At 40.8% G+C, this 54739-nt stretch overlaps 3 protein-coding genes and 1 non-coding gene across 4 annotated transcripts in view; 2 read left to right on the top strand and 2 right to left on the bottom strand.

Annotated features, from left to right (window-relative positions):
• The window catches only part of C7 (complement C7), a 60145-nt gene extending 52476 nt beyond the window's left edge, over positions 1–7669 (bottom strand). Inside the window, exons 1-3 of the mRNA XM_039244296.1 lie at positions 7604–7669; positions 3515–3570; positions 1541–1616 (exon numbers count right to left, since the gene is read on the bottom strand). Coding sequence (XP_039100227.1) covers positions 1541–1616; positions 3515–3570; positions 7604–7609 — 138 coding nt within the window. The 5' untranslated portion in view covers positions 7610–7669. The remainder of the gene's footprint in view (positions 1–1540; positions 1617–3514; positions 3571–7603) is intronic.
• A 22765-nt stretch (positions 7670–30434) lies between these two features.
• Positions 30435–43276, bottom strand: CARD6 (caspase recruitment domain family member 6). Its single transcript, XM_039244295.1, is given in 3 exon segments — positions 30435–33830; positions 41309–41863; positions 42988–43276. Coding segments are annotated over 3 exon segments (3120 nt in total). The 5' UTR covers positions 43271–43276; the 3' UTR covers positions 30435–31548.
• A 4372-nt stretch (positions 43277–47648) lies between these two features.
• On the top strand, positions 47649–50487 carry RPL37 (ribosomal protein L37). The gene is made up of 4 exons (XM_039244286.1): positions 47649–47752; positions 48414–48549; positions 48789–48873; positions 50370–50487. The coding sequence occupies exons 1-4, from the start codon at positions 47750–47752 to the stop codon at positions 50437–50439; spliced, it is 294 nt and encodes a 97-aa protein (XP_039100217.1). The 5' UTR covers positions 47649–47749; the 3' UTR covers positions 50440–50487.
• LOC120239795 lies at positions 50210–50289 on the top strand. The gene has a single exon (XR_005530511.1). It is a non-coding gene; the product is annotated as a small nucleolar RNA SNORD72 (small nucleolar RNA).
• Positions 50488–54739: the final 4252 nt, after the last annotated feature.

Raw genomic sequence — 54739 nt, 5'->3', positions numbered from 1 at the left:
AAAGAAACTCCAAGAAGAAATGACAGCTAATGAACTGCTCAAAACAGATATTAGCAGCATCACTGAACAAGATTTTAGAATAATAATGGTAAAATTAATAGCTGGGCTTGAAAAAAACATAGGGGACATCAAAGAAACTATGGCTACAGACAGAATGGAAAATAAAAATAGGCATGTACTGAGCATGGAGCTTGTTTAAGATTCTCTCTCTCCCTCTGCCTGTCTCCCCAGTTTGTACTCTCTCTCTCTAAAAATTTTAATAAATAAATAAACAAAAATTTTTAAATAGTAAAATATAAAGCTTTAACAAACAACTCTATTTTTAAAAATTATAAACAGAAAGAGAAGATAAATTGAAAGAATAAATATCAAAATGATAGTATATTGGTTTCTTTAAAAAATTTTTTTCTTAATGTTTATTCATTTTTGATAGAAAGAGAGATACAGAGACAGAGACAGAGTATGACCAGGAGAGGAGCAGAAAGAGAGAGAAACACAGAATATAAAAGAGTCTGCAGGCTCCAAGCTATCAGCACAGACATGGGCTCAAACTCACAAACTATGAGATCATGACCTGAGCCGAAGCCGGACACTTAATCAACTGAGCCACCCAGATGCCTCTAAAATCTCATGCTTTTTTTTTTTTTTTTTTTTTTTTTTTTTTGCTTTTTTTCTTAAGTGGGCTTCCTACCCAATGTAGAGCCCAATGCAAAGCTTGAACTCAGGACCCTGAGATCATAACCTAATCTGAGTTCAGGAGTCAGAAACTTAACCAACTGAGCCACCCAGGCACCCTTGGTTTCTTTTAAGTGGTAAAACTATAAGTAGTGTTTTCTTTATTTAGACCTTCCTGTTTCCTCCAGTGAATAACTTACAATAAGGGGAAAAAACTTTTAGAAGTACTCTGTTAGCTCCAGACCAAGTCCAGTATTTTATTTATATTAATCAGAAATTAAAGTTTAAAAAGTTTAAAAATGCAGGGACACCTGCCTGGGTCAGTCGGTAGAACAGGTGACTCTTAATCTTGGGGCTGTGGTTCAAGCCTCATCTTGGGGGTAGAGATTACTTAAATATAAAATATTTTTTAAAAAGGCGCAAATGTTTCATTTTTCATGGTCATCACTGTTTGTTAGGTAAAACAAAGTAGTCATTTTTCCACTCATTAGTGTTTGTTTCAAATAAGAGGAAAAGTTGAACCAGTAAATATGAAACAGAGTTTTTGAATTACCTATTATCTTCATTTCATGCTATTCTATTTCTTTAATTAAAGAGTTCTCTAATTAAAAAATTAGTGAATGGCTGTAACTGTGTATATTTCTAGGCTCTAAAGTAAGATTCAGAAAAGTCCTTCAAGAAAAATAGGAATGCAGAAATTACTTCATTACATTATTAATCATTACAGTCATTACTTTTCTCTCTTTAAAATTACTACTTATATTTTCAACATAAAAAGAAACATTCAAAAGCTAATGTCATTTTGTCCATATGTAAGCTGTTTCTGCATTTGAAACAATAAATACAAAGTTTTGTATGGTCTTACCTGAGTCTTGGTACAACCACTGCATTCTGACCATGGGGCATAGGAATCCCACTGGCAATTGACCGGAGATAAGGCACTGCCAAATTATGATAAATCAATAGAAAGATAATGGAGGGAGGGGACGGCACAAAGAATAGTCAAATACAGTAAAAAAACAAATTGCTTTACAATTTTTTAAGAGACAGCAAAAGTATCCCAAGACATATAAAAATATATGTGGAAGGGACCAACTTTTTTCAAGATTAACATTTATTAAGCATCTATAATATACCAGACACTATTTAGTTGTAGATTTAGATACTGTCATTGTAGACACAATAACAGGTAGATCACTGACCATTGATAGAGGAGAAAGCAAAGACACATATGTAAATAAATAATCATAATATAATAATACGAACATGTCCATGATACAATATACCTAATTTGATCAATTGCATAACAAAAATGTATACAATATAATGTGTGATGGACATACAGATAAGGGAGTGTTCACAGTTGGGAGGGTAAGTGGGAGGAAGGCATTATGGTCTTTGAAAAGATTCTGAACAATGAACTGAAGAGTTATAAAGGAAACTCTTAACTGGAAGACAAAAAGCTCTAAAAAGACCCTATCAGAAGTGAGAAACTAAAAACTGGCAAAGATTAAATGGACAGAAATTGATTTTTAAATATCCCCTTGTGCATGTAGGTTACTCCTCAAGAACATACCCAGTGTCCATTTGATCTTAATGCGACTCCACTGCAATACCTGAAGAATGGAGGGTGTGTTACGTGATGCTTAAGTCTAGCTTTGTAGAGAGGATATCATGACTTCATCCTTAGAGATTAAGGAAGTCTAGCTTCAAGCATATTTTGCAAGGGGTAAAGGAAATCAGAATCCTGATTTCTGGATTTCAAGTACATTCCTAGCCTTGCAGACACCATTGATAGAGGAGAATTATAAGTCTGTGAGTTGATCCTGAAAGTAAGAAGTCTGCTCTGAAGTGCATGTGTTTCCCATGCTTTTTATTTATTTTTTTGAGACTAAACTGTAGTCTTGACATGGCACGGATGATCCAAATGCCTCACTGCTTTTGACCCTTAAACAATCTGAACTTGCTATTGTTCTATGTTGTGCCCCAAGGACAGGCAGAGACCTTCCCCAAACACTGAGGCTTAAGAAGGGACGCAAGCTTGGCCTCATCTCATCTGCACTCCCACAGTTCCCTGTGTAGGCCTCCGGGAGAGCACATCTGTAGTGACATCAACTGTTTCAAGATCTGTATCACCCAGTGGACTCTCAGTGCTGTCTTGGCCCCCTTTGCATCCCCAGTCACTAGCACAGCCCCTGACACATATTCTGATAGTTTGATAAAGTAAACTGACGTGGCCCTATCCCATCAAACTGACAGTGAAACCAAAACAAGGCCATGATGGTAGCTTTTTTCCAGGTCTCAAGAGTCAACACGCCTATTTTCTTACAAAACTCTCAAACAGATGGAAGTTACCTTTATAGGGAACACAGCATAATGGATAGGCTTGTCAAATTACTATGTTGTACACCTGAAATTAACATAACATTGTGTATCAACTGTATTCCAATTAAAAGGAAAAAAAAAACTCTGAACCTTTAAAATCCAAAGAATGTCTTGCAATGACTATATTTAAAGATCACATTCTACTCAAGATGTGTCAATTCTAAGATTGGTGCAATTCTCTGAATTGCAGGTACAATCATGGAACAGGACAACAAGAAAACTTGGAGGTATTTTTAGTCTTCAAGTTTCTTCCTTATGAGAAATAAAATAAAGTAAAATAAGAATAAAACAAGCTTTTGCTATCATTGTCTTTTCTCAAAATGCAGAAGATAAATGTTGAAGGGAAAATGATGTTCAGGTGCAATGTTAAAACCAGGCCATCTGATAAAAACTTTTTAAAAATAAAAAAATAAGAATTTTTAATGATTTCCAGCACAATCCAAAACATTCTCACCTTGAAAAAATTTGAAACTCTCCTGTAAATCCCACCAAGATGAAGAAACTTATTGCCTGGAGGAAAATAAAGCATTAGTTTAGTTTGTATTACTTTAATGAGTTGAAAGTGAATACATTTGTCCAAGTCAAGATTTGTGAGTTGAGAATATAGAGAAGGAAAGAAGCATGTCCTTTAAGTTTCCATTTTAAATAAAAGTTTAATACAACTCTGTTGAGCTCACCTCCTACACTATTCATTTCTGTAAAGGCAGCTAGGGGCTGGGGAATGTCGTGGCCAAGCAAATAGAAGAGTTAGTTCATTAGAGCATTTCTTTAGGGACCCATCATCTTTTCATTCCTTTCTCTACCCTCCTTCACTCTAACTTCAACACACATGAGGAGGAGGAAGCCTGGAAGAAAGACCAGTCAAGAGTGAGGAGTTCGAAGGGAACTAAGTTTCATAAATGAAGAGTCAACCAAAAGTTGAGCACATCCCTAGCCAGAGGACCTGTGGTCCTCACCCGGCCCCTTCGTTCTGTGGGCGGCTCCTCCAGTCTTTAAAACACCTATGAGGTCTGTTGCAATCATCTTTCCATGATAGCACCAGCCTGAATATTGAAGATCTGGAAGGTCACAGAACTGTGTGTAAAGTGAAATTACATTTTGTTTGAAAAGTCAAACAGTCTGGATTTGTTTGAAAAGCAAATCTAGAAAGAAATATAATAAAGGATAATAGTTCATTTCTGGTAATGAGATTACAGGTAATTTCTATTATCTTTTTTTTTTACTTTTATGTATTTCCCTACTTTGACAACTGAAGGTGTCCAGGAATATCATTCAAATCTTTACTGGAGACTCTCTGAGAATCTGAAATGTTTTCAGTATATAACCCAAGTGTAAAAGTCCTTAAAACCATCTGACTCCATATTTTAATAGACCAATATTCTTTCTCTTCTCCCTGACCTCCTCAAACTTTGTCTTTCAAGGTTGTGAAGTGGCTTCCCAACAACTTTTCAGATCCTTCTACCTGCCTTCCTATATCACCTGCCATCTTATTAGGTATATTTTCCTTTCAATTGTGAAGTCCCAGCTGCCTCCTTCTGCCTTTTATTGGTCTACAAAGCTTTTAGCTTACTATTCTGATTAGCATAACGAAACAGCTGTGGGCATCCTGGAAATGAGTGGGGGAAGGTATGAATATTTGTCTGATTTTTCAGTGAGCAGGTAAAGCACATAATATAAAGCAACACCTTTCACAGGTTTTGTTTTTAATTAAAAATTATAAGGATTAAAAACAAAACAAAACATGGGGCACCTGGGTGGCTCAGTCAGCTAAGCATCTGACTTCAGCTCAGGTCATGATCTCACAGTTTGTGAGTTCAAGTCGGGCTCTCTGCTGACAGCTCAGACCCTGGAGCCTGCTTCCGAGTCTGTCTGCCTCTCTCTCTCCGCCCTTCCCCTGCTCACATTCTATCTCTCTTTCTCTCTCAAAAATAAATAAACATTTAAAAAACAAACAACAACAACAACAAAACTACAAGGGTTTGAGTTGGTTTTTCCCTTTTTCAACAATCCATTTTTTTTTTAATTTTTATTTTTATTTCTAGGAGAGAGAGAGAAAGAGACAGCATGAGCAGGGGAGGGTCAGAGAGAGAGGGAGACACAGACTCTGAAATAGGCTCCAGGCTCTGTGCTGGCAGCCAGCACGGGGGGCTCGAACCCACGAAACGCAAGATCATGACCTAAGTGAAAGTCGGACGCTTAACCGACTAAGCCACCCAGGGGCCCCAACAATGCCTCTTTACTCCATGCTGTCAACGTTTTTTTCCCTGCCCCTGGGAAAGCCTATCTCCATAGCTTTATTTAGTCATTCGTAGGCACTAATAAATAGTCACATTTTTTGGAAAACAAAGATTCTGAAACAATCTAACAGTCAAATTTCAATTCAATATCCAATTTTAAATGTCTCTACTACTTCCAGGTTCTGGATGCTCATAATGGGGGTGGGTGGTGTCTGATTCCAAATTCCTCCTCCTTGTTCTTCTGCTTTTCTTCCCCACCTCCCCAAACTGCCTCTGTCTTCTTCAAAGTCACAGCAGCAGGAGTGAGAAGAACAAGAGCCAAAGAGGGTCCTGTGTGACTAACCCAGCTGGAGTCCATAACGGCCACCCAGGGTGTGGTGGATGTCTGAACGCCAGGTCTTTATCTCCCACTGTGTTTCTGTGATTCTTTGGATGGCCCCCATTGGCGATCTACAACCACTATGCTCTTGGCAAAAATGATTCATCTCTTTATCACCCTTGACTCTCCCCAGTGCTTGCCTCCTGGGAGTCCTTTTCCATATGGATGCTACCTGTTGGGGGTGTTTCATCCTGCAGCTAGTTTCCCAGGCAGAATCCATAACAACCCAAGTGGGGATCCTTTCTACAGGTTCACATTGGGCCCATGCGATACCTGCACACATCCTTATCCTGTCAGACTCTGGATGTCCAGAATGTAATCAACAATGCTGTGTTGATTGACTCTGCTAAAGGCAGGCTAGGGAACCAGCCTACACCTTTAGATCTTTCCAGACATGACTAGAGTATCATTCCCTACACCCCCCATACTCTAAGGGGCACGATCTTGCATACTCTTGAGGAAGAGGATAACCAAAGGGTCACCAGATGCTATACTTTTTGTAAAACTGCTTTGACTGTCCAATATCTGACTTTAAAATGTGGGGAGGCTGAGCACTTATTCTTCTTGGCCTTTGACTCTCAGCCAAAGCAGGCATCACGAAAAACTTCATTCTTAACATTCCATTATTACACGTCTTTTAAAAGAATTTCAACCAAGTTTTAGGGAATATATACATTTTATTTCAGGAGTGCCTTTACCAACAACACCTTTCCCGTGTACATACTCCTTATTGTAACTTCTGAAGATCTGCCTGATTACAAGGCAGTTCTGTTCATGAGTTATACAAGCTGAATCTATTAACCAAAAGAATTTATTGAAATTTGCTAGCTAGGTCCCTGAAAACGAGTCAGTTATCATCTCCCACCTTCAGAAAGAATATCTTAACAAATGGACAAGACAGAACAATCACAAATTAATAATAAATGATACTTTGGGCACCTGGAAGGCTCAGTTGCTTGAGCGTCTGACTTTGGCTCAAGTCATAATCTCACTGTTCATGGGTTTGTGTCCTGTGGTGGGCTCTGTGCTGACAGCTCAGAGCCTGGAGCCTGCTTCGAATTCAGGTGCCCCTCCCCTGCTCATGCTCTGTCTCTCTCAAAAATAAATAGACATGAAAAAAAAATTAATGATATTAAAATTGGGGCACCTGGGTGGCTCAGTGGGTTGAGCCACCAATTTTAGCTCGGTCATGGTCTCATGGTTGTTGAGTGCAAGACCCATGCTAACAGGGCAGAGCCTGCTTAGGTCCTCTGTCCCTCTCTCTCTCTGTCCCTCCCCTGCTCACACATGCGTGCACTCACTCGCTCTCAAAAATAAATAAAACATTTAAAAAATAAATAAGTTGAAGTTGAAGTTGCTGTCTTTGGTCCTGTCTTTAGTTGAATAGTAATGTTTCTACCATTTGGCTACATTGCACTGGGCCAACATGTACATTTGGTAAGCCTTTCATTGCATTCCATCTCTCTGTATCTTCCACTCTCACATTCCTGACCCTTTCGTCCAGGATTCCAAATTCTTAAGTTCTAAGTTTCCAAAACCACTTTTCTATAAAGCTCTTAGATAAGTCATATCATGGGGACTTATGGCATGGCTGCAAATCAAACAAACAAACAAAATACATGAGAGGGTATTTTTTCCTATGAAATAACAATGGCACTATTATATTCCTTAATGGATTTCTCAGGACTTTGATAATCATAGTTTCCATTCTCATTCTCTGACCTCCAAACCACCAAATTTACTGTAAAACAAGAAAAAGGAATTCACTTTGGTTGGATTGTTAAATATATTTAAATAAGGATTTTTTTAAAGTTATCCCCATATCTTTTTCTTTCCTATTTCCCCATGTCCTCTCCTTATTTAAGCCATTTCAGAGATTGGTTTTGAGGTTGCTTCGTTTACAAAAGTAATGAAATTATTATCTTACCTTCATGTTTGGGGAAACATTCAGGGTAGAAGAAAGGAAGAAAATTTCTGCTGAGTGCCTGGTGAATTTTCAACAGCAAACAAGCCCAGCAGCCTGTTCCTTCCCTGCCTCTCCCTGCTGGGGATTAACTTGGCACTCACTCATAAACAGAGCAAGTGGTTCTGAGACTTCATTCCTGCCCCAACCAGATTCTCTGGGGACACAAAGAGCCTGCCCCTGTACTTAGTCGGTGTCTCAAAGCCAGATGCTTCTTATCAATTTACACAGGCCTCAGCTACAGCTGGTTGGAACTGTTTGGAAATGTAGTTCTAAGAAAACATCTGTAAATCAAGAAAGGCAGCAAATGTTCTCAATTCAATGTTTAAGTGATTTTTAACCAAAGGAGACCCCGTGTAAGGCAAAGGATAAGCCTCCTTCCTGTTTCAATCTTCCAAACGAAATGGATGTTTTCATGATTCTCTTAAAGTGTGTTGTACACCAAACTTTGAGATGAAAGGATTTAAATGCGGTTCTGTCATTCAGAAGGTAAATGGAACATTCTGGAGTAGAATTTCCACACCTCCTCCAACAAAAAGAAAGGAAAGCAAAACAAAACAGCAACAACAAATATATATACATATATATATGGCCTAACACAATATTATATCCATTCCCTCACGCTTGACTTTCACAGATGGTTAAAAACAACATCATATTTTGCAAACATATTTAAAAGCCTCAGTCATTTTCCCAAGTTCTTTCCCTATTCCATTGACTTGCAGATCATGGTTGGAAAGTTCCTATCATGGTCATCATCGGTCCATTTTCCCTTCTTCAGTTATTGTCTTGCCTGACTCTGCCAGATCCTCGTACCCCACAGCTTTGCATTCATTCTAACAGTTCCCAACATCACTTTCAGAGATTTCATGAATGCTGTATTTTTTTTTTTTTGCAAGATTTCAGATTTTCTATTTGTGAGAAGTCAGGGAGATCATTCATTTTCAGAAGTACCAAATAAGAGCTTTGCTGTCTTGGGGCAGCAGGGTGGCTCAGTTGGTTAAGCATCTGACTTCAGCTCAGGTCATAATCTTGTGGTCTATGAGTTCGAGCCCTGTATCAGGCTCTGTGCTGACAGCCGGGAGCCTGAAGCCTGCTTCAGATTCTGTGTCTCCCTCTCTGCCCCTATCCCAATCATGCTCTGTCTCACTCTCTCTCAAAAATAAATAAACATTAAAAAATATTTTTAAAATTTTTTAAAAAGCTGTGCTGTCTAACAATAGATTTACAACCCACTGGAAAATGTACAAGCCATCATACTCCCCCTCCCCACACACAATGGAATCCCAAAACCTTAGACCCTTCACTTCCTGGTTCTTCTTCCCCTGTCTATTTCATGGGATTATTTTCGCAGACTTTGCAATGAGTTTGCGCTGAAGAACTGAAGTCTCTGCATCACCTCAAGGAATGTACAGTGGTTCTAATCAGACTACTTCTTGCCTTTCAGGGGCATAAGCACTGTCCCGGTAAGGCTGTAACCTCTGTAGTACTCAGCCAATGAGGAATCAGGGGCGCCGTCCGCACACTAGGAGATAAATTTTCCACTGTAACTGCCCCAAATGTACCTGTCCATCAGACACTTGCTTTTGCAAGAACGTTGATTAAAGCCTCACTTCACTGTGCCCCAAGTCTCCACATCCCTCCTTTGATTGGAGCAGTGGGTTTATTTCTCACACTATTAAAGCTGAGCTGGGTTTTATTTACATGGTTTGGCCAAATATTCTGACACTTGCTACTAGGGCATTTATGAGTAGGAGAGACATAAGTTTTAAGTGGGAAAGGATTTTTTGAGTTGAGTGATTTTATAACTAAACATCGTATTAGTGAATATTTCCCAGTTTTAATGATTTCTTTCTTTCTTTATCCAAAGAGCTTGAAAATAGAGACCAACCCTCTCCTTCCCCTTAAAAATTAACAGTGGGTTTCCAAAGACAGTTTCCACATGTTTGTTAAAACCATTAATAATTTGTGTGGAAGAAATTTTGCCACAGAGAAGATGACCTCTAATTCCTGAAAGTTTCTTTTGTTTATTTCTTTATTCAACTCCAATTGCATGACTACCAGATGTTATGGACTCTTCTTAAGTACTCAATGTGCAATTCCATTTTGGGGGCTTAGTTTGTGTTCCCCCTGATTCTGAGACAGGAAGTCAATTAAAAATATGGTTTTGGGGTGTCTGTGTGTGTGTGTGTGTGTGTGTGTTTTGGTTTGGTTTTTTGCTTGGGTTTTGGTTGGGTGTTTTGTGAGGTTTTGTGGGGTTTTTTTGGTTTATTTTCTGTTTTGAGAAGTGAGCCTATGAAGCACCGCTGACAGATGGGAAAGTAAGACAAGGAGGGAGAGGTAGTCAGTAAAAGGTACTTTATCATGCAGGATACCACTGTGGGAATTAGAACTCAGTCTCAGTGTGGAAATATGGGAGACTTCAGAACACTTCTCGGAATTATTCCAACTAAGGGAATGTGTCTACCAACACCTTATCATTGATTGAGGGTGGCTCCTAGATTCATCAACTATCTGACACTTCAGTTTGCCTGGTTGGGTAGTTGAGCACACAGCTGTACCTGGGGGGGGGGGGGGGGGGGGGGGGGGGAAAGACCTTCAAGTAGATGATTGCAGGTTATTAGCAATATTTGCCGTTGCCATGTAGCGATGAGTGCTGAGGGGATATAAGCTGAATATCAACAGCACCTGCTACAGTAGCTTGTCATTCACACATGGATGCATCATTAATATTTTATTCTCAATCCAACAAATATTTAGTGAGGTTGCATAATATAACAGGCTATAGATTTTGACAGAAGCTTTTGAGCACTATCCTTTGTTATTTTCACTCCTTACATGCCGTAAAGATCTTATGATCCCATTTATAGAGTATCCTTCCTTAGTCTAGAGGATGAGTCAAATGCATCCAGTGTATCTACAATAATGTAGAACTTGAATTGTCCAGCGTCCAGAGACTGTATGCCAGAGATCATTTAAAAAGTTTACAAAAACTTCCTTTCCCCAAGTGCTTTGCACTCTCCCATCTCCACATCTTTGCTCTCATATGAACACTGTTTCTTCAGCATGAGAAACGTCAATGGAGAAGTCATTGGAACAAAGGGTTTAAGTGTAGGTAGGAGCCATACTGTGGGAAATTTGACTGCTGGCATGAGTGGTGTGTAATTCATCCAAAGGACAATGGGAACTCGCTCAATGGAAGTTTTAAAGAAAGAAGTCAAAGTGATGTTTTCAGATGATCAAAACAGTGGTAGTATGCAGACCACATGGGTAAGGAAGGGAAGAAGGACACATAACCTGGAATTTATTTCGGTAGTCAGACAAGGGGCAATCAAGGCCTCCTCTAAGAAGGGATAGACAAAGAACCAGAGGATTCACAAGGCTGTGATTAAACATGATTTCATGTCTGATTGAGAAAATTAGAAAAATTTAACAAATTAATTAAGGAGAGAAATAGGAAGTTGAAGAAGAAGAAGAGGTGATTTTGGAGAGGGGACATTTTACTTTGTAGAAACCAACCAGCACAGAGCCAGAAATGTAGACCTTTTTGGAAAGAAATATGGGAAATACCTTGGACAGCGATATAGGTAAAGCCACTGGCATGAGGATGCTTAAGTGAAATCATGGGAGACTGATCACAGTGAAGTACAAAACCATATGCTAAGCCACTATTCAGGGAGCAGAAGGAAGGGGAAAAGCCAGAAAGGAGGGGGAGAGAGAGAGAGAGAAAGGAGGTTACAGAAGGGAAAGGAACACCAAAACAATGCAGTGTCCAGCCAATTCAGGAGACTCACAAAGAGAGGTTAGGCAACGATGACAAGCGCCATACAGAGATCAAAGAGAAGAGTATTGAGGGGAAACCTCACCATGTGGCAACTGAAACATAATTAAAACATTGTGGGTAAACTGACAGCAGAGTTGCCCACATATTTTCCACTCTAGTGCTACAAGATACCTCAAGAAAAAATAATTAATTTTATGTTTAATTGTAAGAAGCTGTATATATTATAGAGAAGAGTTTCTTAAAATGTTCTTTTTTTTTTAATTTCTAGGAGAGAGAGAGAGAGAGACAGCGTGAGCAGGGGAGGGTCAGAGAGAGAGGGAGTCACAGGCTCTGAAACAGGCTCCAGGCTCTGAGCTGAGTCAGCACAGAGCCCGACGCGGGGCCCGAACCCACGAACCGCGAGATCATGACCTAAGCGAAAGTCGGACGCTTAACCGACTAAGCCACCCAGGCGCCCCAATAGAGAAGAGTTTCTTAACCTTTGAATTACTGACCTTTGGGGCATGATCGTTCTTGGTTGGCAGAAGCGGGTAGGCAAAGCTTGTCCTGTCCGCTGGAGGATATTCACCAGCTTACCCACTCGATGCCCGTAACACTCCTCCCTAGTCATGACAGTCAAAAATGTCTCCAGAGATTGCCAAATGCCCCCTGGAGGCAAAATCATCCCTCCTCCATTGAGAACTACCATTATGGTGTCCACCCCTAGCCTATACTCAGCCCTAGATTCACAAAACACATTGCACCATGCATTACAAATTAAACGTTCTAAACATTGTACCCCAAGTAACATTTCTTGTAAGTTTTTTAAAACCAGAATTTTCCAGATTCATGTGACCCCAGAACTTGTACTTCTGACAACCTCAAAAGCTGGTATAGCAGACACACTTTAGCAAATGTCTAAGCCACTACTGAACCAGGGGAAGAGGAAAGCAGATTTCTGCCAGACTGGGGAAGGGTCCACAAAGGCTTGGCCCTCTCCCTGCCCTCTGCTCTGACACACTCCCTATTCCCCATTAGTCTTCGCTTCCCTTGGTAACACCTCAAAAACTTTAACATCCCCAGACTCTAATGAAACAGAGCACTGATGATACCAAGAACTGTTATGGTCCACCTTGGGGAGGTATTTGAAAACATTTTAACAAGCCAATTTCATTCTAAATTGTTCCACTGAGTCTAGCAGCATATGAGGAATAAGCTTGCGGAGGAAGGATAAAGCCTCCTCTTTTTCTCTCTTCTGTGGAGTCTGAGGTCAGAATTGAAACTGCCAGAAGTTGGCGCAAAAGGCAACAGCACCCTCTAGTGGCAGGCCTGCTCCAGTCCCTTGAGTAATAGAAGAGTATTAGGCTCTGGAGTTAAACCACTCAGGAGTGAAAAACATTGAATCTTAGTCTCCAAGTCAAGTGCTTGTTAAGCTAATAAGTACTCCAGGTGGTATCTCTTTTTCCATTAAAGTGTCACTGTGTGAATAGTTTGCAAATGAAAAATGGCTGCTAGGCAATATCTTATCTAAAGGAATTTTTCAGCAAAACAATGACCGTTAAATGCTCTATCATTATACCTAATAGGATGCTGCCCATCGATGCTGATAGCGCTGCATTAAATACTGTGACTTGTGCATTAATTTATTTATTTTCTTATTTTTTTAAAGGAGATAGAAGTTTATTGAATATGCTGCAGGGAGGCTGCGGGCAGGACAGCAAAGGAGAGATCATCTGCCTGCATTAAAGTGAGATCACTAGATTGACATCCGGTCCCTCCTAAGAATGATGTTTAAGGTTTAAACAGATTAAGAAGTATTTCCAGGGCATCACACTTCCTTTCAGACTGCTGTCCTTGCCCTTTACAACACTGGACAAGCCTTTGCCCCAGTGGCCACAGATGGCAAGGATAGCAAGGATCGAAGTACAATCCAGAAGCGATAAGGCACTTTGTCGTTATGGTTTTCAATAATGGCGGGCACTTGCTAAATTTAGAAGGCCTGGATTTGTTTGGGCTTCTGTCAGCTGGGTTTTTCAGTTATCTGCAGTGCACGTTGTGGCTGTAGCCTGCAAGCCGAAGATACATTTCATTTGGTTTAAATTTGAATTAAGTCAAACAGCTCTGAGAAGGAAGACACAAAATGCAAAGATTCTCATGGTTCCATATGGCGCCTAGCAAGGACAAGGTCATTTTCGGATCTGCGCAGTAAACTCGGGGTGTCTACGCAGAGAGTTGTTTGTTGCTGTGTTGTTGTTTTTCCAGATCAAGAATCCAGCATGTTATACCCTAAAAACATAATCGCTTTTGGAAAATGTCCATCTGTGCCATAAATTTAAGCTTTACCTCTTTTGCTGCCTTTACACAGATATATTTTGGTGTCAGATTTATCATTACATGTTCCAAAGGCCAAGGAAAAATAAAGAATGAGTGGTAGAAATAAAATCCTGGGGCGCCTGGGTGGCTCAGTCAGTTAAGCATCCCACTCTTGGTTTTGGCTCAGGTCACGATCTCACGGTTTGTGAGATCGAGCTCCAGGCTGGGCTCCATGCTGACAGTGTACAGTCTGCTTGGGATTCTCTCTCTCTTTCTCTCTGCCCCTCCCCCACTTATGCATGTGTGCACACACACTCTTTCAAAATAAAAAATTTTTTAAAAAAGAAATAAAATCCTGAATTATATACTTTTTCAAATGTTTGTGATAAAGTTTTAGAAAACAGTAAAGCACAGTCACAAACACATAATTAGAAACTTCCTAAAGTTAGGAATTCCCCTGAAAGCAAAAAGGCACTAATTTGTGTACAAATATGTGCCCTAAAGGCAGATAGATAGTCTGGGTTCAAATCTTGGGCAAGTTACTTAGCCTCTTTGTTCCTCTTGCTTCCTCGCTTGAAAAGTGAAAACAACATTATCTAACTGATAGGGTTGTTATATTAAATAAATCAAAGTAAAGCAATTAGCACTTGCCTGGAATATAGTAAGTTTAGTCCAATAAATGTGAGCTAGTATACAAACGATCAGAAATAACCAGGGGTACCTGGCTGGCTCAGTTGGTGGAGCATGTGACTCCTGATCTCGGAGGTGTGAGTTCAAGCCCCATGTTGGGCATAGAGTTTACTTTTTAAAAGTAAAGAAAAGACCCAAAAACCAAATAATCCAGTGAAGAAATGGGCAAAAGACTTGAATAGACATTTTTCAAAGAAGACATCCAGATGGTTAACAGACACATGAAAAAAATGCTCAACATCTCTCATCATCAGGGAAATACAAATCAAAACCTCACTGAATACCACCTCACACCGTTAAGAATGGCTAAAATGAACAAATCCAGCCAGAGTTTCTAACCCTGTTACGAAAAGCTTTGCCTAGTGTTTGATCAATTATTAATGAATGCTCCTGATAAAGTACAAAAAGTATATTGATCAGGCCTATTTCAAGAAACAAAACTTACTATACTTTCTTTTTTTTTTAATGTTTTATTTATTTCTAGGAGAGAGAGAGAGAGAGACAACGCAAGCAGGGGAGGGTCAGAGAGAGAGGGAGTCACAGACTGAAACAGGCTCCAGGCTCTCAGCTGGCTGTCAGCACAGAGCCCGACGCAGGGCTCGAACCCACGAACCGCAAAATCATGACCCAAGCAAAAGTCGGACGCTTAACTGACTAAGCCACCCAGGCGCCCCTTATTATACTTTCTAATCCAATATGTTCCCCACACCTTATGCTGGGGGAGATATTTTTCATTCTCATAACCACTGAGTGCTCTGCTGGGTGATATACCCTTTTGATTTAAAAGAGAGCTGACCTACTATTCACCCCAAGTCCCTTCAGCAAGAATATAAAAAATATGATGCTGCCCATAACTAAAATTGGTTTCTAAACCATTTTATATTCCATCTGAGAGCAGCCTTCAAAAATATCTGGAAAGAATGCCACTGATGAATTATGCTTCAAGGTAATGAAAGGAGCTATTGAGCCTAACTCTTAAGATAGATTCAATACAGTAAAGCAGTGTTTCTCCTGAGTTAGCAGCAACACCAGAGCAAAGACTTTTCCATGTGCCCCAACCTCTGTCTTCTGCTCCCGCTTTTTTTTTTCACTTTTCTTTCAACAACAAAAAAAATCCCCTGTGCCAATTTTCACGCACTTATTCAGGGCATATTTTCCAGATACCTTTGACCCAAATATTTATCTGTCATGAGACCTGAAATTTTAGGTTTCCCAATTTATTCTTTGCTTCATATAATCCTTCTCCAGGGTGGGCCACTTGAAAGTCCTACTTGAAATGGGAAAGAAAAAAGAAAGACAAGGAAAAGAGAGAAGAAAATTAATCAACCTATTAGCCTTTCAGTCCCAGCAATAGCAGGGCCGAGCCAGTGATGTCCACACTCCTGGCTCTCAAAGCACCCACGTTGGTCTCACCTCCTCCTCCAGTCCATTCCGCTGCCATGACTACACAGGTCACCTACCTCACCAAGGGCTTCTTGACATCATTACCAAGACCATCTCCACAACTGCAGGGACCAATCAAGCAGGAGAAGCTGCTTGGTGTGAGCCACCAAGTTGCTATGTGTCCTTGTACAAAGGCAGAGTGGATTGTATATTCCACCTTCCCAAAGACCAAGAGGTGTTCTCCTTCTAGAAGGGCACTATGACAAGCGTCAACAGATATTTTCTTGCTCAAGCCCTTCTCTTTGCCTTTTAGGGTAACTACGAGCAGGTGTTCTTGGGAAAAATAAGCAAGCACACAGAGCATCAGAAGTGTTTTGCTGGCAAGGTGATCTCTGGTGGAGCAGCAACAGTTACTTCACTCTCTTTCACCTACCCTGGCAAATTTTCCCAGAACCCATTGGGCAGCTGATGCTGGAGAATCTGCCAAGTAAGCACAATTGAAAAGCCAAGGCAGTTTCCTACTCCTGAGATACTGCAAGCCAATGGTTGATGTTGCAATGTGGCACAAAGGAGCTGACGTCACGTATACTGGGCCCCTTGAATGCTGGAGGAAGGCTTCTAAATATGCCACGGAAAAGCCTTTTTCCAGGTGCATGATCCAAGATTCTCAAAGGCTTTATGGAGCCTCTTGTTGTGTTCTGAGACTCAGTTTGAAAATGGGGCTGGGAAAGTCTTCCCATACAACACCAAGCAATTCTAGGACACAAGTAGGGTGTCTGAGAATTCAACTCAATGCTGATATTATCTGCTAAGAGACAGCACCAGATCCCACAGGTTGACGGCCTGGTCCTATAAGACTGCCCCTACACCCGTCCCACTCCAGCCTCCAGTTAAGTCCAGGCTGTTAGTGGGGCGCCTGGGTGGCTTGGTTGGTTAAGCGTCCGACTTTCGCTTAGGTCATGATCTCGCGGTTCGTGGGTTCGAGCCCCGCGTCGGGCTCTGTGCTGACAGCCAGCTCAGAGCCTGGAGCCTGTTTCAGTCTGTAACTCCCTCTCCCTCTGACCCTCCCCTGCTCACGCTGTCTCTCTCTCTCTCTCCTAGAAATAAATAAAACATTTTAAAAAATTAAAAAAAAAAAAGTCCAGGCTGTTACTTATGTTCCAAAAAACTCACTGTAAATTGGAGGTTCCAACGACCCCCTCTGATTCAGGATACCAACCTCAAGTCCAAGTTGTTTCCTATACTTATGATTGACTGGTTATAAATTAAAGGTTCCTGTGATCCCTTACTCAGATTCAGTTAATTTGCTAGAGTGGCTTACAGGACTCAGAGAAACAGATTGCCAGATCACCAATTTATTATAAAAGCATATATGACTCAGGAAGATCCAGATGGAAGAGATACATAGGACAGGGCATGAGGAAATGACACAGAGCTTCCATGCTGTCTCCAGATGCATCACACTCCCAGCACCTCCACCTGTTCACCAACCCGGAACATCTCCAAACCCAGCCCTTCTGTGTTTTTATAAAGGCTTCATTACATAATCATGACTGGTTACATTATTGGCCACTGATTCAACCTCCAGTCCCTCTCCCCTCTCTAGAGGTCAAGGGGTGGGACTGACAGTCCCAAGTCACCTGTTTGGTTCCCCTGGCAACCAGCCCTCACCCTTAGGTGGGGTCAGAAAATCACCACATTAACATAACAAGACATACCTTTAAGGCTTTCATTGTAGGAAATTCCAAGAGTTTTAGGACCTCCGTGGAGGAAGAGGGAAGAAGACCAAATATATATTTCTTATTATAAATGACAGTATCACAGAGCACTTGTGCTTCTCCTGGATAATACATTGAAGAAAGTCATCTAGTTGTAGCCTAACTAGAAATAAGAAACAAGGGATTCATTTAAAATACTCACCATACTTCCCACATGAACCACTCTCCTTGGAGAAAATCATGGTGTCTTTTACCCAAGGCAGCTCCTATTTGTATGATGATGGTACAGAAAGCTTTAGGAAAAGGAACCAAGTGTGATCACACCCAACCATTGGCCCTGATGCTCCTACATATTGGTTATTTGAGTTTGACCAGGGAAAGAATGATTTATTTGGAATCCAGAAGTGAGGCAGCTCAACCAAGCAGATTTAGAAACCATCTAATCTAACTATTTTATAAGACCCCAAATTATGTCTAAGTATTTATTTGAACAAATTATGTTTCCATTTGTACTGATATCCTGCATACCACTTTGCACAACAGAATATTTTCAGTTATGTTCTGTGCTGGATATTGTGTTGTAAAATAATAAACACAGAGAATACACTTTAGAAAAGACCTATGGAAAGGGAAAGCATGAGTTTTCAAAGAAAAACCGCCTTCCTTGCCATTTTGCCAATGATTGGCCATGGATGAAAGAACTCCTTCTTCTTATCTCTCTTGCCTCTTCCAAATGAGAAAATATAGGTGAAAGTCTCTAATCAGGTGCCTGGAATATTGCCAGAAATAAGTGTTAGTTTCCTTTTCTTTTCCATTAAGCTTCGCCTCCCCAGCCTACCTGGTTTGCTTTGGAACATATTAAAACCGTAAGTAAGCTACAAAAATAGCAACCTTTGGAACACTAACTAGAAATTATGAGAGGTAAATTATACACAGAAGACTTGAAACAATTAATGTCATTCCACCTAATGTCATTGAATAACTGGATTCGAGACTGGTTTTGGTCCCCGTATGTTCATTTCTCCCTTTTTATGTAGTAATGGAAGTCTGATGTGGCAACTGGGCACCTGATGATGTGGCATCAAGACTACATTCTATCATCTCTCTCGCGGTCAGGCAAGGACATGATGCTAACCTCTGGCCAGGAAGATTCCAGCAACAGTGGTGTGTGCAGCTTCCTGGGAGACCCTTTACCCCCGTCCCACCTCCAAATCACAATGAAACCCCACGCCGGCCTCTCTCCCTGTTCTCACGCCATTCTTGGGCCACTTGGGAAGCCTGCCCAGGAGGCTTTCTATCCCCCAAAACTTCAGTATATATATTTTTATATCCTTTTGATACGTACATGGCATTATTAGTCTTGAGTTCCAAGCCAAATTTTGGGTGGAGGTGCATTCATTAAGATATAAAAATATATAATGAAGCTTTCTGGAGATCTACTTTTTTCTGGCATCTATATGTTTAACAAGGAGATTTCATAACCACCAAGACTTGAGAAGCATTTTTCTAAAGCATACAAATTATACAGAATGGCAGACCCGTAGTAGGCCAACGATGTCACAGTCAAAAAGAAGAAAAGAAGAACAAGAAAATCTTTTGGTTTCTCACTCCAGTCACTAACTGTTTGCTGAGCATTTAGTCTGAACTGTGACCTATGTCTTAGGGTGTAGCAGTAAACAGAACAGACAAAACTCTTGTCTTCCTTGGTCTTATTAGTGTGAGAACATCACAGTGTAATTGAGAGTTTTCAGTGGAAAGGTTGTGGGGGAAGGATGCGTGTCAGTGCCATTCAGAAAAACACTTACCCTTATTTCCTCTCAAATAATAACGATGACAAGAATTATCAACAATATTTTGTGAGTAATTATTCTGTGCCAGGCAGTGTGCTTAGTGCTTCATGTATGTCACCAAGCATTTCAGTGCAGGCATTGGAACCGGTTAGCTCCCCTTTGACCCATTTGGGTATAATAGAGAGAGCACTGCAAATGAATTCAAAATTATTTGGACTCAATTCCGGATTTAACCATTTGCTGGCTGCATGATCTTTGGAAGTCACTCAGCTTTCCTTTCTCTCCTATTAAATAGGAAGGAATACTGCCTTTACACCATCTTTCCAGAGTCATAGAGAGGATCAATTGACATCTCTCATGCTAAGCACTGAGGGCAGCCCTCAGCACATAGAAAACACTTGATAAATATCAGTCATGATTACTATAACTACTTAATACTTTATTATTAAATAGTGAGTAAAAAGACATTGCACTATAAAGTTAGCCTCATGGATGGATTTCACAGGGCACTGTGGTGTTTTCCCTCTTAGTTTTAATTTTTTTTTTCAATAGAATCCACATAATATAACCTATACTCAAATTATTTTTGAGTATTTATTGTATTTATTGTATTAGATTTATTGTATTAGATTATAAATCTAAGATTATGCTTTATTGCCTCATGTTGCACTCTTAAAAATCTGAGTGTATTGTTCTTCTAGCAGCAGAAATCCAAATGTAGGTTTTGCTACATAAATATCTGCTAGTAGACAATTGGAAAAGAGGGGTGCTTAGGGGGGCTCAGTTGGTTGAGCATCTGACTTCTGCTCAGGTCATGATCTCACGGTTGTGAGTTCCAGCCCCGCATTGGGCTCTGCATTGAGAGTGTGGAAACTGTTTGGAATTCTCTCTCTCTCAAAATAAATAAATAAATTTTAAAATGTAAATAAAATACGTAAAACTTCTTTTAATATCAGTTATTACTAACATAACTATATTACAACATAACTGCAACATTATTTTCAACCAACTTCATAAAATCACAATGTATAGGTATAGTATCATATTTCTTTAAGTAGTCCAGGTTTTTCTAGTCCTTTATAGATAATGTGAGATTTTACATTCTTTACATATATATCTTTGCATACATCAACACGAATATATGTAGGATGAACTCATAAAGTAAATTTACTGGTCCAAAAGTTACATGTGTTTAATTTTATTTCTTATATATGCAGTCACATTTTTTCCCCAGATGTCTGCAATAATTTATACTCCCACCAGCCGTGGAAAAGCATTTTTACCTACCACCTCTATTAACATAATTTTTAAAACTATCATCAGAAGAGGTTGAAATTAATGGCTAAAAGGTGGTTGCTGAATTACTTGTAAATTTTAACTATGTATCCTTGTCTCCATTCCCTATTAAAAAAAAATAACTGATCTCTGAATACATGTAACTTTAGCCTCCACATTTGATATGCATTAAGCTGTTGAAGAATTTTTCCAATTAACTAAAGAAATAATTTTAATTATACTAAGTTTAATCTGTCAGCCCTAGATTGGAAAGAGCTGGACAGACCTGGTTTTAAATTCTCCGTATTTTTGTTGATGTGTTAGCTTTCAGAAGATCCAGAAGATGGCAGTATAATGATGTTTTTCCTAAACTTTAAAGAAAATTTAGTAGGAAAATCTGAAAATATATAGATTGTGCCCATTTTTGTATTCTTTTTTCTTAAAATGATGCAAGATCTCGAGGTGCAAGGCACTAAGAAATGAATACAGGAGCCTTCACACATAGGAAAGAGGAATAGTGACCAGGAGGGAAGGGCACCCAGCAAGGAATCTGAGGACTCCCGCTTCAAATTTCAGCCCCTTGGGCAAGTCCTTTATTCTCTAAATCTACATTTTTGGGGCATCTGGGTGGCACAGTTGGTTGAACATCTGACTCTTGATTTCAATTCAGATCATGATCCCAGGGTCATGGGATCAAGCCTTGTGTCAAGCTGCAAGCTGAATATGGAGCCTGCTTAAGATCCTCTGTCTCTCTCTCTCTCTCTCTCTCTGTCCCTCTGCCTCTCTCCTCTGCACATACTTTCCCTGTGTTCCTCTAAAATTAGAAAAAAAAAAACGAAAAAAACATTTTCTTGCAGGTAAAGTCATCTAGCAATGCCCACCCCACAAAACGATTGTCAAGGATAAGATGTGATATATAAGTGTATGCAGCACCCCAGAGCACTATGAATGCAGGAAGCATTCTGCTTATAGTACTTTTAAAAATCCTCCATTGGAAATATTTATGGTTGAAATGATATGGCTATCTTGGATTTGCTTTTAAGTACTTTTTTTTTAATGTGAAGATGTGAACAAGATAAAACAAGATTGACAAATTATTGACCAGTTTTAGAACAGCTGTGATGGAGTGGTTATACTACCCTGGTTTGTGGGTATGATTTTGTTTACTTATTTTTATTAAAAATGTTTAATGTTTATTTTTGAGAGAGAGAGGCAGACCATGAGTGGGGAAGGAGTAGAGAAGTGAGAGAGAGACACAGAATTCCAAGCAGGATCCAGGCTCTGAGCTGTCAGTGAACAACCTGATGCAGGGCTAGAACCCATGAACCATGAGATCATGACCTGAACCAAAGTCAGACACTTAACTGACTGAGCCACCCAGGTACCCCTTGTGGGTATGATTTTAAAAGACCATGTACATGCACACACCTCATTCTGGCTGAAATGCACAGAACAGGTTATAGGGAGGCAATGGCAGAGGCAGAGAGGCGGTTGGTCTGTGCAGGAAATGACAGAGACTTAGGCAGGCCTGATGGTAGTGGAGATGTTAGTCAAGTGCAAGGACTCAGAATACTATGGAGATCAAATTGACCAGACCTCTTGGTGACCTGGGAACAAGTGCAGGGAGAAGTCCTGACTTTTTAGCTTTAAAAAAAATTTTTTTTAATGTTTTATTTATTTCTGATAGAGAGAGAGACAGCGTGAGCAGGGGAGGGTCAGAGAGAGAGGGAGATACAGAATCTGAAACAGGCTCCAGGCTCTGAGCTGGCTGTCAGCACAGAGCCTGAAGTGGGGCTCGAACCCACGAACTGTGAGATCATGACCTGAGCCGAAGTCGGACGCTTACCTGACTGAGCCACCCAGGAGTCCCTTTTTAGCTTTATTATGATGAGTGGGGCCGAGGGTGGGGTGCAGCTTTGGGAAGAGTTCTCTTTGCCCAGTTTGAGATTCCTATCAGGCAACATTATGGAAATGTTGACTCAGCAATTTGGTGTAGTTCACAGCACAGATCAGGCCTAGCAATGTAGGTTTGGAGATCAGAGTCATGTGGATAACATTTGCAGGGGGACTGAGTGATGTCACCGAAGGCGAGAAGACATAGAGAAGGAACCTCAGAATAGATATTTAGAGACTAAGCATCAATATTACCACCTGTATATCAGAATCATCATACCGCTGTTGGAAGGATTACATATGACTTTTGTATGCAAACCACTGTGACTGGGTGTTCTATAGCCATTATTCCTCTTTATTTCATTCATTGTTAGCAGGTGACCTCTCCTCCTACTCCCCTGAAGAAAGCAGAAAACAAAGGCCATCAGGAGTCCACTTCCCAGCCCTCAAATCGGCTTGTAAATTTATCATCCATTGTCTCTTCCTTCCAATGTCATAAGATAACAAATTCCCTTTCCTCTTCAAAGTTCATTTTTCCCAGGCTGTCAGCTCTATTCCTCCCACCACTTCCGGGACATTGCCCTACCAATTATGACATTCTGTTTTATGCTTTGTATTCTTTCCCCTTTATAGGTTTTTCCTCTCAGTCTACAAGCATGAGTATATTCCATCTTTTAAAAAAAAAAAAAAAGTCTTCCTTATTGCTTTTAATGATTTTTCTATAGAAAGTGCTTCTCTGTTTTAATTATGCATATGAAATATCAGGGGATCTTCTTAAAATGCAGGTTATGATTCAGTAGGTAGAGAGAGAGTGCACAGCTGAGATTCTGTTGGATGCTGATGCTAATACCACTGGTCTACAGACCAACTTTGAGCAGCAAAGTCCTGGAGATGTGGTGCTCAACCTTGACTGTATAATGGAGTCACCTACAGAGCCTTAAAGAATGCTCCTATCTGGGTGCCATGTCTTTGACATGGGCTGTGGGCTTGGCATCAGGCTTTTAATAAAGTCTCCCTAGAGGCCCCTGGGTGGCTCAGTTGGTTAAGTGCCTGACTCTTAATCTCAGCTCAGGTCACGATCTCATGGTTTGTGAGTTCGAGCCCCTCATGCTTGGGATTCTGTCTCTCCCTCTCTCTGTCCCTGCCTTCTCTAACTTGCTCTCTCAAAATAAATAAATAAACTTAAAAAAAATCTCCCTAGATGATTCTAATGTGCAATCAGAATTGAGAACTCCTGCTTTCCAGAGGCTGGAATTACAAGGAACTTCCAACATCATATATTTCTTCAGTGTTTGAAATTTTTACAAATACTATGCTACCTTGGATTTAAACAAACAAACAAACAAACAAAAAAGGAAGATGGATCAAAAGAAAATAAAGGGTAAAAGGAAAGGAAAAGGAAGAAGGAAGGGAGAGAGAAGGATGAGAAGAAGAAAAGACTTTCTTGGCCAAATAAGTAAAGCACTTTCCTTCTTGATCAAATTTCCTGAAGTATCCACTTCCTCACTTCCCATTAACACCTTGACCTTGTTCAGCTTGGCTTCTGTGCCTTTATCTCCCTAAAACTGAACTTACATTGACCACACAAGGCAAGGGCACTTGTCTCAGTTCTTATCTTCCTGATCTTGCTGCCGTATTTGACACTGTTAGCCACCATTGGAAGAGATCTCAGGGACTTGAGACAATATCCTGGCACTCGTATTATTATGAGGTTTTTCTTCCTTCTTGGGCACTACGAAAGAGAATAGCAAATTGTGAATGATTTTGTGTTATCTTTAAGCTTTTGCAAAGCTCTTGCAAAAAATTCTCTCCATGTTCAAAATCAATGTCCAACCTAAAAAAGATAAGTAAAAAGAGTCAAGGCATTTTTCCCTCCTTGAAGGAATTTCTCAACACCACAGACAAAATGCACCAGGTCTGCTTTCTCGTACAAGAGTTGAGGGGGGAGTAGGTGTGTTCACGACTGCACAGACACTTGAAAAAAAGAAGAAACATTTTTCACAAAGAACTTATGCCAGTTCAAGTCCTTCACGAAGCATACACTAACATAACATTCAAGTGCAAGGAAAATCTCTGAAGCAAAAGGGACACAGGGGCAGGAGTGGGTGAGAAGAATGTCCCACTCCCCTGCAGGTCTGACACCTGGAAGGCAAAAGAGGAAGCAGGACTTGGATCGGGGCAGGAGCGAGGGTGGCATGGAGGCAGAGCCTCAGACCACAGTGCAGCTCAGAGAAAGTCTCAGATCCCAGAGCAGAGGTGGCGCGCTGGAGTGCCCCCTGTGGGGAGGACCAGCCCAGCTCTAGCTCCCCGACACGCGGTCACTGGCTGAGAACAGCCTGCCCGCGTGTGGTTTGGGGAATCCTGCAGTGGATCCTCAAGGCAGCACGGGTGGATCCGCAGTGAATGGAGAACAGAGCATCATGTCCCATGGCTGCCCAGGACTGAAACTATGTGAGCAGTTATTTGGGACTAAGCATCATGCCCCATGGCTGCCCAGGACTGAAACTATGTGAGCAGTTATTTGGGACCAAGCATCATGCCCCATGGCTGCCCAGGACTGAAACTATGTGAGCAGTTATTTGGGACCAAGCATCATGCCCCATGGCTGCCCAGGATTGAAACTATGTGAGCAGTTATTTGGGTAGTTTTCAATATGACTGGGGAAGCAGAATAATCTTTGACCGGTCTTCCTCTTAAGCTTCTGAAACTTTCATCTCATTCCTTATCTTAGAAGCAACCAAAGTAGGTCTAGTCTAAAAGTAAGGAGATTGGCCCTGATTTGATAAAATGCCCAAGACACCGTGCGCTGTCTCTGGAAACACCCTCCACCCAGGGCTCCCACCACACCCTTGGCTCTTCTCCATCCGGTCCTCCCGGCGCTCTGTCCCCACTGCCCAGGCTCCTGTTGGGATGGGATTTGAAGTACTACTTAATAAACTTTTTTTATTAATACTATTTCCTCCTTACTTTCCTCTCTTACGTCATCCCTCAACCCAGTTCAGTCATGGAAAGTGGGACAGACGTTAAAGGTACACAGTATCCAAATCTCTCTTTGGGTGATACTGCTCATCCTCAGGCCCCAAGGTGGGAGTGGGGAATTTACCAAGGACTGGGGGTTCGGGGCAAGGGCCAGTCTGGAGGACACACACACAACATCTCAGTATCTTGATCTATTCTCTTTTCTCTCGGCTTTTGCCAGCCCAGAGAAGTTTATCTAGTCTGTGAGGCCTAGAGACATGCGAGTGTCAAATCAAGACCCAAGCCCAAAATCATCTGCATTAATCCCTAGTGTTAATCTTCTCCCTTTAGTGAAAGTATAATATGACCTATACCGGTGACATTGGGCAAGAGGAAGAAAGAACCAAGGCTTGAGGGGAAAAAGCAAGGCTTGGCCATGGAGCAAAGAGAAAAAAGCACATTTTGAAAAGTAAAAGGACGTTTTTAAATTTAATCAGGCACAAAACTTGCAGACAAACTGTGAAGTGTTAGACATAGAAACCTATAGGTAGAACAGAACAGTCCTAATCTTAAATGGCTAAAACATTTTACCTCATTACCACATCCTTACAACAGCCTTTAAGTGCACAATTTTCCAGCAGGACATGAACAATGAATGTAATGAGAATGATAAATGAAGGGAAATTAACCCAGACTGGATTCCTGGTCCAGATGAAAATTTCTTTCTCTGAGCTCCTAAAAACAGGTTTGTAGCCTGGGCCCTGTCTGGGTTTTTCAGAATATGGCCCCAGGATCTTCTGCTTCAGTGGGAGTCCCTGTTAAAAGGCCATTCCTGGGGCACCTGGGTGGCTCAGTTGGTTGAGCATTCGACTTCGGTTCAGGTCATGATCTCACGGTTTTTGGGTTCGAGCCCCACGTCGGGCTCTGTGCTGACAGCTTAGAGCCTGGAGCCTGTTTCAGATTCTGTGTCCCTCTCTCACTCTGCTCCTTCCCTGCTCATTCTCTCTCTCTCTTACTCTCTCAAGGGTAAATAAACATTAAAAATTAAAAAAAAAAAAAAAGCCATTCATTAGGCTTACCCCAGACTTACTGAATCAATCTGTAAGAGGAACCCAAATAATATGCAATTTTAACAACCACCTCAGGTGATTATTATACATGCTCACATTATACAATCACTGCTTCTGAATTTAATGAAACTTACCAAAAGGGAGTGAAGAATGCTGACACCTGGGATCTGGGAATAGTCTAGTTTATATTACAGAATAATAGAAAACATTATGGGCCTTGTGTATAATTTAGGATCAGGAGCAGACAATACCCAGATCACAGTAGCCACCTTACCTTATTTAATTTTCTTAATGTTTTTATTTATTTTTCAGAGAGAGAGAAAGAGAGCATGAGTAAGGGAGAGGCAGAGAGAAAGAGGGAGACACAGAATCTGAAACAGGCTCTGGGCTCTGAGCTGTCAGTACAGAGCCCAATGCAGGGCTCAAACTTGGGAACAGTGAAATCAAATCATGACCTAGGCTGAAATTGGTTGCTCAACCGACAGAGCCACTCAGGCACCCCTGGGCCTCTGATATTCTATATTTGGACAAAGTGCTGTTTCTCCTCTTCTTCCTGGATGCATGGCCACTTACCTGGTGACCGCATTTCCCAGCCTTATTTGTAGCTACATGTGGCCCTATGACCAAGTGTGAGCCAATGGAATGTGATTGAAAGACAGCACACAGTTTTCAAATCATCCCTAACTTAACTAGTCTCTCTGCAATTTGGCTTTTCTCACATTCTGTGAATTGCATCAAGGAAATGAGAGTGACTTTAATCGTACAGAAAAGGACAATGTCCAAAGAAATGGAATAACAAGGTGGTAGGAACTTAGTTCTTAATGAGCCCTGTGGAGAAGGGTTGCTCCATCAGCTTAAACAGACTATGATGTTATATGAAGGAAAAATTAGCCCCCATATTAGTTAAGCCACTGTATTTTTTGCCTTACCTTTGCTATTGCATCTTACTTAGTCTTTACCTTAACAAACACTAAGAACTACCCTTAAGCAATTACCACTTAGAACCACCCATTAAATCAGATTTCTGAATCCTTGACAGTCGGTGTCATGTTTATACTCCCCAGCAGACCCTTTGCTTACATGGACCCTATATAGCAAATATCTGAAAGGGAGCTATGCCTTACCACAAAGGAGACTATAAAAAGACGTAAAGAAATGCATAAGGCCACCATGCATGTAGGTAAAACAGATTTATAAGGCTAGTATGATTTATGAGACAGCTTTGTCCCTGTGGCCAATCTTTGAATGGCATTGGAATATACTCTTTTCCAGCATCTCAACAAAGAGCACACTTTTTCAATGTTTTGTTTAAAAAATAACCTTTATTGGCTTTCCTGTACAATATATAAGTTGACTTAAGGTGTTTAAGAAAGGATTTTCAGGTGTTGAAAGAGGTATCATTGGGTAGACTCTTCAATCTGCTAACAACAACAAGCCAAGTACAAACTGAATGCTCTCAATTTAGTAAATAACACACATATAAACAAGTGGTTCTGAATTTTTGCACATTTGACTTACAACACTTGAGCTTGTGCATTATACAAAGATGCCTTTTGATTATATTTCATGTCCTGAATTGAGATTTTCTTAAGTCTGGAAAACAAATATTTCATACTATTTACACTGCCTGTCCCAAAACTGTATTTGATTTTGCCACATTCAACCCTAGTATAGACTTGAATATGCAACTGAGCACTGTCTGTAAATATATACACCTAGAAAAAAATATATGAAAATGTTACTAGTGAGTCTGAGGGCTACATTACCAGTTACTCTGAGTTATGGGATTACAGACTATTTTTATATTCCTTTGTTCTTTGTCTATTTCTGTATTATAGGGTTTTTTTTTTCATTTTATTTATATTAGAGAGAGAAAGAGCAAGAGTGAGAGGGGGAGAGGAGCAAAGGGAGAGAGAGAATCTTTTCTTTTCTTTTCATTTAAATCCAAGTTAGTTAACATATAATGTAATAATGGTTTCAGGAGTAGAATTTAGTGATTCATCGCTTACATATAACACTGAATGCTCATCACAAGTGTGCTCCCAAATGTCCATCACCCTTTTAGCCCATTCCCCCCACCCAAAACCCCTCCAGCAACCCTCAGTTTGTTCTTTGTATTTGGGAGTCTCATATGGTTTGCCTCCCTCTCTGTTTTTATCTTGTTTTTCCTTCCCTTCCCCTGTGTTCATCTGTTTTGTTTCTTAAGTTTCTCATGAGTGAAATATTATGATACCAGTCTTTCTCTGACGGACTTATTTCACTTAGCGTAATACCCTCTAGTTCCATCAACATTGTTGAAAATGACAAGATTTCATTCTTTTTGATCTCTAAGTAATTATTCCATTGTGTAAATGCCTTCTTTTTCCATTTGTCAGTCGATGGGCATTTGAGCTCTTCCCATGATTTGGCTATTGTTGATAGTGCTGTTATAAACATTGGGGCACATTTGGCTCTTCAAATCATCATTTTTGTATCCTTTGGATAAACACATAGCAGTGCAATTGCTGGGTTATAGGGTAGCTCTATTTTTAATTTTGTGAGGAACCTCCATTCTGTTTTCCAGAGTGGCTGCACTCCCACCAACAGTGCAAAAGCGTTCCCCTTTCTCTGCATCCTTACCAACAACTGTTGTTTCTTGAGTTGTTAATTTTAGCCATTCTGACAGGTGTGAGATGGTATCTCATTGTGGTTTTGATGTGTATTTCCCAAGAGGGAGACAATCTTAAGTAGTTTCTTTGCTCAGCACAGAGCCCAGTGTGGGGCTCGATCCCACAACCCTGGGATTATGACCTGAGCTGAAACAGGAGTTGGACACTCAATTGACTGAGCCACCCAGACACCCCAATAAGCTTATAGTTTTATAATAAAGAGGAAACAGACCTATAGGGTCTCACAACCATAGTAGGATTTCTCATTCTCTTTGCATGTCTTCTCAGGTCCTACTCCAATGCCTTACACATAATACATATTCAATAAATAATGCAAGAGAAGGAAGAAAGGAGAAAAGAGAAAAGGAAGGAAGAATTAAATGGAAAAGATGAAATCTGTTAAGTGCCATCTGTTTGCCCCTCCAGATTCACTCTGTACCCTGGTCTGAACCCTAAGACTGATCAGCATGAACTGCCTAAGTGGGCTCTTTGTTTCCTGGTTTCTGGTTGGCTTTGGCCAAGGGGACACACTGGCAGATCAGATGTGGAATAAATATTTATTCCCTGGAATCACACCCTGTGGGTCACTGTCGCCTGCGGCCCCACTCAACCAGCGAGACCCAAGACCCTTCCCACATAGCTCTTCTGATGGGAGAAAGCACTGCCCCTTCTTGCCCTTCAGATCTTGGGGCAGCCACATGCCCCACTTGTACTTGTGCTGTCCTAGCTTTTACACTGTTTCTACATCTTGTCCAGCCCTTTACAAATAGTCTCATTATTAAACCCTCCTAAAAGTGTCCAATTGGAATGGTCCACACACGTATTGTCAAGAAAGAAACTGACACTGAATCTGTTGGTGACAAAGAACCCAACAAGTTCTATCCTCTAATAACCCTCTTGAAGAAGGGTTCGGGAAAACATTTTAAAAACATCACTAATATTGCTCATTTCAAAATGTAACAAAATTTAAACAGAAAAAAGATTATGTTCATTGAGAAACTCCACTTTAACACCAAAGATTTTGTAGTTACGATAGTTATGCTTTTTCTCCTGAAAAGACAAAGATAAAAATCTACATGCATAGTCCCGTCTTTCCTCATCTTTTCAATAACCTTTAGCAATTTAACATCCTCTATACTCAATATTAATTGCTTAAAACATGCACAAATGAAGGATACCTATTGTAGTATGAGAATGTTCTCAGAGATTAGTTATTCCTTTTTAAAGATCATTTCTTATCTATGCATCAATGATTTTTTTCTCTTGGTGTCTTTGAAAGCAAAAAAAAAAAAAAAAAAAAAAAAAAAAAAAAAAAAAATTAACCCAGAAAAGCTAAGTGGGGCTATTTTAGTACTTAAAAATTAGTATTAATGTTATAAAAATCACAAATCCAAAAAGCAGGTCTTAATCCAATTTACAAATCTTATTTTATTTCTACATCTAGTGAACTTTAACATGAACCTTTAAAGTGGCCTTGTATTGATATCTGGTGTCATTTACAATTAAACTTTGCTTAAATATTCTAAATTTAATATATTCCTTTTACTTATCCTTCTATTTAGCAGAACTTACTATATGTTTAGGAGAGTAATGAATTCAATGGGTTAAAATTATAAATTTTATAAATCTTAAGTTCTGTTAAACACTGCAATGCTTTTTACAAGCTTTGTAAATCTATCTTAATCTTTCCAACTTAAAAAGTCACAACTCTAAAATTAAAAACTCAAGTATACATTTTAAGTTGGAATCATGAGGATAATGTATCAGATCCTCTAGTAAGCCAAGTTATCTTAACTATTAAAAATATTTTAAGTATAAACAGTCAAATAGTCAAATCATACCCAAGTTAATGCAAAACAATTTATATCATTGGTTGTTAATTCATTATTTCTATACATAAGGGTCAAATGAGAGAGTTATATTATCCAAGCAAATTGGAACTATTATCACTAGTAAGTTGATATAAACATCCCCCAAACAAACAAGGTTATCTGCTTAGTGGCTGATATTGACCAAAAACTTGACTAAGACACCTCAGGAGCAGCCAACATTTAGAGCAATTTTTCTTGCAACACTGAGGCAGCCTGAGCCTTATTTTATGGGCTGGTCTCAATAGCCCCATTCCTCGGATTCAGGTTATATATTACCTAATACTCAAGGGAGTTGAGCTCAGTTCATTTATTTACTCCTTGATTCTACTCTCAATTTTTTTCATCTTTTTCCTTTTGGTGGATACAGTTCTTACAAACATTTTAATGATACCGGTTAGGCAGTGTATATCTTTTCTTTTTCTGTGTCATGCTACTAATAGTAGTCTCTTACCATCACTACCACTCTTCTTTAGGTTACCATATGATAGCAATGGCCTGGCTTAAGGATAAGTTTCATAGGTCTCTAGGGGAAGCACTTTAACATTTCCCAGCCCTCTTGGGCCCTGCTCTTGCATGGTATGCCTTAGCCTGTGGAGGACTAGTCTTAGATGACTTGGGTTGAGCGGCCCTGGGCTGAGAAGGTTTACACTGGGAGAGTTGGGATGGGCATGGTTTGGGCTGAGTGTGTTTGGGTGGAGAGGGTTTAGCGGGGGAGGGCTGGGGCTGAGTGGGTTTGGGTGGAGAGGGTTTAGCAGGAGAGGGCTGGGGCTGAGTGGGTTTGGGTGGAGAGGGTTTGACCTGGGATGGCTTGGGCTGACTGGGTTTAAACTGAGAGCTGGGTAAACATTTGCTGTTGGATCTGGGATAGGATCCCATTTGGAAGTCTGGATTTAAAGGTCCATCCTGTGTCTTCAATCTGGTTCCTTGATGAGAAGCAGGTCTTATAGGTTTTTGTGTGGCTCCTGCTGGTGGAAAGGCCTGAGGGTAAAAACTTTCAATATGGGATGTTGTTTTCATAGGTTTCCCAGTTGCTCTTGGTGGCTGTGTTCTATGGGCATAGGCTTGCTTAGGCTGTGGCTTCCCAGTTGCTTCTGGTGGCTGCAAACCCGGGGAGTGGGAGTGACCTACCTGGGAGACCACTGCCCCAGACTTTTTAAGAGCTCCCATTGTCTGTGGTCTCCTGGGCCAGGCCTGTAAATGCTGAGACACAGGTCTTGGTGATCTTCCAATTGTTTTAGTCATGGGATGTCCCCAAGCAGTTCTTGAAAATTTCGTGAATCTTTCAGGTGAATAAAATCTCTGGGGTTGGAAGTACCGAAACCAAAAACTTTTACCTCGACCATAGGCCCTTGTTTTCTGAAAAGGCCAGGGATGGAACCACTTCGACCTCTGCTCTGACCAAAAGTGGGAGCCCATAACCCAGGGGGCTTTGAGAGAAACATGGTTAAAGTCACCTCCAATTCTGCTTGGTAAAGGACAGGAGTTTTCCAGATGAGGTGTGAATACTGGGGGGAGGTAGAAACTCTGGAGATTCTTGCTAGCCCCAGGCTCTCTTACAGGCATCACAGCTGGGCTTTCACATGAGCTTTCTGGCTGACTGTGTCTTTGTTGTCTCTCATCTTTAGCTGTTCCAGACAAATTTTCACTAGGGGGAGTTTGAAGCCCCTGAACGTTCTCAAAGTCTTGATCTACCTGGATTCCCAACTCCCTGGCCAGGGAGCCCATATCCTCCATGGACACACATCTGAGTGAAGAGGACATCGCTTCCTGGAGAGCAGCTTGAAGACCCTCAATATTCTTCCCTCTCTCCCCAGCTTCTTCTCCCTCCCAAAACAGAAGCTGTGATGGCTTCAGCTTCAGAGTCCTCTGGAAAAGTTGTGTCTCTTCACTCTCCTGGGCCTGGGGACTGAGGACAAAGTAGAATCTCTCCGTGGCAGCTTCTCCTAAAAACATCAGCAAGTCCCACTCCTTCTCACCTAGGTAGTCAGTGAAAAAAAACACAGCTGAGGAAACTTCCACCAAGAAACTGAACTGCGTCCAAAAACTTTCTAGATCTCCACGAAGGTTGGCCAGAGCAACAGGCTTTTGGAAAACACTAGCATTTTCCTTTAGACCATCACTATCAGGAAAATGCCACATTATCTCTACCAGGCCATCAGAGATTTGCCGGGGAAATACTGGGACAGTAAAATCTTGATGGAGAAAGATTTTGTGAGATTTTAGTTGGTCAGGGCCAAGCAGTGTGTTGAGGATTCTGGACTTGGAGAAGCTACAGTATCCGAGGCGCACAAAAGAGATGACAGGCATCTTCATGAGAGTCAGGCACTTTTCTGTATCTCCTATGGGCCCTCCTGAAGACTGTGTTGACCACTTCTTCACAATGCCCTTCATGGCCCCCAGCATTAAGATGCTTTTGTTGTTTTCTGCGTCTGGCAGGAGCAGAGGAAGAGCAAACCGGCATTGATACATGTTGGACATGACTTCGCGTTGCAACGAGCTGTCTGAACAGAGCATAGAGGCACAAAGGACATCAAAGGGATTAATGGTTCATATGTCTCTCATTTCCAAATTCTCCACTCGGGTCAGCAGTTCCTCTTTGTTACCCTCACCTGGAACCTTGTGTCTGAGGATCGTATCTCTGGCTGTCACATCCAGCGCTTGAACTTTCACCAGGAAATTCCAGGCTAAGTCTCCTGGAGTCTCGGGTGCCCACAGACATCCTCGATCTAAGGAGAATTGTTTAACAACATCTGGCAGAAGCTTTCTGCTCCTATCCATGTTCAAACATGACAGGACATCTTTAAATACCTTTTTTCTTTATGTAGAGAAAAAGATACTCCGTGAATGTCACATTCAGAATCTAAGCTACCTTCACTGACTTTTAAAATTAAATAAGTAATTGACTTTTTCATTGTAAGATGGAACGGTACAAATAAAGTGAAAGTTCCCTTTCGCCACTCTGCCAATTCCATTTTCCTCCTAAGAGATGCCAATATGTTATGTATGTTTGCTTCCCATCCTTTTTCTATGAAAGTATGTAAGTAATGCATGCATACAGAGAAATATATTGTTTGGTTCAGTGGATACTATTTTATTTTTACATAAATTGTATTATACTAAACAAATGATTTTCTATTTCTTTTCACTTAATGGTGTTCTTTGCAAATTCTTCCAAGTCAGTTCATATATGTTTTTTTATTTTTTTATTTATTTATTTTTAATGTTTTTATTTATTTCTAGGAGAGAGAGACAGCATGAGAAGGGGAGGGTCAGAGAGAGAGGGAGTCACAGACTGAAACAGGCTCCAGGCTCTGAGCTGGCAGTCAGCACAGAGCCCGACGCGGGGCTTGAACCCACGAACCGTGAGATCATGATCTAAGCGAAAGTTGGATGCTTAACCGACTAAGCCACCCAGGCACCCTCATATATGTTTTTTTTAGCTAATCCATCATACTTCATGATTTGGATGGACCATTACTTGTTTAACCATTGTCTACTGATGATCATTTTGGTTTTCCAATTTTTTGGCTAATGTTTGTATGCATTGATGAAAAACCTTGTTAATGTTTTATGATATAAATGTATGAGGAGTTTTCTAGGTAGATACTGATCTCTTTTTTTATATATATTCTTTAATGCTTATTTACTTTTGACAGAGAGTGCATGCAGGGGAGGGGCAGAAAGAGGGAGACAGAGGATCTGAAGCAGCCTCCATGCTGTGAGCACAGAGCCAAATGCAGGGCTTGAACTCATAAACACTGAAATCACAACCTGAGGCAAAATCGAGTCTGCTGCTTAACCAACTGATACTGGTTTCTTTCTCTTTCTTCCTTCCTTCCTTTCTTGCTTTCCTTCTTTCTGTTTTTTAATTTTTTAATGTTTATTTATTTCTGGGAGAGAGAGAATGAGTGGGGGAGAGGCAGAGAGAGAGAGAGAGAGAGAGAAAGAATCCGAAGCAGGCTGTAGGCTCTAAGCTGTCATCACAGAGCCCAACACAGGGCTCAAACTCACAAACCCCAAGATCATGACCTGAGCCAAAGTTGGACCATTAACCAACTGAACCACCCAGGCACCCCTGATTTCTTTCTTAAATGTATCTCTTGCTACAGTTTGGAAAAATGAAAGATTTTATGTCCATTAAAGTTTTCTCAGAATTTATGTGCTGTACCTACTTTCTCCTAATCTCCAATTTTCTAATATGCCTCCTGGGAATACAGAGATTAGTGCTTAGTAGAGAAAGATCAGAGAGTACTTTTTTACTCCTGATAGATGGCAAACGAGCATAAGCTTCTTGGATTCCCTATAAAAATAGCCTGGAATAAACAGCGGAAGTGAGAGAAAAGTATGGATTTAAAGGATTAGCAAAGACAACTCTAAGAAATCCTTGGGCAGTCTAAAGGTCGCTTGAAGTGGAATACGTGTTGGGGTAAGAAGGTGAGGGAGGAGTTGGGGCTAGTAAAAAGGGTTCCCAGGGGAGGCAGTGAAAGGCTAGGTTGCAGGCAAACTTTTAGTCTCACTCTTGCCTATCATCTATTTTGCCTTTGGACAACAATCCTCTGTTTCTTCGGCACAAAAACTTGCACCCACAGAGCCCAGGCCAGGATATCTAGTACTGACAAGGTGAGGACTCGTCAGTCCTTCCTGACTACTGTGGAGCTCGTCTGGGATACCACACCAAGAAGCAACAGGGTAAATAAATCTTGTACATAGCAACAATGATACAATCAATAAGCACAGAAGTGGATAAAAAGAAAAAAGTTAAGGGGCACCTGGGTGGCTCAGTCAATTAAACATCCGACTTCGGCTCAGGTCATGATCTCACAGTTTGTGGGTTCAAGCCATGGTCAGGCTCTGTGCTAACAGCTCAAAACCCAGAGCCTGCTTTGGATTCTGTGTCACCCTCTCTCTGACCCTCCCCCACTCACACTCTGTCTCTCTCTCTTTCAAAAATAAACATTAAAAAAATAATTTTAAAAAAAGAAAAGAAAAAAGGAGCAATAATATCTAGAACCTAATATATTTTTGTAAACTTAAAATTTATGAAAATAGCCCAGCTAAGGCAAAAAGAAATGATTTTTAGCTACCACTCACTGAAAGGAGAATTTTGAACTGAAAGCTACCAGTTAGGTTATTTGGAAATGAACACAGGCCAAAAAAAAAAAAAAAAAAAAAAGACTCTTTGGAGATATTTAACAATTCAGAGTCTCTACAATCTATCATACACAATATTTAGGATGCAATCCAAAGTTAACAGACATAGGAAGAGACAGAACTATAACCCATACTCCATCAATGGAAACTGACCCAGATGTTAGATTTAGGATGTAAGAATTTTACCTTATTTTTTTTTAATGTGTATGTATTTATTTTGAGAGACAAAGTGAGTGAGTGTGCATGAGCAAGGGAGGGGCAGAGAGAGAGGGAGAGAGAGAACCCTGACATGGGGCTCAATTTCATGAACTGTGAGATCATGACCTGAGCCAAAATCAAGAATCAGACACTTAACCGACTGAGCCACCCAGATGCCCTTGGGACATAAGAATTTTAAAGTAGCGATCTTAACTACTCATAAGAATATAAAATAAAATAAACTCATAATGAGTCATTAAATAGGAATCCCAGGAAAAAAATAGAAAATATTACAAAATAGAAATTCTAGAATTAAAAATCACAATATCTAAATTTTTAAAAAATCAGTAAATGGACTTAACAGCAAATTGGAAGTGACAGAGATGGTCAGTATACTTAAAGATATAGCAATGGAAATGATCCAATCTGATGAACAGAGAGGCAAAAATACTAAACAAAAAAATATATAAAGCCGTAGAATCCATAGAACAATATCAAAACTTAAACATATATGTACTTGAAGTGTCAGAAAGGGAGGAGGAAACAAATGGGACAGAAAAAAATATTTGGATAAATAATGGCAGAAGATTTTCCAAATTTGGTTTTAAACAAAAGTTTTGCAGATTCTGCAAATCCTAAGGAGGATAGAAACAAAGAAAATCATATCTAAGTATATGAGTCAACTGCTAATAAAAATTTAAGAAAAAGAAATAACACTTATAATGATAAAATAACTGCAGACTTAGCATGAGAAACAATGAAAGCCAAAAGACAGGAATGGCATCCATAAAGTGCTGAAGGCAGAAAAGCTGTCAACCTATAAATCAGTATCTAACAAAAATATCCTTCTGGAACAAAGGCAAAAAAACATTTTTCAAAAAGCAAAAACTAAGAGAATTTCCCACTAATGGACCTACATTAAAAGAAATTCTTAAAAAAGAAATAATAAAAAGTCTTCAGGCTGAAGGGAAACATCACATGAAAACTTAGATCTTCAAGAAGAAAGGGCAAGGGAAATGGTAAATATAGGGTTCCTGCCACTGGAGGAACTCAACTGTAAGCTGGAAGGGAAGGGGGCTGATTGCTAGAATCTACACACAAGTTGACCTTATACAGTGCAGAGTACAGAAAGCAATGCCATAAGCCTTCTCGAGACTTAGATTAGACACTGTGACTTTTTTTGTCATGAAATTTAGCATAACAAAAAACATGATGATCCTTCTCCTTTGATTCAGATACATTTGTATGTTTTTCAGTTCCTAGCTGCATAAATATTGCAGAGGAAAAAGAGGGTAGCCTCATGCCTCCAGTCAACTAGACTGGATTGGTTAGATATTAGAATTAACGTTTCAAGTCAGAACTCTGTTATTACTGAGAATTTTCTTGAACTGTTTTGCTAAAGGTGTTAGATTGATTGCAAAAAATAGCCCCAATTAATGGCTTTCTGGGGATATTTTGGCTTTCTGCAATATTACTTTGAGAGAAGTGGTATCTATTTTTCCCCAGCTCTTTAATTTGCATTGTCTTTGTGTGACATACTTTGGCCAACAGAATTTTGCAGAAGTGATGGTGTTATGGGTTGAATTGTGCTTCCCCCACCCCCCCAAAAAATTGTGCAGTTCCCAGTACCTCAGAATGTGACCTTATTTGTAAACAAAATCTTTACAGAAGTCACATTAAAATGAGGTCATTAGGGTGAACTCCCATCCAGTATGGCTGCTGTCCTTACAAAGGGGAAAATTGAAAACAGAGATGTGCACAGAGGAGAAATGTTTTGAAGACACCCAGAGAGAAGATGGTCATCTGAACCCAGGGAATAACTGAGGCTACCAGACACTAGAGAGAGAACTGGAACAGCTCCTTCTAAATGCCTGCAGAGAGGCCTTGACCCTGCAAACACCTTGCTTTCACACCTCTGGCCCCGATAGCTGTGAGACAATAAATTCCCCATTGTCTCCTAAGCCACCCTGTGTGAGACTTTGTGAGCCTTAGGAAACTAATACATATGGCATGGTAGTTCTGAGTCTAACCCCTCTTTTCTCTCTTTCCCTCTCTCTATCCTTCTTGCCTTCTGTCTTACACTCCTCTGTCCTCACCGTAAGAATATGCCCCATCTAGTCTGAGAAGAAGTCCAGACCAGCCTGCCAGAAGATGACAGACTAGTCTATAGCCAGCTGACCACAGACACATGAGAAAACCCAGGAAAGACCAGAGGAACTGCCCAGCCAACTACAGACACATGAACAATAATACACATTCTTTGAAGCAACTGAATTTGGATAAGCTTTGTTATGCAGCAGTATTGGTACACTAAATAACTGATACAGAAAAGAAGACCATACAGTAAACAGTAACATACAAGAAATACATCATATTAGAATGTTACCTATGGAATAAGGGGAATGGGGAATAAAGAAAAAATGGAATAAACAGACAACAGGAACTTTTTACAGTATAATGATGATAATATGCAGTGAATAATTAAGTCACCCTATACAATAAGTGAAATATGTAAATAAATTTTAAAAATTAAGAATGAAGCCTAGGGTCACCTGGGTGGCTCAGTCGTTTGTCTGACTCTTGATTTTAGCTCAGGTCTTGATCTCAGTTTGTGAGATTGAGCCCCATGTCAGGCTCCATGCTGACAGTGCTTGGGATTCTCTTTCTTCCTCTCTCTCTGCCCATCCCATGCTCATGCTCATGCTTGTTCTCTCTCTCTCTCTCTCCCTCCCAAAATAAACAAAGAAACTTTAAAAAAAAAAAAAAAGAACAAGGCCTAAAAACGATTATGGATTGGAAGGTAGGAGGGTAAACAAGAATTGTGTTGTGGATGGAATAGTACTCAGCCATCAAAAAGAATAAAATCTTGGGGAGCACAGGTGGCTCAGTCAGTTAAGGGTCCAACTTTGGCTCAGGTCATGATCTTGTGACCATGAGTTCAAGGCCCACAGAGGGCTCTGTGCTGATAGCTCAGAGCCTGGAGCCTGCTTCAGATTCTGCATCTTCCTCTCTCTCTGCTCCTCTCCCACTCATGTTCTGTCTCTCTCTCTCAAAAATAAACATTAAAAAAATTTATTGGAAAAAAGAGCAAAATATTGCCATTTGCAATGATGGGGATGAAGCTAGAGTATATTATGCTAGGTGAAAATAACTCAGTCAGAGAAAGACAAATAACCATATAAATTCACTCCTATGTTGAATTTAAGAAACAAAACAGATGAACATATAGGGGGGCTAAAAAATAAAAAAGAAAGAGGGAAACAAACCACAAGAGACTCTTAACAATAGAGAACAAATTGAGTGTTGATGGAGGGAAGTGGGCAGGGGATGCACTAGAAGGGCAATGGGTATTAGAGGGCACTTGTTATGATGAGCACTGGGTGTTTAATGGAAGTGATGAATCCCTGAATTCTACTCCTGAAACCCATATTGCACAGTATGTTAACTCACTAGAATTTAAATAAAAATTTGAGGGGTGCCTGGGTGGCTCAGTCAGTTAAGCATCTGATTTCAGCTCAGATCATGATCTCACAGTTCGTGGGTTCGAGCCCCGCATCAGGCTCTGTGCTGACTGCCAGCTCAGAGCCTGGAGCCTGTTTCAGTCTGTGACTCCCTCTCTCTCTGACCCTCCCCTGCTCACGCTGTCTCTCTCTCTCTCTCTCAGAANCCAGCTCAGAGCCTGGAGCCTGTTTCAGTCTGTGACTCCCTCTCTCTCTGACCCTCCCCTGCTCACGCTGTCTCTCTCTCTCTCTCTCAGAAATAAATAAAGTTAAAAAAAGTTTTAAAATAAATAAAAATTTGAAAAGAAAAAAAAAGAATTGTGTCATGGGTTAAATTATGTACCCCTCAAATTCCTATATTGAATTCCTACTCCCTACCCCCACCGTGCCACAGGATGTGATATTATTTGGAAATAGAGTCACTGTAGATATAATTAGTTAAGAGGAGGTCATTAGGGTGGGTTCTAATTTAATATGACTAATGTCCTTATAAAAAGGGGAAATTTGGACCTAGAGAACTGCACCCAGGGGAGATGACTATGTGAAGATCAAGGCAGATGAGAGGGATATTTTTATGAGCCAAAGAATGCTGAAGATTTCTAACAAACTGCCAGGAACTAGGGACAGATCCTCCTTTACAGCCTTCAGAAGTAACCAACCTTGATTTCAGACTTCTAGCCTCCAAACTGAGATGCCGGATTTCTGTTGTTTATTGTTTAAGCCACTTTCGTGGCACTTTGTTACAGCAGCCCGTAGCAAACTTATACAACGTGTGATGAGGAGGACATTACTCCTCTCCTACTTAGAACTGGATGGTGAATCCCCACAATTTGGACTAAGTGTGAGATGATAACTATGTTTTCTTTCTTTGCTCAAAGCTTCGTGATTTTTATTTTCATAGACAATATCTCTCCAAATGAAGCATTTCTAATATTTTGAATTTTCATTCAGAAATATTTCAATTCAAGATACCAATATAATATCCCTTATCAAGATGATAACTTATTACTGGATCAAGCCAAGTACCAATATTCTGGGATCTTACTCAATTATTACAAGTTCCTCTCTGATTTTCACTTCAGCAGTTTGGCCCATAATCTCCAGATCCCTCTGATTGGTCACAAAAGCACTAAAATGACTTAAAAGTCTTAATTTGAGCAAATAGAAGGCAACATCTAAAACTAATGCTTAGCAACTAATATGTATCATGGAGGCGACTGCATAAACCTGTAAGCTCAGTCAGTATTTATTTTTGCTTATGCTGTCCATCATTTTGTAGGGTCTACATCTTCCTGTCAAACCCACCCTTAAGGAAATTCCAAATTAGAGGGGTACAAGGAATTTCTGAGTAGCTGCTTTTCTGGTGCCTTTCCTTACCCCTTCTCCCCTCTATGTCACAGAAACCTAAAAATAAGTTGTTGCCTAACTATCGCATAGTATTGCCATACCTTCCATCCATTTCTCCTCCTCCTCCAATGACATGCCAGATTCTGAATCCTCATAACTCTGTTCTTCATCAGAGAACTGTGAGGTTTCTGAATATGCAAAGCTCTCTTCACCATCATGGACATTGTGCTCTGAGTCGTTAGAATCCTCTTCTTCCACAGAGGTTTTTGCATCTTCAGAGTGTCCAACAGATTCTAAATATTCATCTTTTCCTAAGTACAAAGAATCATCTGGCTCCTCATATCTTTGTCCATCCTGTAAATATTCAATAGTTGCTGGAATTTGGTATTTAATGTTCTCAACTAAATGAGGCAATATGACTTTTTGTGAGTTGTATTCCTCCTCATTTTCCCTTGAGGACCAAACACCTTCCTTATAACTAATTTTCATGTCCCTGAAGGTCTCAGAGATTCCCATATCCACGTGTTCTTTCTCTTTGAAGGACACTGTGATTTCAGGATTCTCGGGCTGTTTCTCTCCAGAGGAAAAAACATCTTCTGAATTCTTGCTTATCCCTATAGATTGAAGAGGTTCTATATTCTCATGTTTTAAAAATTCTGAAAAGAACAAGAAAGTTTGGGGGGGAGGGGGTTACTTTGCTTTTCCAAATTACCAAAAAGAAATTTTATAATAACTTCAGTTTCCAAGACCTCAAAGCATCATCTCTCTTCTTTATTTCAAAAATGGAGGACAGGAATACCTAGCATCCCCCAGATAAATAACAAGTCAACTGTCATACTTTCTTTCTCTCACTGAAAAAAAAAATCAGATCACATTCCTACCTTGCTCAAAAGTTTGGCTCTTCATAGCAAACTCAAGGAGTACATGAGTGAAACAGAAAATTTGAGTCCTATGAATAGTGCTTACTTGTGGATTTACTGTGACCCAAAACAAGTCGGATTTCCTAGGGCCATTGCTGATGAAATCTGATCCTCATAATTTCTAATCAGGAAGCAAATAGCTCTAATTCAGAATCATAAGTTCTAAAAATAGTAATATCTATTTCTCTAAGCATATGGGTCTTGTCCTACATTAGAGACTGCTAACATGAACATTTTTATCTGATCCTCTACCTCTTGAAGTAATCTTCAATATTTTTTTGATATTTAGAAAAAGGAGCTACACCTGCCTCTAGTGGTAATGTAGAGAATCACTAAAAAATCCATTCTGGAAGAAATACTCCCTCATCTGTCATTTATTATCTTTCAACATTGAAGAATTAGCATTTTGATTGTTCCAGAAAAGTTGGCTTCGCAGGTATTCTTATCACAGAAAAAAATGAAGTTACTGATCCACCATTTATGTGTGCTATAAATCATTTTTCTCATATTTCCAAAATGGCTATACTAAGTGAAAGATCCAGCTTTTGGGCTTAGGATTGTTAAATATCCATGAATTTACTTACTGAATAATAAGCAGTTTATACTAGCACTAAAACTTTGCAAGCTTTGGATACAGTTTGAACAAAGAACTATCAATCCCCTAAATCAATAAAATACATTGTTCCCTGCTTTTAAAATCCTGGACACTTTCCCCCTTTATCATTTGTTAGTGAAAATTATCTCCAGGAGATAGGCAAATGAAAACAGAAGGCAATAATATTCTTTTTTCAGGAAATCTGCTTTGTCACTCTTACCGCCCCCCCCCCCACCCCCCACAAAAGTACAGAAATCCAACTTACCGTGCTGTAAGCCACAAATGGTAGCTGACTCTGGAATAGTACTAAGTAAACACTTGAGAAACTGCTGACAGCTTACCTCTCCCCTTTTCTGTACCAAAATTAACAGCTTTCGACTTTTCTTCAGGGGATCTGTAACATTCTCCAGAGTCTCATACTCTTCCTCAGAAATCAGTCCCCCGGAGGTTAATGTATCTAAGACAGAATCGGGATCTTGTTGGAGGATTTCAAGTAACTTTTTTCGGTCTCTTTCTACAATCTCTGAAGAAATGCTGCTGGCAGCCATTGTTCCTGTGTCCTCTAGACCAGGAGATGGATTATGAAACCATTCCGGTAGTAAATAAATACAAGTTTTTAAAAAAATGGCAAGGAGTAATTCTATTTGGCAAAGATTAAACAGGTCAAAGATACCTAGCATTGGAGAGGACAGGTACAAACAAGCCAAGGCGGTGCGGCAAGTTGGGGGTGGGGGGAGCCCTAAACCTACCCAGGTCTGCCTCCCTATAGATTATTTATCTGCTCTCTTGATGAGTTGACTCAGTCTCCTCATGACTCAGCCCCAGGGTCAATTCCTCTGAGAAGTCTCTTGAAATTTAGTTTGGACTAGGTATTCCCTGCTCTGAGCTCTACTCATGATAAAAACGGAATTGATTAATTCTTTCTGAAGAGAAATCAGGCAATCTGCAACAATAAATAAATAAATGCTGACAGATAAAAATACAAATTTAGGGGTGCCTGGGCGGCTCAGTCAGGTAAGTGTCTCACTCTTGATCTCAACTTAGGTCATGATCTCACATTTCCTGAGCCTCACATCATCAGCCTCTGCACTGGGTGTGGAGCCTGCTTGGGGTTCTCTCTCTACCCCTTCCCTGCTTACAGTCTCTTTCTCTCTCTCAAAATAAATAAACATTTAAAAAATAAAAAATAATAAAAATTTATACCTTTCAACTCATCAATTTCACGTCTAGAAAACTATCTTAAGGAAATAGTCAGGCAAATGCCCAAAGATACATGTGTAAGAATCTTAATGACAGCATTATTTATAACAGCAGAAAAAATTTAAATACCCAAGGTTTCCCTAAAGTGGGAATTTGTGGGAAACAGAAAAGAACAGCTTAAAAGGATGAAAGCAGGGCATCTGTCTGGCTCAGTCAGTAGAGGATGTGATTCTTGATCCCAGGGTCATGAGCCTGACCCCAATGGGGACAGAGTTTACTTAACAAAAAATAAATGCATAAATAAGTAAAAGGTTGAAGTGAGTTATATATATTAACAACTAGTAATATCCATGATATATCATTATGAAAGACAGCAAGTTAAGATCCCGTTTTTGTTAAAAAAAATTAAAAATTAAAATTATATGGAAACCAACTTGACAATAAACTATTAAAAAAAATCTCTCTCTCCTCCTCTGCCCCTCCCCAACTTGTGCATGAGTTTGTGTGTGCATGTTTGCATGAATTTGTGTGCGTGCTCTCTCTCTAAAATAAAAATACTATTAAATATATTTTACTTAAATATGTAAGCAAAAGCAGACTATGCATGGACCAATGCTGAGGATGTATTAAGACCCAAGGATAATTATTAATTCTATTCCTGAGGTTGAGAAAAGATTAAGACAGGCCTTATATGATATCAAAAATTAATTTTTGGTGAGAGTTTTAACATGTGTCTCAAAAGTATGAATTTCAAGATATATCCCAGCTAGTACTGACAAACTGACAGACTATGTCAGTAAGTTTGCCAATCTTTTTTTACCTTAGTTGGTAAGGCATTCAGACTCCTTCTCCTCCCCACAGCTCCACCCTAAATACCCTCCCCTCTCACAGTAATCTGCCCTGGGAGAGTTCAAAGTTCACGGGGAGAAAAGTGTTTAACTGGGATATTTAGCAGTGAAATTAAAACTTAGGAAAGAGGAAGTTTAAATTCAGTTGTTTAGTAAAATGAAACCTGCATTGCACAAGCTTAGAATGCAAACAGAACAGGGCTGAAGAGTGGACAGTAGATGCAGATTTGAAAATATAGCCTTCAAATCAAATCAATGACACAGGAGTTAAAATTTGTTTGCAGCTAAGGAATTTGATGTATGTGATTTTTAAAGAGAAAAGTCAGAGGCACCTGGTTGGCTTAGTCAGTTAAGCATCCAACTTTTGATTTCGGCTCAGGTCATGATCTCATGGTTCATGATTTTGAGCTGGGCTCTGTGCTGACAGTACAGAGCCTTCTTGGGATTCTGTCTCCCTCTTTCTCTGCCCCTCCTCTGCTCACAATCTCTCTTTCTCAAAAATAAACACTTTTTTAAAAATAAAAAGTCAGCAGTAATTTCATTTATTGTGGGGATGAGGAAAGAGGATTAGTGCCAGGTTTTAGTGGTCAAGAGCCTTGGAATGTATCAGAATCATGGATGCAGTGTTTATGTAGTCTCCATCATTCTCTGCTGAAAGGCAACATGTCCTAGAGCAAATACCTAGGGAACGGCATATATCATGTTTCAGAAGTCGATTTATTCCTGACCTAAACCTGGCATTTGGACAGGAACCTGGAGATTCTGAACTGGCTTTGCAGAGCTAAGGGTTAACCTGACTAGGACCAAAATAGTATGGAACCAAGCACACCAAAAACAACTACTTTACATCGAGGAAAAATATGTCACTTTGTCTACAATTCTGGGAGTGTCTAAGGTCAGAGAATCTGCCACAGTGCTGGTCATACTGCTTGGGTCCTCAGTGGTTGTCACCTGCCCTACCTTTTCTAATGTCTTATTCCAACACCTGTGCTAGGCAGAACTACCCGCCCCATGCCCCCACCATCTCTATATCCTAATTAACACAACCTATAAGTAGGTTACATGGCAAAGGACAATTAAAGTTGCAGATAAAATTAAGATCGCTAATCAGCTGATCTTGAGCTAAGGAATTTGTCAGGTAGGGGCCAGTGTAATCACAAGGGGCTCAGTTTACGGAGGCATATTTAAATTTTGAAGAGTATGTTTGAGCATAAGTCAATTCTAATAGGGCAGTGCCAAACCAGAAGTGGTTAGGGGTGCTCAGCCTTCAAGAGCCTGGGGAAAGAAAGTGCAGAAGCAAAGAAGGGAAAGTACTGGATTGGGTTAAACTTTAAGCCTTGTTAGTTGTAACTGGTTGTCCTTAGTGGTTTTGTGTTTTGTTTTTGTTTGGCCATTTTTTTAAAGTCCTCTCTAGCCCCACTCAAGACCCTGAGATCAAGAGTTGCATGCTCTGACTGCCAGGCACCCTCTCCTTAATGTTTTGGTTTCCCAATGTCAAGGCATTTACAGGCTTAGATTTGCTTGCTTACATAGGTCCCCACAGCGTTAGAGCTACCTCAATGGCTGTCACTTGTGAGACACTAGCAAAGGTAGAGGAATAACCGCTAGCAGAACAAAATGAACTCTCTGAATCAGGTTTAATATGAACAGGTTAACAGTTGGTGGCTGTAGAAGTACTAGGCTCTTCTCTAGGGGCTGGGAATAGAAATGTTCACAGGGCAGTCCCAGTCCTAGAGAAAGTGGTAGATGGGGGATGAGGGGTCAGCAGCTAAGAGATAAAGAGGAGGCCAACATTTATGTGCTTGGACTGAACTGCAATCCCGGGACTTCCTGCATTAGGGGCACCTGGGTTGCGCAGTCTTAAGTGTCCCACTCTTGGTTTCAGCACAGGTCACGATCTCATGGTTTGTGAGTTGGAGACCTTGCAGGGCTCCGCGCTGCCACTGTGGAGCCTGCTAGGGATCTCTTTCTCTCTCTCTGCCCCTCCCCTGCTTGTGCTCTCTTTCTCAAAATAAACATTTTTAAAAAGTACTTAAAATTTTTTTTAAAAAATTAAAAAAGGGGCTTCTGGGTGGCTCAGTCTGTTGAACCAAATATTGATTTGGGCTCAGGTCGTGATCCCTGAGTAGTGGGTTCAAGCTTCAGGTTGGTCTCTGCAGTGAGCCTGCTGGGGATTCCTTCTCCCTGCCTCTGGCCCTCTCCCCGCCCCCCCACCCCCTCGTGCTCTCTCTTAAAGATAATTTAAAAAATGAAGTGCTTAAGTACAGACTTTCAGGCCCCACCTAAAGGGGCCAGATAAGATTTCCTCACATCAGGGTGCAGGAAACTACATCTAAAAGTTGCCTAGACACAATAAAACTTCCGGTCAAAATATCTGCCTTTAAATTATTACAGCTAGAAAACATATTATTCGTCTTTCTTTTTAGATTTGGAACCCAGCTCCTCCAGAGGTCGGTCCGTGTCCCACACACCGCCGCCGACCTATAGGTAAGAACCAACTCAGCCAAGAGGGTCTAGCCAGAGAGCGCTAGTTTCTGCCAGGTGGGGATTCCAGTCCCAGCCCGAGCCCAACATCGCACACCGGGAGCACAGAGTCAACACAGGTATCCCCAGGTTCACCCCTAAACCGGCCGCGTGGACGCATCTCTTGAGAATCCAAGAAGGCGGAATCGCAGGCGTAGCCACACAAAGAACCGAGCTCCCGCGTGAACTCTGCTCTCGGCCAAGGCGGGTCTAGCGAAGCCACGCCCATTCCGACACCAGGAAGCTGTGAGCCCTCCCGCCACCCGGCGCTGAAGCCCCTATTGGCCCCGCCTAGTTCTGGATCCTCCTCTAGACCCACCCACACAGCGGCTACGGACATTTGAGAACGGTGCACTGCCCCCGCCGGAAGTACTTCTCTGGGCGGGAGCTTCTGAGCCACCATATAGCGGAAGTGCCTTCTTTTCCGGCCTCTTTGGTCTCGGCCGCGGAAACAAGATGGTGAGTTTTTTCCCCAAGGGTTCCCGGAATCGCCTTCCATCCTCGTTCTCTGCGTTGCCCTTCGTGCCATCCTTAGGGGGCCGGCAAGGTCCCTGCTAAAGGAAGCGGGTGGGCAGCAAAGGGGCGTGCGATGGCCTTCAAGAGCCAGTAGAAGGGCCCCTAACTGTAACTGGGGTACTCCTTCTGCAGCCGTGGAGCAGGCGCTACTTTCGATCCCTTGCTCCTTTTGATTTTTTGGGAACCCCCACAGCCTTGCTCTCGGGTGACAACTGAAGAAAGAAGCGTGGTTTGGGAGTGTTTGGCTCTGGAAGCAAAGGCATTCATTGATGGGGCGACCTGGCAGAAGCTCTTAGGTTTTGGGGGTCGGGGTAGGTAGGAAAACCACCACGTTATTTCGTCTCGCGATTTCTTTTTTTCTTTTTTTTTTCCCCTTCTTTAAAAAAATGTAGCAAGTTTCAAAACACAGCCACCGTTGCAGAAGGTTTAGGTGACACGGAATGCTGGTGGTATTTTCTGATTTGCCATTTAAGAGGTTAGAAGCTTCCGCCGCAGTTTCGGCCGTAGATTGTTTTTAAATCCTAAGAAGCAAATTCCTTTTCCTGAAAATATCGGGATTCGTATAAAAGTTACTAGATCTCAGAATTGTTCTTTCACTTTGCAGACGAAGGGGACGTCATCGTTTGGAAAGCGTCGCAATAAGACGCACACGTTGTGCCGCCGCTGTGGCTCGAAGGCCTACCACCTTCAGAAGTCGACCTGTGGCAAATGTGGCTATCCCGCCAAGCGGAAGAGAAAGTGTGAGTTGAAGGTTTCTCAGCACAACTGTGTTAGGTGTTGGAAGGGATATTAATTGTTTCCGATGTAGCTAAGTGGGCATGGCTTTGGGCCTTAGTGGTGCTTAACGTAGAAGTGCATCTGTATGTGAATGAAGTAGACTTAAAAAACCAGGAAGGCGCTTTCTAAAGTATATTGACCGACAGTGCCTGCAAGTGTGTGGGAAAACCGTGTTCGGACCTGACCTGACTTTATGTTTTAGATAACTGGAGTGCCAAGGCTAAAAGAAGAAATACCACTGGGACCGGTCGAATGAGGCACCTAAAAATTGTATACCGCAGATTCAGGTACAGTTTTTGTTTCGATTGTAATTGATTCTATGAGCTTAAACAAGAACCTTGTTTATATACTGTAAACTAAGAATACTGTGCTGGTTGGTGGGGATGGAGCATTGGAAGGTTTTTTGTTGGCTGTCACTGTCACTTTCAGATCAGTTAAATCTGCATTTTGTTAATCTTTCAGTGAGCAATAGTATAAGCTGTAAGAATAGCTAGAATAGAATAGCATAAGCTGTAAATTCGAGCTAGACTCCCTCAACTATAATACCTGGGATAACCCACATCTTTCTCACCAAAATTTGTCAGGATAGTAGTGCTGAATGAGGCCTGGGGTCAGGCCTCCACTTTTGTGGCTTTGAGCAAGTCTGCTATAGAAAATTGTCCTAGTTACTGCGCTAGTATAGAAAGAAAAATACCTTTCTGTCAGGTTAAAGGCAGGCTCTGGAGTTGGTTAGAAATGCAGAATTTCAGCTCCAACCTGGACTTACAGAGAAACTGCATTTTAAATGGCTTCTTTTAATGTGTCTGTCATTTACATCTCAACTAAGATCATTCTTTGTTGAGGAATCCCTGGCCTTTGCTCCCTCAATTCCAGATTTTCTAATTTTAAAAGTTAACCAGGAATTTTGGGGCTTTGTAAACACTATACTTTTAGATGTGTTTGTGTTCATGTGCTGAGATTACTTTTCTTTGCACTTAAAAGCATACAGTAAGGTGGGCTTAGTGTTAAGTGGTCTGCTAGTTTAATGTAGGAGTTTAAGAGCACGAATTTACCAGAAGTCTTTTTTTTTTTTTTTTTTAAGTTTTTTTTTTTTTAAGTTTTTTTATTTATTTCTAGGAGAGAGAGAGAGAGACAGCGTGAGCAGGGGAGGGTCAGAGAGAGAGGGAGACACAGACTCTGAAACAGGCTCCAGGCTCTGAGCTGGCAGTCAGCACAGAGCCCGACGCAGGGCTCGAACCCACAAACCGCGAGATCATGACCTAAGCGAAGGACGCTTAACCTACTAAGCCACCCAGGCGCCCCTCCAGAAGTCTTAAAAGGGGGATAACAATACACTTGTTTTAGAGTGTATATGCATATTAAAAGAGTTAAAATGTAAAGCAGTTTAGAAAATGTCTGTCCATTAAACCTGTGGCCTTTTTTCCTTGGTTAAGGGAAAGTACTTAAGTTATCTGCCTAATAGCCTAGGGACCTGATTTCACAAATAACCTTAGGTCTCTTAATCTGGAGAGAAGTACTGGCCCAGTGATCAGTTGAACCAAATAAAGTGTTGTCCTTTTTTCTAATTGCAGTTAAGTATATGCTTAAAATGGGTATCATGAAGCAGAAAAAGTAAACTGTTGCAGCTTATCTGTGATGTTCTAAAAATAAATGTCTGAACATATGAATTTGATACTGATTTCAGCATTTAACTGAGATAAGCTCATTTAAATCTGTATTAGTGAAGTTGAAATGGAAATATTGGTGTTGCTGAAATAATGGTTTTGTTTTTAACATGACGCAGGCATGGATTCCGTGAAGGAACAACACCTAAACCCAAGAGGGCAGCTGTTGCAGCATCTAGTTCATCTTAAGGATTTCAACAACTAGTCACGCAATAAACATTCTGGTTTTAAAAAATATGTGGTGTGCTAAGGTATTTTTAATAACCTTGTAGTTTCAATGAATTACTGCAAGATTGGGGATGGGACAAGTTGATATTAGATATACTTGTAAAGTTACTGTTCTGGGGCACTTGTTTTGACCTGGGCTGTAAATACTGCTTAAGAGGATAAGTAGAATTCCAGGATGCCTTCAAGCAGACAATACTGAAAGATGATGAAAGAATGTAGTATGAGTTAGTACAGCACAGCTCATATGATGTGTGTGGATATTTAAAATGTTATAGCAAGTGAGAGAGACACCATAACTGCTTCTAGTAACCTTTATCCACTGTAGTCTAAATGATTGGGGAGTGGTCATTAATCCTGTGTGATAGGGTTTGGAGTACCAATGAGAACATGAAAGATAGTTGTTGAATGAGTTGTTTTATAAAGGTGAATGTTAACTCTTCCCAGTCTCCAAAATGCTTGCTTCATGTCTAGAATGCAGGATTGTGTGTTATTTAAGGTGTCCAGCTAAGCGAATACCTGAAGCTCCTTGCTAGGTGGGAGTCCAAAACACTTTAGTGGGTTAAGAGAAAGTCTGTAGGGCCATAGGCAAAAGCAGTGGATTGAGTAGAAAGTAAAGAGATACGTAAACATGGGCTTGTAGACAAAAGGCAATGATAAATACGTCCCCCATAAATTTTTTATGACCTCAATGATTATTGATCTTTCTGTGTTAACAGTACCCTAAAATTTTTTTACCATGCTTTCCCAGCTCTGGTGATTCATTGCCAACTGTATGACAAGGCCAACTTCGTTGTTCTGAGTGAGAACAGAAGATTTAGTGGAGCATGAGTGTTAGAGTAGTCACTGTAAAATAGAGTGGTTGAGTACTGCCTAACTTGCAGCTTTCTGTTGATTGCAACCTGACCTATGGAGGATTTTCATGATTTCAGTGCCTCGCCAACCTTACTTCACTGCACCCTACAATGATTTCCCAGAATGCCAGCTAAGTCTTGCCCTCCTGATTTTTCTTTAGCTACTAACTCCTTCAGAATACAGTTTATACTCAGTTGTACAGGAGCCCCTGCTGATATAAACCTATCATTGGGCTTCCTGGTATGAGAGTCTGAAATGACAGAGCTCTGTGCTTTAGGGATGTATTGTTAAGAGTATGGTTCCTGGAGTCTGGCTGCCATTTGTTAGTGTTTTACTAACTTCAGTGCCTCTGCTCACTGGTAAATTGGAAGGCTAACGGTAACCTTCATGGGCTTGTGAGCACAGACAGGTAAGCGAAGGTACTTTCACAGTAGACAACTAAAAATAATTAGGTTCAAGTTTATGAAACTGCTTTTGACCTACAAAAACAATTTTAATATACAGGTGGTCCTTGAACAACCAGGTTTGAACTGTCTCAATAAAAGCAGTTCTACAGACCTCTTCCTGATGATTTTCTTAACATTGCATCTAGCTTTATTGTAAGAAAATGGTGTATGTATGAACTGAATACTAGGTCAGGAAAAGCATTGGTGCAAAGGGTATGGGATATAGGGGCTGGTGGGCAGTGCTGCATTAACAAAGGCCTGTGTGTTGGAGTATAAGGTGAGCTTAACTCATTTGCCAGTGCCTGTGGCCCTTGGCACAGAGTATTTTTTTTTTCTTAGTTCTATTGTCAAGTTGGTTTCCATATAACACCCAGTGCTCATCCCAACAAGTGCCCTCCCCCATGCCCCTCACCCCCCTTCCCCCCCCCCCCCCCCCCCCCCCCCGTCAGCCCTCAGTTTGTTCTCAGCACTCAAAGGTCTCTCATGGTTTGCTTCCCTCCCTCCCCAACTATTTTCCCCCTTCACCCTCATGGTCTTCTGTTAGCTTCCTCCTAATCCACCTATGTGTGCAAACATACGGTATCTAACCTCTGCCTGATTTATTTCACTCAACATAACCCCCTCTAGGTCCATCCATGTTACTACACATGGCCAGATTTCATCCTTTCTCATTGCCATGTAGTATTCCATTGTATAAATTTACCACATCTTCTTGATCCATTTATCAGTTGATGACACTTCTTTCCATGTTTTGGCTATTGTTGAAAGTGCTGCTATGAACATAGGGGTACATGTGCCCCTATGCATCAGCACTCCTGTATCCTTTGGGTAAATTCCTAGCAGTGCTAGTGCTAGGTCATAGGGGAGTTCTACTGTTAACTTTTTGAGGAACCTCCATAGTTTTCCAGAGGGGCTGCACCAGTTTACATTCCCACCAGCAGTGTAGGAGGGTGCCCATTTCGCTACATCCTTGCCAGCATCTAGTCTGATTTGTTCATTTTCACCACTCTGAGTGAGTGAGGTGGTATCTCTGGTTTTGATTTGTAGTTCCCTCATGATGAGGGATGCTGAGCATTGTTTCGTGTGTCTGTTGGCCATCCGGATGTCCTCTTTGGAGGAGTGTCTGTTCATGTCTTCTGCCCATTTCTTCACTGGATTATTGTTTTTCTGGTGTGGAGTTTGGTGAATTCCTTATAGATTTTGGATACTAGCCCTTTATCTGATATGTCATGTCATTTGCAACTATCTTTTCCCATTCCCTCAGTTGCCTATTAGTTTTATTGTTTCCTTTGCCCCTTAGCACAGAGTAAGTTTTGAAAATTACTCTGGTCTTGTGGTAGTTCTCCCCACAGGTCATGGAAGACACATGGACCAAATGAAACCGCCCTGATCAATTAAATTGATTTTAGGGCCCAGGGAGAAGCAGTGGGAAAGAGATGGGGCTGGATTGGCGCATTCAGAAAAGAGTAAAAACAGGTGTGTTCAGTTGAGTCAGTTTGCAGAAAGTTCATGTCTGATGAATTGGATGAGATCCTGAGAGTTGGCTGAGGTTTGGGCAGTGCATCCCAATCTGACAAATGATGCCCCACTTTATTGAGACAGTAAAAAGTACACCCGAGCCACCGATAGCTCATTTCCTTACTGAACAGAGCAATTTATGTTTCTTGGGCACAGGCTACTCAGGACCAGATGAGTATCGTGTGTCTGAAATGAGAACCAGAAATATTAGGTGCCTTGTGTCTGATGTATTGTTTACTTGGTCCTTTAACCACAGATACTGTGGTTTGTCAGGTCAGGAGAAAGGGAGAGAATTGGCAAGAAAGAGAAGAATCTAGAGTAAGTTAAGCTGTGAGCAGATCAAGAAAAGTTTCAAGTACCATGCTAAGGTGATTGGACATCAGCCTGAATGTAATGAGAAGTCAGTGAGGGTTTCAAGCCCCCAGTGGCATGGTTGGTTTTCATTATCAAGATAAATGTGGAAGGTGGTGATGTGGATGTTATGAGTCTTGAAGCTGGAAAGTCAGCAGGTTCTGAAATGGCACAAAAAACATGAGGATATGGACTGAGGTAGTGGCAGTGGGGCTGGCTGTATCGGGGAGGTCTCTAATGAGAATATCTAAAATATAAATCAAAGTGGACTTCCAACCCCCACCCCCATTCCCTTCTATAACAGGTGTGAGCATTCCATGAGATCATATATGCAAAAATATTACCAGGGAGATAGTCTTGGATGACAGGTTTCTGGCCAGGGCAAAGAGGTGATTTGTGCATTTCACTGAGGGAATAGAATAGAATGGAGGCAAGAGGGGAAATCCTAAGCTTGGGTTTTGTTGTAATGCCTGTGAGACACCAGAAGAAGTGTTCAGGGAAGAACTGAATAAACTGGTGGCAGTTCTAGTTAGAAGGCTAAGCTGGAACTTTACAGTGGAAGTAGTGAACTTGGGGTTGTGAAAGGGAACCTATTTTAGGCCGCCTGGGTGGCTCAGTCAGTGGTGATTCCCACTCTTAATTTCAGCTCAGGTCATGATCTTGCAGTTTGGGTTTGAGCCCCTCATGGGAGCTGTGTGGACATCTCCCTCTCTCTGCCCCTCCCCAACTCACTCACTCACAATAATAAAAGGTGGGGGGGGGACCTATTTTAAGGGTTACAATAGTGAAGATAATTTCCACAGAGATGAGAAGCAATAGACCTAGTGGGCACTTAGAAATGATGGATGCAGGGTGCCTGGGTGGCTCAGTCAGTTGATCATCCGACTTTGGCTCAGGTCTTCAGTTTGTGGGTTTGAGCCCAGTGTCGGGTTTTGTGCTGACAGCTAGCTCAGAGCCTGTAGCCTGCTTCAGATTCTGTGTCTCCCTCTCTCTGACCCTCCCATGCTCATGCTGTCTCTCTCTCAGAAATAAACAAAAACATTTAAAAAAAAAAAATGTATGCAATTTGACAGGGACTTCAGTAGCCATCCTTC

This window comes from Hyaena hyaena, unplaced genomic scaffold, assembly GCF_003009895.1.
Source record: "Hyaena hyaena isolate Hyena2069 unplaced genomic scaffold, ASM300989v1 scaffold_236, whole genome shotgun sequence".
Lineage (NCBI taxonomy): Eukaryota > Metazoa > Chordata > Mammalia > Carnivora > Hyaenidae > Hyaena > Hyaena hyaena.
This window is presented reverse-complemented; position numbering and strand designations above follow the sequence as displayed.

Excerpts from the sequence above, each read along its gene's own strand:
- RPL37 (XM_039244286.1), top strand. Across the intron at positions 48,550-48,788 it reads CGCCAAGCGGAAGAGAAAGT|ATAACTGGAGTGCCAAGGCT; the intron begins GTGAGTTGAAGG and ends TTTATGTTTTAG. Across the intron at positions 48,874-50,369 it reads ATTGTATACCGCAGATTCAG|GCATGGATTCCGTGAAGGAA; the intron begins GTACAGTTTTTG and ends AACATGACGCAG.